This window comes from Rana temporaria, chromosome 8, assembly GCF_905171775.1.
Source record: "Rana temporaria chromosome 8, aRanTem1.1, whole genome shotgun sequence".
In the NCBI taxonomy this organism is placed as follows: domain Eukaryota; kingdom Metazoa; phylum Chordata; class Amphibia; order Anura; family Ranidae; genus Rana; species Rana temporaria.
The window spans coordinates 127,719,966-127,792,054 of NC_053496.1; the positions used below are offsets into that span (position 1 = coordinate 127,719,966).

Consider the following 72,089-nt stretch of genomic DNA (forward strand, 5'->3'; position numbering starts at 1 on the left):
CCTGCACTGATAGGAATGAAGGTGTAGAATTAGGTGTGTCACAGCCAAGTACTTGTGGGCAATCTGCTATCGCTACACCTACGTCAGATTGTACCAGGCAAATTTCCCTGCCCCAGCTGCTGCAGCGCTGAAAGAAGTTCGCTCTGAAGCCTCGTACACACGACCGAGAAACTCGACAGGCGAAACACATCGGTTTGCTCGTCGAGTTCCTTGTTAGGCTGTCGAGGATCTCGGCGAGCCAAATTTCTCCATTGCCGTCGAGGAAAAAGACGACATGCTCTCTTTTTGGCTCGACGAGATCCTCGACAGTTTCCTTGTCGAAAAGTGTACACACGACCGGTTTCCTCGGCAAAAAAAGAAAACATCAAGTTTCTTGCTGGTTTTTGCTGAGAAACTTGGTCGTGTGTACGAGGCCTTAGCCATCCACATGCCCAGTGGATTGAATGCTAGCTTGGCTAAATTGCTAGCACTTAAACTGCTGCCTTTTCAGTTGGTAGACTCTGCCCCCTTGAGTTTGTGGAATGTGCGGTACCTCGGTGGCAGGTTCCCAAACGCCACTTTTTCTCACGGAAGGCGATTCTGGCTCTCTACCGCCATGTGGAAGGCAATGTCCATGCCTGGCTAGACAGGGCGGTCAGCGGTAAGGTGCATATTACCGCTGACTCATGGTCCAGCAGGCATGGACAGGGACGTTACCTACCTTTCACGGCGCATTGGGCGACTCTGCTGGCAGCTGGGAAGGATGCAGGACAAGGTACAGTAGTGTTGGAGGTTGTTCCGCCACCACGCCTCCAAAATGCTACTACTGGTGATTGTGACACCTCTCTCCTTCACTCCCTCCTCTTCTTCCTCCGTGGCCTCTACCTGTGCTGATTTGTCCTCGGAACCAGCTGTGCTTCGTAGGCGTTCAAAGGGGCTACGCAGGTACGCAGGCAAAAAGATGCCATGCAGTGCTTAAGCTGGTGTGCTTGGGGGACAGGAGCCACACTGGGGCAGAGGTTCTGTCAGCTCTGCAGGGGCAAGCTCAGAGGTGGTTGATGCCATGCCAGCTTAAGCCAGGAATGGTGGTTTGCGACAATGGCACCAACCTCCTCTCCGCCCTCCGACAGGGACAACTGACCCATGTGCCCTGTTTTGCTCACGGCCTTAACTTGGTGGTGCAGTGGTTCTTGGGCAGGTACCCAGGTTACAGGATGTCCTGAAGCAGGCCAGGAAACTGTGTGCATTTCCGACGGTCATATAATGCCAGTGCTCGGCTGGCTGACCTCCAAAAGGAATACAACCTGCCCAAGAACTGCCTAATCTGTGACATGCCCACCAGGTGGAACTCTACGTTAGGCATGCTGCAGCGGCTGCACACGCAGCAGAGGGCCATCAATGAGTATCTGTGCCAATATGGCAGCAGGACAGGGTCAGGGGAGCTTGGTTTTTTTTTCCCACGCCAGTGGGCCATGATCAGGGATGCATGCACTGTCCTGTCACCATTTGAGGAGGCCACGAGGATGCATGGCCTCCCTGATCCTGCAAAGCCTGCAGAAGGATCCTCGTATTCGTGCTATCAAGGAGAGGGATCATTACTGGCTGGCAACCCTCCTTGATCTACGTTACAAGGGTAAGGGAGCAGAGGATGAAACATCGGTGGAAATGGTGGCCGTCTGACCGATGCATTCAGACAATTTTTTAGTCCGAAGCCCCATGGTATGACCGGTTCCAGCAACCATCGCCAGCATCTGTTTTGCGGGAATACCTAGGGGAAAGATCAGACTTGGACACCTTTCCCACCGAAAATCCTCTGGGTTACTGGGTCTTGAGGATGCATCACTGGCGAGAGCTTGCACAGTATGCAATTGAGCTACTGGTCTGTCCTGCATTCAGCGTTCCTTCGGAACGCACATTAGGTGCTGCTGGAGGCTTTGTAACCGATCACAGGGTGCGCCTGTCCACTGACTTGGTCGATCGGCTGACCTTTATAAAAATGAATCAGTCTTGGATCACCACCAGTTACCAAGCACCTGATGCTGATGTAACCGAATATATTTTTTTGAAATGTCAGATCCCTTCAAGACTGCCTATGCTGATGCTGAGTCACTATCCTGTTATGCTCAGTGACTATCCTCTTCCTCCTCAATGATCATGCTGATAGCTTGTAAGAACATTTTTGTTCTGTGGCTAAGGCCCAATTTTCTTCCCCTGTTTAACAGGGGGGTGTAATTAAAACATTTTCTGCAATACTTTGCAGCAGGGCTCATTCCTGCGCTCCAACTAGAGAATCTGTGAGGGGTTGCAGTGTTATGGCACTAGCACCAGTGCCTAAGGCCCAATTTTTCTACCCCTGTTCCACAGGGGCATGTAATTACAAATCTTGTGCTAATATTTCACAGCAGTGCCCATTCCTGCGCCCACCAAGAGTAACTGTGAGGGCTTACAGTGTTGTGGCACCAGCACCACCACCAACAAAGGCCCAATTTTTCTGCCCCTGTTCAACAGGGGCATGTAATTACAATTCTTGATCTAATATTTCACAGCAGGGCCCATTTCTGAGCCCACCAAGAGTAACTGAGGGCTTACAGTTTGTGGCACCAGCACCACCACCACCACCAACAAAGGCCCAATTTGTCTGCCCCTGTTCAACAGGGGCATGTAATTACAATTCTTGATCTAATATTTAACAGCAGGGCCAATTTCTGCACCCACCAAGAGTAACCGTGAGGACTTATAGTGTTGTGGCACCAGCACCACCACCACCATTAAAGGCCTAATTTTTCTACCACTGTTCAACAATGGCATGTAAATCTAGATTTTCCTAGCTTGTGATGGAAAATATAAGTTATATGAAGACAGGAGGCGAGTATCTTATGCATTAACTTTCTTTATTTAATGCCCATAGCAGACATTTTAAAAACTTTTCTATTAACTTTTAATGTAAAAAAATTTCAGTCAGTGAGACTACGACTCCCAGCAGTCCTTGTAATCCTTAGCCACGCCCAGGTCGGTGACCTCTATATAACAGACTGCCCGACTAAGATCCTCCTCTTTCTTGCTGCGAAGATCTTGTCTGTCGGATGTCGTCGTCTTGAACTGTATCCGTCCGGCCGAGGTCCGATGAATCCATAACTTGGATCAGAATCGTTCGTCGAGTCCCAACGGGGGCCTCGGGGAAATTTTAACCCAACGAGGGTTCAACAGGCGTTCCGTCCCAACAGGGGTAAGGAGACAGTAATTCTTCAAAGTATCCCAATCTGGAGTAGTATCCAGGTACGATATTCAGTAACCTGTGAAGAAATCAGAGATATACATAATAGGGTGGGACGGGAGGGAAGATACTCGCCTCCTGTCTTCATATAACTTATATTTTCCGTCACAAGCTAGGAAAATCTAGATTTATATATCAGACAGGAGGCTCATATCTTATGCAAGTTTAAAGCTAACATTTAATCCTGCAGACATAATATGCATATCCTGACAGAATACATTGCACATACAACATTAGGGTAAAACCGCCATGGATACATGATCTTGCGGTCTAAAGTAAAAATGACGGAAGGTAGTCTCTGAAGACCAGTCTGCCGCCACTAGAAGATCGGAGAGGGAGCCCCCTGACGTGACTACTTTGGTGGTCATGGCCCCTCTGGCGGAGTGGGCTCCGAAGAGGGACACATTAATACCAGCCATGTCCATGGCCACTCGTACCCAGCGTGCCAGCGTGGCCGACGATACTGGAAAGTGTGGCTTGACGTAAGACACCAGGAGTTGTGACAAACCCGGGGAACGCAAACTAGCGGTCTGTAGTTCATATGCCTGTAGGCAGCGAACCACGCAGAGGAGTGGATGAGCAGGAAAAAACGGGTAGAAGACCGATTGAATACCGGTCTTAGTCCTGCGCACCACAGAAAACTTGACTCCTTGCGGTGAGAATTGTCGTCTAGAGATATCCAAGGCCTTAACATCGGATACCCTTTTAATGGACACTAGGCAGAGAAGGACTGTCAGTTTAATGGAAAGGAGTCTTAGAGGAAGATCCGAATTATCCTCCCACCTGGCGAACATATCCAGCACCTTGGAAACATCCCAGGTTGCTTGGTATCTAGGCCGTGGGGGACGTTGGAATCTTATGCCTCTCAGGAGTCGACAAACTAACGGGTGTTTGCCGATCGGTAGGGAATCCACAGGGCAGTGGTACGCCGAGATAGCTGACCGGTAAACATTTATGGAGCTGAAAGATTTGCCAGATTCAAAGGAATCTGCCAAATAATTCACCACTAAGGATACAGGGGCTCGTACAGGATCGACCTGCCGTCGATCACACCAACGCACCCAGAGTCCCCAGGCTGATCGATATGCCGATCGAGTCCCGGGGGCCCAGGCCAGGGCGAGGAGGTCCTGAGCCGACTGTGAAAGGATGTTGTCAGCGTCCGCGATCCCGAAACCAGCCACGCCAAAAGTGGTAGGTTGTCTTCTAAAATTAGGGGGTGTAGTTCCCCGTTCGGGTTGGTGAGAAGATGAGGAGAGTGAGGCAGGAGCCTGGGACGATCCGCGGTCATCCCCAACAGGAGGGGAAACCACGGTTGGGTCGGCCACCACGGTGTGATCAACACCACAGTTGCCTCCAGGGTGGCAATCCGAATGAGGAGTCTGGGGATTAACTGGAAGGGAGGAAATGCGTAATGGGTGCCCTCCGGCCAAGGTTGGTGAAGCGCGTCGACCGCATAGGCCTCTGGGTCCGGCCTCCAGCTGAAGAAGCGGGGCAGCTGATGATTGAGGTGTGAGGCGAAAAGGTCTATGGAGAGTGGATCCCAGATCTGTTGTAGATGGAGAAATACTGAACGATCCAACCTCCAGTCGCTGGAATCTCGCAGGTACCGAGAATTCCAGTCGGCCACTGAGTTGGACATGCCCGGAATGTATTCCGCGACAGGGGTTATATTGTGGGCTAAGCAGTAGTGCCAGAATTCTTTCGCGATGGTCGCTAAGACTTTGGATTTGGTACCCCCCAGGCGGTTGACGTACTGGACCGCCGCCACGTTGTCCATGCGGAATAGAATACAACACGTAGAGGTACGAGGCATAAAACTCCTGAGAGCGAATAGGGCTGCCAGGAGTTCTAGGGCGTTGATATGGAGCTTGGTTTCCTCTACTGACCAAGTCCCTCCGGTGGATGCCCTGCCGCATCTGGCGCCCCAGCCCCTGCGGCTGGCGTCCGATTCTATGACCACATCCGGGTAGGGATTGAAGATGGTCCTGCCGTTCCATTCTACGGCATGGCGAAGCCACCATTTCAACTCCTCGATCGTGTCCCGACATAGGGGAACCTCGTCGGTGTACCTGAGACCTTGTCTCAGGTGCATGATTTTGAGCCTCTGGAGGGCTCTGTAGTGTAATGGGGCCGGGAAAATAGCTTGGATGGAAGCTGCTAAGAGGCCCACAAGACGCGCTAGCGTGCGGAGGGATAGGCAACCCTTCCGCAGTGTAGTCCGGATCTCCTTGCGGATTAGAGCGAGTTTGGGGCTGGGAAGGCTGAGGGTGGATTGGATGGTGTCCACCGTAAAACCCAAAAATTCCATCTGCTGAGAAGGAATCAATATTGATTTGTCCTGGTTGACAATGAAACCCAGTTGTTGCAACAATGACACAGTCCATGACATGTGGAGATGGGCCTGGGTCTCCGAGAAGGCTAGGATGAGAATGTCGTCTAAGTAGATGACCAGACGTACCCCCCTGCTCCTCAGTGCCGCCACCACCGGTTTCAGCAGTTTGGTGAAACACCATGGGGCGGACGATAGTCCGAATGGAAGGCAGGTGAATTGCCACATCCTGCTCCTCCATAGGAATCGTAAGAGGTGTTGCGATTCTGGGTGTATGGGGACCGTAAGGTAGGCATCTTTCAAGTCTACTTTCACGAGCCAGTCCCCTGGGTGTAGGAGGTCTCGGAGGAAGTGTATACCTTCCATTTTGAAATGTCGGTATACGACATATTGGTTCAACTCCCTGAGGTTGATCACTGGGCGATAACCGCCGTCTTTCTTGTGTACTAGAAATATATTGCTGATGAATCCTGGGGAGCAATGGTCCACTTCTATGATAGCCTGTTTGGCCAGTAGATCTCGCAGTTCGTTGTCTATTAGAGCAACGTTCTGGTTTGCGAAGCGGATGGGTGGCGGTATAACATTGAGCGGAGGTGGTGTTATGATGTCCACAGTGAACCCCGTTACAGTGTGTAATATCCACGCGTCTGCCGTAATCGCAGACCAGGCGTGGGTAAAATACCTGAGACGTCCCCCCACAGGAATGTGAATGAGTGGTGTGTGCATCATACTCACCGGTGGGAGGTCGGGATCGTGGGTAACCTCGTCCCCCTCGTCCTCGCCATGGTCTGCCTCGTGGTGGAAAGAAGGGGGCAGGTTGTGCCACTGGAGCGGCGTAGGATTGAGCCTGCGGGTACTGGTATTGTACTGGGGCTCTATTTTGCAGAGCGGCCTCTGTTTCTGCCGGCCCTGTTAAAAACCTTGGGGGTCCCAGCTTTCCTCAAGGAATTTTGAGCCTTGTCCAGGCTCGTAAAAAGGCCCACAAATTTACTGTCCGCCGACAGTCCGGGTTCTGACTCCGCCAGGTGGGCTAATTGGGGATCCAGACGCATCAGTATAGATCGGCGTCTTTCAATCGAGCATGCCGTATTGGCAGTGCCAGCCAGGCATATTGCCCTTTGCGCCCAGCCTCTCAGCTGTTGTAGTTCGACCGGTTGCCCGGATGCTGCCGCCTGTTCCGAAAGATTGAGGATCTTGGTCAGGGGCCCCATCATGTCTAGAACACGATCTTGAATGGATCGGAATGATCGTTCTACCCCTTTTCTCTGGAATTTGCCAGATTTCATTAGATATTTAGTTAAAATGGGGTCTATCTCAGGGGTAGCCACCACTTTATTGGGTATGAGGGGTCTAGGGCATTCAGCCCTAAGTTTGTTGCGACTAACCCTGTCAAGGGATTTTCTAGCCCATAATTCTATGTATTGGTTAACCTCTGGTAGAGGGGTCCATTCTCCAGAACGCGGGTGACTGATAGCGTTTGGATCAAAGAACGGTTCTCCTAGGGAGTCTAGGAGAATATCTCCCTGCGTGGCAGGGGTGGCAGCTGTAGTGAGCGCCGTCTCCCCAGCATCGTCCTCATATGAATCCAGCTCTGACTCATCCAATCCCTCTAAGGGGTCATCAGAATCCTCTTGTGGAGAGTCAATATATGAGTCCGGTTTGGCCCTTCTTGCGGCCTTAATCCCTTTAAATTGTAACTCCCTGGGGTCCAGGGGTCTATTTGAGTGCGTCTGATGCTGGGGTTGGTAAGTCGTGTTAGGGTTTACCTGAGGCATATTGTTTCCTTCCCCTGCCGGGGAGTCAATCACCGCCAGAGTGTGTTTCCTCTTCTGAGAGGCTTTGCCTTTTTTGGGCGGTGGTTCGTCGCCTTGCGGCGTCGGTAACTGTGGGGTCATGGGTATATAGACCCTGGAGGAGGCAGCAGAGGTCAGGGCCGCCAGAATGGATTTATTAATTAGCTCCTGAATCTGGGCAGCATTCAGGGCTGGGGCTGTGTCCCTATTGGTGTCATCCTCCATTGGATCAGTAGGGGCAGGGAGGTCAGACATGCTGCCCTCTATATATCTATATATATAATCAATAAGGATGGGCTATAGTAGGAATAGGCTATAGTAACAAGAACTAAGGCAATATGAAGATTATTGCTAAAGGCAGGCAGGGGTTAATCTACGATACCAGGCTCTCTCCTCACCGCCGTCAGTGCAGGGACTGACGTTGCAGCGTGAGGAGGAAGCCTACACTATCTGCCTGAGCAGAGAGAGAGTCACATGTCCTGTGACTCTCCTCTTATTGGCCGCCCCTCCCTCCTCCAGCGCTGAGGAGAGCGGAAGATCTTGTCTGAGGAGAGAAGGAGGGGGAGGCGAATCCCTCCCCCCCGCGGCGCGCGGGAAAGACGGGGAGGGAAGGAGAATATGGCGCGGTGTCTCTGTGAGGTAAACTGACGCACCCGCACCTTCTGAGGGAAAAAGAAGGATTTTTACCTTTTGAAAGAGCGGCGCAGTGCGGCGCTCGGCGGTACAGGGACTGTACAGCAGCCCAGGGGAGAACTGGGCAAAGGTACAAGTCAGAAAATGGGAATAAAAAAGGGGAAAAACGTTTGGTAAAAGGGGAATAGGTAAAATATAACCTATTATCAGCAATGAAGCGATTACAGCACCATTATATATATATACAATTCACTAACAGCTATGAAGTGACTAACTATTATCACTAATCAGACAATTAAAGTACAAATATATATATATATATACAATCACTAACAGCTATGAATTGATTACAATTATAATAGTAAAATATATAAGAACATTTTTTGTCGTGAGTACTTATCTTTTGCTATGAGAAGAAAGAAAGAGGAGGATCTTAGTCGGGCAGTCTCACTGACTGAAATTTTTTTACATTAAAAGTTAATAGAAAAGTTTTTAAAATGTCTGCTATGGGCATTAAATAAAGAAAGTTAATGCATAAGATATGAGCCTCCTGTCTGATATATAATTACAATTTTTGATAAAATAGTTCAAAGCATGGTGTTCCAGCGCCCACCAAGACTAACTGTGAGGGCTTACAGTGTTGTGGCAACACCAACACCTAAGGCCCAAATTTCTGCAGAGTATATACGGCAGGCACCTATTTTTAAAAATTCAACTTATAAACGACTCCTACTTGCAAACGGAAGGAGGCAACAGGAATTGAGAGGAAATTTACCCCTAGGAAGGGAAATTCTCTCCTGTAAGAGGTGTCTCCTCTCCACTGATGCTTTATCACCAATCCTTGTTTCACTAAAAACCCCACATTTAAAAAAAAAAAAACATTTGTCATTGGGACAGAAAGTGAGGTGAAATCCTCTGAACAGATGCACAGACAGCAAAACAAATGTTACATGGGTACATGTTTTCCAAAAAGCTTAAAACTTGATTTTTTGGCTGGAGCTACACTTTAACCACTTCAGTACCGGCCCATAGTCATATGACGTCCACAGAGGGGATCTTCCATCCCAGGTGGATGTCATATGACGTCCTGGGCTTTGTGTGGGGATATCTGAATGATGCCTGCAGCTAGAGGCATCAATCAGATATCATTGTTTGCCGGCGGCGATTCTGCGCACCATAAGAACGATCATAGTGGCGGTTCCGCCGCTTAATCGTTCTTATAGGTGGTGACAAGGGACTTCCCTCCCTCCCGCCGCCATCCAATGCTTCTCCGGGCCCGGAGAAAGAATCATCCAGCGCCGGACGGGAAGCATATGACCGTCGGAGGCCCTGGCGCGATGTGATGGCGTCACGCCCGGGTACCCGGAAGTAAACAAAGCCACAATTGCGGCTAGTAAGCATGAGATTGGTGAATTTTTTTCATGATCTCATGCTTTCCAGCCTGGAGGAGAGATGTGGGGTTTTGTTGACTCCACATCTCGCCATAAAGAGGACCTGTCACACACTATTCCTATTACAAGGGATTTTTACATTCCTTGTAATAGGAATAAAAGTGACCATTTTTTTTTTTAAAAGTGTAAAATATATATATATATATATATATATATATATATATATATATATATATATATATATATATATACGCCCCTGTGCCCGGTAGCTCGCGCTCAGAAGCGAACGCATACGCAAGTCCTGCCCACGTATGTAAACGATGTTCAAACCACATATGTGAGGTGTCGCCGCATGCGTTAGAGCGTGTGCAACAATTCAAGCACTAGACCTCCTCTGTATCTTTAAACTGGTAACCTGTAAAAAATTTCAAAGCGTTGCCTATGGAGATTTTTAAGTAATGAAGTTTGGCGCCATTCCATGAGTGTGCGCAATTTCAAAGCGTGACATGTTAAGTATCCATTTACTCTGCGTAACATCATCTTTCATATTTTACAAAAAAATTGGGCTAACGTTACTGTCTTGTTATTTTTTAATTCATGAAACTATTTTTTTACAAAAAAAAGGCGTTTGAAAAATTATAGCGCAAATACCGTGCAAGATAACAAGTTGCAATGACGCCATTTTATTCCCTAGGGTGCCTGTTAAAAAAACATATATAATGTTTGGGGGTTCCGAGTAATTTTCTAGCAAAAGGATGATGATTTGTACATGTAGGAGAGAAGTGCCAGAATAGGTCCGGTATTGAGGTGGGTATAAAGCCTGGTATTGAAGTGGTTAAAAATGTACCAGTTCAAAATTACAAACTGATTCTACTTAATAAACCTACAGTCCCTGTCTTGTTTACACCGCCTGTATACTGCTGTTCAGAGTATATAAGGCCTGAGGGCCCAACACCTTTCCTTTTTTAAGTTGGGTGCGGGGTTCCCCTTAATATCCATACAAGACCCAAAGGGGCTGGTAATGGGATGGGGGGGGGGGGGGTACCGATGCCATCTTTCTCAATGATTTTCATCCATATTGCCGGACCAGACATTACATTAAAGCCGAAAGCAGTTTTAAATTACTTTTTTTTTCCTATAGAAATGTAATTATGTGCAGGGACAGTTCTAAACACAGGAAACACGTGCCACTTCACAGGCATACTATAGACACCCAGCAGGTAAAGGAATATTTCACTTTTTTATTTCACTTTAAGAATTGCATTGATACATGTTCCCTGGGGCAGGACCCGGGTCCCCAAACCCTTTTTAGGACAATAACTTGCATATTAGTCTTTAAAATTAGCACTTTTGATTTCGAACGTTCGAGTCCCATAGACTTCAAGGGGGTTCTAAAGTTTGCGCGAACGTTCGGTCCGTTCGAAGGTTCTGATGCGAACTGAACTGGGGGGTGTTCGGCTCATCCCTACTTATCACATACCTGACAAATGGGTCCTGCGTGGCTCAGAAAAGTTTCACTACATTGTTTTGTAATGTGAGCTTTCTTGAATAAAAAAACCTTTGGATGAAAGAAGGGCTCTTTATGGTTTCTTGCACCCGGGCCCTTAAGGTTCAAGTCACGCCTCTGCAATGAAAGCTAAAGTTTGTCTGTCATTGAATATCTTTGATCCTGGCCATGCTTTGTGTAAATATTTCAGTAGTTTACAGGAAAACTCAGGGATTGAGAAATATATCAGCTGCCAGTAAGGGCATGTTGCAATGTTTTAGCAGAACTTTATCCATGTTTATGATAATCATTCTCAATAAACATTTTTTTTTTTTTAAGTTGGCGTTGTGCAGTTGGGAGGGTTAGAATTCGGGATGAGCCGAACACCCCCCAGTTCGCTTTGCTGCAGAACATGCAAACAGGCAAAAAATTGGTGTGAACACTGGTAAAGCCTATGGGACATGAATGTAAAAAATTAAATGTGCTCATTTTAACCGCTTGCCGACCGGCTCCTGCACATATACGTCGGCCGAATGGCGCTGCTGGGTCATACAGTGAAGATCTGGCAGAAACTAGAACAGCCACATGCAATTCTTTGGGGATGCTGGAGGGTACAAGGGGGTCTGTTTAGGGATTCAGTAACTGTAGAAAAGTACTGTTGTAAGGGAAAAGAGATAGTACACCCTAGATAATATACACTATATTGCCAAAAGTATTGGGACGGCTGCCTTTACACGCACATGTAGGTAGATTCAGTAAGAGTTAGGCCGGCTTATCAGTAGATAAGCCGACCTAACTCAGAATCTATGCCGACTTATGTTTAAGAGTATGCTCAAACAGAGATACGCCTAAACATATCTAAGATACGATGGCTTGCGCCGTCCTATCTTAGATTGCAATATTTTGGATGGCCGCTAGGTGGCGCTTCCATTGCGGTTGCGTAGAATATGTAAATGAGTAGATACGCCGATTCACAAACGTACGCCCGGCCGACGCAGTACTTTTACGCCGTTTACGTAAGAGATAGGCCGCGTAAAGTTAGAGCTAGGCCCTATTGGAATAGTAATGTCAAGTATGGCCGCCGTTTCCGCGTCAAAATTCGATTTTTTTTTTACGTCGTTTGCGTAAGTCGTCTGTGAATCGGGATTTACGTAGTTTACGTCCACGTCAAAATCAATAGGCCCGTGCGGCGTACTTAGCCGCAATGCACACTGGGAAATGTAGGCGCCCGGCGCATGCGCAGTTCGCAAAGAACGTGAAAAACGTAAGGTCAAGCACAATTAGCATACAACACGCCCCCCTAACACACATTTGAATTTGCCCTTACACCCGCCCCCTTTAGGCTACGCCGCCGTAACATAGCAGGCAAGTACATTGAGAATCATGTACTTGCCTAGCTAACTTACGTCGGCGTAGCCTAAACACGGTAAGCTACGCCGCCGCAGGTTTAGGCTATTGTGTGTGAACCTACCTAATGAACTTTAATGATATCCCAGACTTAGTCCGTAGAGTTCAATATTGAGTTGGCCCACCCTTTGCAGCTATAACAGCTTCAACTCTTCTGGGAAGGCTGTCCACACAGTTTAGGAGTGTCTATGGGAATGTTTGTCCATTCTTCCAGAAGCATATTTTTTTAGGTCAGGCACTGATGTTGGACGAGAAGGCCTGGCTCGCAGTCTTCCCTCTAAGGCTCCATTCACACCTAGGCGTTTTAACGCCTGAAGCGCGACGCTACAATACGCCGGAGGATCGAAATTACATTATTCTCTATGGAGACTGTTCACATCTCAACACCGAACGCTGAAACGACGATCGCCTGAAGCTCAAACAAGTCCCGGACCCTTTTTTTGACGCGCGTATCGGGCGGTTTGGGCGTATTTAAGCGTTTCCATTACCCATAAAAAGTAATGGAAACGCTCGATTCAAGCGACTTGCGCGACAACGGGCGTTTGCTACGGGCGTTTCGTCGCTTTAATCAATAGAACTTGTCGCCCATGCAGAAGAATAAAAAATCTACCAACATGGCAACAAGTGATGAAAAGATGAAAATAGATAAAGATAAAATAGAAAATGTCGAAGTACAAAAACGTCGGACAACGCTGTATGCAAACGCGCAAATAAGCATGAATACGCGCGACAAAACGCCGGAAAAAAACGGCGAAAAAAACGACCGAATGACCGACGCTCAGGTGTGAATGCAGCCTAATTCATCCAAAAGGTGTTCTATTGGGTTGAGGTCATGACACTGTGAAGGCCAGTCAAGTTCCTCCACCCCAAACTTGCTCATCCATAACTTTATAGACCTTGTTTTTTGGACTGGTCCAAATCATTTGATGGAGGGGGGATTATGGTGTGGGATTGTTTTTCAGGGGTTGGGCTTGGCCCCTTAGTTCCAGTGAAGGAAAATCTTAAGGAGTCAGCATTGCAAGACATTTTAGACATTTCATACACCCAATTTTGTGGGAACAGTTTTGGGATGGCCCCTTCTTGTTCCAACATGACTGCACACCAGTGTACAATGTGAGAATATACAGTATAAATGATATATTGTAGACTCTATAACTTTCACACAGAATAAATAAGATACATTTATTTGGGTTATTTTGTATTATTTAAGTAAAATACACGTTAGCCTAAATTTATGAAAATAGATTTTTTTCTTTTTGCTAAATTTTATAACAAAAACTAAGAGGAATGTGTTGTTTTGAAAATAAATCTGGAATTTTTTTTGCTTATTTAGCAAAAAATAAAAAAAAACATTGGCTGAGAGCACTGATCAGGTGCCAATTGGCAGACCTTTTTCAGTCGGACCAGACTGGCTGCCATATACAGGGCCGATATTCACCCTGTGAGTACTAGGTATTAGGCTGACCATACATTTTGAAGTTTTCTTTTACAATTTTCCTTCAGATTTACCAAAACGATATAATATGAGGTCAAACCTAAACACTTTTAATTTATATGAAATCAGGCAGGTCATTGCATTACATAGTTGAAGGTAAATCTAAAGGAAATTAAATAGAATTGTATAATGTATGGCCAGCTTAACCACTTGTCACCACCCCACACAGATACAGTATACTGCTGCAGGGCGGCCACTGTGTGTTGGACCTGATATATGATTAGCGCTTCCGGGTAGGGTGTGCGCACATGCACACTCGCTGTGCTGTGATTTGTTACAGCACAAGTCAATCAGCGGGTCCCAGCCAATGATTGATCACTGGGACCCGCTGATCAGCTTCATTATTTAGGGGAGCTCTGTGATGTAAACAGTGCCGGCCCAAGACATTGTGCTGCCTGGTACCAAGAATGAAATGCTGCCCCCCCCCCCCCCCCCCAAAAAAAAAAATTACGTTCACCAAAATGCCCCCACATCCATTATTTTATATCATGATAACTAAAGTGGACCTATCATGGCTCTATACATGTATAAAGGAGTATAAAAAGGACCTGTTATGGCTCTATTCATGCAATTAACCCCACAGTGGAGCGGAGAGCGGAACGGGAGGAGCGGTCGGGCGGCAATTAGCCCCACAGTTGAGTGGAGAGTGGAGCTGGCGGAATGGGATGGTGTGTGGGCAGGAAATTTGCTGCCCCCTGAAAGTGCTGCCTGGTACAATGGTACCATCGGGTCCCATGGTAGGGCCGGCCCTGGATGTAAACAACACAGAGCTCAGAACACTGACAAGTGATCTTGCTGTTTTTTATTCCCTGCATGACAGGAAGAAAAACAGCAAGATTGCTTAGTAAATTCACCACATAACACACACACATTTAACCCCTTGAACACCCCTAGATATTAACCCCTTACCAGCTAGTGTCATTAGTACAGTGATTGTGCATAGTATGAGCACTGATTACTGTATAAATATGTCACTATTAATGACAGTGTCAGAGTAACCCCCAGCTACTGTAGCGTCGGTTAGTGTCAGACGGGCCGCCGCACTATCAAGGTCCCACTATAAGTCGCTGATCACCGACATTACTATTATGGAAAAATTAAAAAAATTAAAAATTCCAGTATCTATACCAGACGCTATATCTTTCATGCAAAACCAAATAATATACACTTAATGGGATTTTTTTTTTCTTTACCAAAGACATGCAGCAAAATACATTTTGGCCTAATTTCATTAAGGAATTTGATGTTTTTAACTTTTTATTGGATATGTTTTATAGCAGAAACATTGTTTTTTTTTTTTTATTCTGTCTTTTTTTTTTTTTATCACACAAAAAACCCAGTGGTGATCACATTCCACCAAATTAAAGCTCTATTTGTGTAAAAAAATCAAAAATTTTTGAAAAAAGTGCATTGCTGAATGGCAAAAATTGCTCTGGTTGTGCAGGGGTAAAATTTTATGGAGGTCAAGTGGTTAAGTTCAAAACAAAAATGATGGTAATAATAGTGCTGTGGGAGGGATATATGGTTGATGGGACAACACTTTACATAGTTCCCATGATTATACCAGCTGGTGCTGCGGGGGCTGCAATTTCCCTTGGATATTTAAGGTGGGTCACTAGTGATTATTTGGCCAAAACCACATTGGGATAATTATGTGAAGATATTGGGGGCTATTTAGGAAAGGCAAATCCACTTTGCACTACAAATGCAAACTACAAGTGAATCTGAAATGAGGGGAAGCTCTGCTGATTGTATTATCCAATCATGTTCAACCTAAAATGCAATTTTTTTTTACGTCGTTTGCGTAAGTCGTCCGTGAATGGGGCTGGACGTAATTTACGTTCACGTCAAAACCAATACGTCCTTGCGGCGTACTTTGGAGCAATGCACACTGGGATATGTACACGGACGGCGCACGTCGGGTCACCAATCATTTACATAAAACACGCCCCCCTCATCCTCATTTGAATTAGGCGCGCTTATGCCGGCCCCATTTACGCTACGCCGCCGTAAGTTAGGAGGCAAGAGCTACGTGAATCCAGCCCTGTATGTTTAACGCACAGGGCCAAGCTCTTATGTGCATCAAATGGCCTTGAGTGACATCTAGTGGTGAACATCAAGTGGTGCATATCTAAAACAGCCAACTGCCTCTTTTGTGAATACTGGCCGGGATTCAGAAAGAAATTCCTATCTTTAGGCGGGCGTAGCATATCTCATATATGCTACACCGCCGTAACTTTGAGAGGCAAGTCCTGTATTCAGAAAGAACTTGCGCCCGAAGTTACGATGGCATAGCGTATATGGGCCGGCGTAAGCCCGCCTAATTCAAAATAGGCTGGTGTGTTGTATGCTAATTAATCGTGACCCCACGTAATTGACGCTCCTAATGAACGGCGCATGCACCGTCCGTGAAAGTATCCCAGTGTGCATGCTCCAAATTACGCCGCAAATAGTCAATGCTTTAGACGTGAACGTAACTTATGCACAGCCCTATCCGCGTACAACTTACGCAAACAACGTAAACTACGCAAAATTCGACACTGTCCCAACGTCCATACTTAACATTGGCTAAGCCTCATATAGCAGGGGTAACTTTACGCCGGAAAAAGCCTTACGTAAACTACGTAAATCAATGCGCCGGGTGCACGTACGTTTCCGAAACGGCGTATCTAGCTCATTTGCATATTCTACGTGTAAATCTACCGAAGCGCCCCTAGCGGCCAGCGTAAATATGCAGTCCAAGATACGATGGCGTAGGAGACTAACGCCGCTCGTATCTAGGCAACAGTGAGGCGTATCTGATTCTATGAATCAGCCGCAGAGATGCGACGCCTCACACTCAGGCCCCATACTCACGAGCAAACATGTCTGCTGAAACTGGCCCGCAGGCCAGTTTCAGCAGACATGTTTGGTCGTGTGTGGGCGCGAGCGGGCCGAATTCCAGCAAACATTTGCCCGCCGGGCCTTTTCCCAGCAGACAAATATTCCTGGACTTGTTTTAAAACAGTCCGCTGGAATTCTGCCCGCTCGGACATGTACGGTCGTCAGTACAGACCTACCGTACATGTCCAGGCGCCCGCCGTCCCTCGCATGCGTCGAATGACTTCGACGCATGCGTGGAAGCATTTTAAAGGCGGGCCGCCCACGTCGCCGCGTCATTGTCGCGGCGACACCACGTCATCGACGCGGCGACACCGCGGACACGCCCCGCGTATTGTTTACGCGCGGACTTCTGTACGATGGTGTGTACAACCATCGTACAGAAGCCCTCTGGCAGACATGTATGGTGGAAACGGTCCGACGGACCGCTTTCACCATACATGTTTGGTCGTGAGTACCCGGCCTCAGAGTTACGACGGTGTATCTGGAGATACGCTGACGTAACTCCTTTCTGAATCCGGGCCACTGTGTATAGGGGGGGAAGGAATCTATATATGCAAGTCTCTTTCAAAACTCATTGCCTGTATTTAATTGCAGCAAATTCCTATTGTATGATTAACTCTTAGGCCCCGTACACACGACCGAACATGTCTGCTGAAACTGGTCCAAACTTGTTTAGAAACAGCCCGCTGGAATCCTGTCCGCTCAGACATGTTCAGTCGTCTGTACACACCTACTGTATATGTCCGAGCGCCCGCCATCCCTCGCATGCGTCGAATGCTTTCGACGCATGCGTGGAAGCATTGAACTGGCAGGGCCGCCCACGTCGCCGCGTCATCGTCGCCGCGACGGCGCGGCTACGCCCCGCGTATTGTTTACGCGCGGATTTCTGTATAATGGTGAGTACAGCCATCATACAGAAATCCCCAGGCAGACATGTACGGTGAAAACGGTCCGGCGGACCGGTTTCATCGTACATGTTTGCTCGTCTGTACGCGGCCTTAGGCCTCGTACACACGGGCAAACATGTCCGATGAAAACGGTCCGCGGACCGTTTTCATCGGACATGTCCGCTGGGATCATTTGATCTGATGGCTGTACACACCATCAGACCAAATTCCCCGCGAACAGGATACGCGGTGACGTGGCCGCGTTCATGACGCGGCGACGTGCGCGACCCTGGAAGGTCAATGCTTCCACGCATGCGTCGAATCGAGGGCTTTCGGCCGAGCGGACATGTCCGGTGAGTCTGTACAGCGACCGAACATGTCCGACGGACAGGCTTCCAGCGGACATGTTTCTTAGCATGCTAAGAAACATTTGTCTGCTGGAAACCTGTCCGCACGGCCGGGAATCCGGTCCGGTCGGCGGTACAGACGACCGAACAAGTCCGCGGAAACTGGTCCGCGGACCAGTTTCAGCAAACATGTTCGGTCGTGTGTACGAGGCCTTAAGCTAAAATAGATCTTTGGAGGCCCTCATAATAGTGGAACCTTTTTATTTTAGTCAGATAGAGCAATCTGAATTGTATCCTGAATATAATCATAAGACCCATTACCTTCCCCTCTCTCTTTTTGATATAGGAATTATTGACAGGCAGGCCTATTGATGAGCTTTTGTCCCCCTGCGGTCTCACGGGGGAATCCTTTAGGTTTATGTTCCTGACTCTTTACTATGTGAACTACAATAATGTATTTATAAGAGCATGGAAATGTTTGATTTGTACATACCGTTGTTATAACATTGTGGACACATATTATATATGTATTAACAATAGGCGTGCGCACAGGGTGTGTTGGGTGTGCCCAGGCACACCCTAATCACCCTGTGCAGCACAGATTCCCCCTACTGCCCTGGCTACCCCCTCCTTCCCTCTGCAGCACTGACGGCTTTCCTCCTCTCCTGCCAGCTGTTGCTGCGGGGATGTTTTAGGATGAGTGAGGGAAGGAGTCAGTAAATATGTATTTATCAGCCCCTTCCCTTTCTGAATGAACATCGTGAGTGGTTGGTAGTGTATGTTTGAGATTTGGGGTGCACACCCTAATGCAATAGTCTGCGCACACCTATGGTATTAACACGTCCATAGCTGCTTGAGGAAGTTTATGTGCAAAACTTCCATACTGGAAAATTGTCTTTAAAGAGTGATAGGTTCACTAAGACCTATATATATATTATATAAATATAAAATGCTAATAAAGTGTTTATAAAATAGGTGGATAGGCAGATGAACATACAGTATATGGATGATGCAATAACACGCGACTAATGATTGATTTTAAAAGGTTCTCAATAAAACGTATTGATTTTAGAAGAATGTTTGGTTTGTGAATTCCCTGATTTTGTCAGAGAAAAATATACGCTCTTCAAAAGTCTGTATCCGTTTTGGATTAAAGCCTCCATTTTTGTATATACCTGTTGAGGAATAGTGCCATTAGATGCTTTTCACACCGATCTTACATGACATAACTAATTTTCATACAATCAACTACTGTATATACTACCATTCTAAAATTATTATGTCTTTGTTTTGTGTCTTCACGACTAGTGTAGAATAGCATAGCTCCCAACTGGTTCTGATTTTGAGGGACTGTCCCCGATTTGGAACAATGTCCCTCTTTCCTCCTCATTTGTCTGTCATTTTGGTCTGATCTACATAGTTCTATATAAAATGCACTTTTTATCTGTCAAAAAGTGTTTCCCAGAGCTAAACCGTTTAAAAAGCCACATTTTTAAAAGTCTACATTTAAAAAGCCAGTATAAAGGAGTAGTAGTGCCAAATAAATGCACTTGTGGGTTTAACTAATCTTTTTTGCTGTTTAATTCTCCTTTAAGAGGGTGTGGCAGGGTGTGTGTCCTATACCTACATACTTTTGCTAATAGGTGTCCCTCATTTCCATCTCAAAAAGTTGGGAGGTATGGAATAGATATGCCCAAATTGACAGATATCTGCTAGGCAATCCCCTGAAACTCAGATCCCTACATAAAAGGAGACCACACCAAAATTTGGAGTTAAATGACCATTGCAACCTTTTGTATTATCAAATTAAATTACCGTATCTATCGCGGTATAACGCGCTCCTGCGTATACCGCGCACCCCCAAAGTGGCCCGAATTCCTGTGGAAAAAAAGTTTTTTTGTTTTTTTGTACTTACAGTTTTGGTGTCTTGCGCGGCGTTCATCGGCGGCCTCGTCGGGTCCGGCGTCCTTCTGCGGCTTCGGGTGTCCTCTTCGGCGGGTCGGGGGTCCGTCTTCGGCGGGTCGGGCGTCCGTCTTCGGCGGGTCGGGTGTCCTCTTCGGCGGGTCGGGTGTCCTCTTCGGCGGGTCGGGTGTCCTCTTTGGCGGGTCCGGCGTCCTCTTCGGCGGGTCCGGCGTCCTCGCGGCGTCCTTGCGTCCTCCCCGCTCGTTTCCCGCCACGAGTTTTGAATACTGCGCCGGCATATACCGAGCGCAGTACACTCGTGTAACGTCGGGCAGGCTCGGCAACTGTCGCGCTGACGTCCTGTACGCTCAGGACATCAGTGCGAGAGGCGCCGAGACTTCCCGAAGTTACACGAGTGTACTGCGCTCGGTATATGCCGGCGCAGTATTCAAAACTCGTGGCGGGAAAGCGGGTATCGGCGTATATCGCGCACCCACGATTTTGCCCTGATTTTCAGGGCAAAATAGTGCGCGGTATACGCCGATAAATATGGTAAATAACACAGCATTTCATAAAACAGAAACAAAACAAAGCTTGCTGGTCATTGACGGCAACAAACACATCCTATTATACTACTGCGGAAAACCTTTAAAGGAGAAGTATGGTTTTCACGTTTTTGGGCTACTTATACTTACCTCGGGGGATGGAGCATCAGACCGAGCCACCGAACATCGCCACTGGCTCGGTTCTCACAGATCCCCGAGAGGAAAGAGGCTGACTGTCAGTCAGCCTCTTTCCTCTCTGCTTGCTCATTGGAGAGCTGAGCAGTGGAGGGGGGGGGAGAGGGTGTCTCAGCTTCTCAGCGGCTTGCTGAGACTGCCATCAATCAGGGCAGCTGGCGGATTCCGACTTAGAAAGTCATGATGACGCGCTGCCCCGACTGATGGCAGTGACGTCAGCGGAGAGCGGACTTTTAGGAGACACATAGGAGAAGCCCAGCCTAAAAAGCTCAGGCTGGACTTCTCCTTTAATTATAATACGCCACCAGCTGCAACACACCGGCTCAGATCCCCATCAGCAATACCTCCTTTTTCATATTCCTAGTTAAACCATCATTAACAGGAATGCACACGATGACACCATAACACCGATGGGCCCTGAACCAGTCTATTAGCTCTAAATTTTAACTGCCTACAAAGACCAACAACCGTTCGGCTGCTATGATATCCATGGAGCCACAGAACCAAAGAAAACACTGGGAGAGTGGTTAGAAAAGCTTATTTTTTTTGTCTTCTGCACTCTACTGGAAACTTGTGGCTCACGGTTGTGAAGTTTCTGAGATCCCGCTCAGCCAGACCCCCATCCTCCAATCAGGTGAAGCTTCTGAAACATACAAAGCTTGCCAGTTTTAACCCTTTTAATGCTTTTCTGCCCTCTTTATCCAGTCATGTCAGCCCTTTGCTTTATTTTTTTTTTTGCCTTTCTAATGTTTCTAAGATTATTTTACATTCATCCAAAGAAGACACTAGTCAACATTGATACTTGGTACAAAAACTCTTTAACTGATCCTGAAAAAAAACATGACAATGTATTTACAGCATAACTAAATTAACCAGCGACTCTTTCCTGTTGACTATCATGGCTCAAAGTTCATTAAATAATCGATAATCTCGTATATAAAAACTCAACCGTTCTGCAGATGACGTGATTTGCTCTAGGCACATTAGTTGGTACAAGAAGATCAAACATTACTGACAATTGCTCATTTAGAACAATCTGAATAAGATCATTGAATGTAAATATTTTTTTGTTTTTTATTCTTCAGCTATTTGTTCATTGTTTTTTTTTCTGACTTTTCTAAAATGATCGCCTTTGCTTTTAGGTTAGACATGGTGGTCCATTTTCAGTCCCTTCACTTTGCAGTTACAATTTTCTTGCTATTATTCCCCAAGACTATGTCAGACACATCTCCCACGTGCTCTGTGATACAAGGGCTTCCTGGTCTCAATGGACGAGATGGCAGAGATGGAATTAACGGGTTAAAAGGAGATCCAGGTAAGAATATACCTACTAACATCCATTCTGCATGTATTGCAGCCCAAACAGGGGTTGCTTTTATTGATAAAGTAGATATTGTAATATAAGATAAGTATGTGTATTTAGATTGTTATGTTTATGTCTTTTACTTTACTGCAGCTATTTTCATCAAGTCCGTTAATTTATATCCTCTTAAAATGATTGAGATTGAGTGCATAGTTTGCCCTTTATTTATTTGTTGTTGTTGTTATTATTATTGTTAGAGAATTTTACATTTTATCAACATGTAATTTATTTACTTATTCTCGTTTTTTTTGTGTGTGTGTGTGTGTGTGTGTTTGTTTTTATGTAGGACCATCAGGTGAGACAGGACCACCAGGATTAAGAGGTAACACTGGACCACCAGGAAAAACTGGACCTTTAGGAAATCCTGGGGTTGCAGGTAAAATAACAGATGGTATTTGATATATCATAACTAGTTCTCTCCCATATTTGCTCAAATAGAATATTTATAGACAACTGTGAATAAACAAAAGTTTTCAGAAAAAGAAAACTCAGGGATTGAGAAATATATCAGCTGCCAGTTAGGGCATGTTGCAATGTTTTAGCAGAACTTTATCCATGTTTATGATAAAAAAAAAATTTAAGTTGGCGTTGTGCAGTGGGGAGGGTTAGAATTAGGGATGAGCCGAACACCCCCCAGTTCGCTTTGCTGCAGAACATGCAAACAGGCAAAAAATTGGTGTGAACACTGGTAAAGTCTATGGGACATGAATGTAAAAAATTAAATGTGCTCATTTTAACCGCTTGCCGACCGGCTCCTGCACATATACGTCGGCAGAATGGCACTGCTGGGTCATACAGTGAAGATCTGGCAGAAACTAGAACAGCCACATGCAATTCTTTGGGGATGCTGGAGGGTACAAGGGGGTCTGTTTAGGGATTCAGTAGCTGTAGAAAAGTACTGTTGTAAGGGAAAAGAGATAGTACACCCTAGATAATATACACTATATTGCCAAAAGTATTGGGACGCCTGCCTTTACACGCACATGAACTTTAATGATATCCCAGTCTTAGTCCGTAGAGTTCAATATTGAGTTGGCCCACCCTTTGCAGCTATAACAGCTTCAACTCTTCTGGAAAGGCTGTCCACACAGTTTAGGAGTGTGTCTATGGGAATGTTTGACCATTCTTCCAGAAGCGTATTTTTTGAGGTCAGGCACTGATGTTGGACGAGAAGGCCTGGCTCGCAGTCTCCCCTCTAATTCATCCCAAAGGTGTTCTATTGGGTTGAGGTCATGACACTGTGCAGGCCAGTCAAGTTCCTCCACCCCAAACTTGCTCATCCATAACTTTATAGACCTTGTTTTTTGGACTGGTCCAAATCATTTGATGGAGGGGGGATTATGGTGTGGGGTTGTTTTTCAGGGGTTGGGCTTGGCCCCTTAGTTCCAGTGAAGGAAACTCTTAAGGAGTCAGCATTGCAAGACATTTTAGACATTTCATACACCCAATTTTGTGGGAACAGTTTTGGGATGGCCCCTTCTTGTTCCAACATGACTGCACACCAGTGTACAATATGAGAATATACAGTATATGATAGATTGTAGACTCTATAACTTTCTCACAGAATAAATAAGATACATTTATTTGGGTTATTTTTTATTATTTAAGTAAAATACACGTTAGCCTAAATTTATGAAAATAGATTTTTTTCTTTTAGGTAAATTTTATAACAAAAACTAAGAGGAATGTGTTGTTTTGAAAATAAATCTGGAATTTTTTTGCTTATTTAGCAAAAAAAAAAAAAAACATTGGCTGAGAGCACTGATCAGGTGCCAGTCGGCAGACCTTTTTCAGTCGGACCAGACTGGCTGCCATATACAGGGCCGATATTCACCCTGTGAGGCCCCGTACACACGACCGAGGAACTCGACGTGCCAAACACATCGAGTTCCTCGTCGAGTTCAGTGTGGAAGCCGCCGAGGAGCTCGGCGGGCCGACTTTCCTCATTGAACAACGAGGAAATAGAGAACATGTTCTCTTTTCGGCCCGACGAGTTCCTTGACGGGTTCCTCGCTGAAAAGTGTACACACGACCGAGTTTCTCGGCAGAATCCAGCTCCGACCGAGTTTCTGGCTGAATTCTGTCGAGAAACTCGGTCGTGTGTATGGGGCCTGAGTACTAGGTATTAGGCTGACCATACATTATGCAGTTTTCTTTTACAATTTTCCTTCAGATTTACCAAAACCATATATGAGGTCAAACCTAAACACTTTCAATTTATATGACATCAGGCAGGTCATTGCATTACATAGTTGAAGGTAAATCTAAAGGAATTAAATAGAATTGTATAATGTAAGGCCAGCTTAACCACTTGTCACCACCCCACACAGATATACTGCTGCATTTATTTATTTATTTGTTGTTGTTGTTATTATTATTGTTAGAGAATTTTACATTTTATGAACATGTAATTTATTTACTTATTCTCGTTTTTTTTTTTTTGTGTGTGTGTGTGTGTTTGTTTTTATGTAGGACCACCAGGTGAGACAGGAAGACCAGGATTAAGAGGTAACACTGGACCACCAGGAAAAACTGGACCTTTGTTCTCTCCCATATTTGCTCAAATAGAATATTTATAGACAACTGTGAATAAACAGAAGTTTCCAGAAAAAGAAAAAATATGGTTGCAATTTTATTTTCCCACAAATGTCAGATTTTTTTTTACAGGTTTATTTTGTTATCTGTAAACAACTGCAGGTAAATGTTTTAAAGATGAACTCTAGTCAGTTTATAAAAATCCTCTTTTGCTTGTTTAGCCCAGGGAGATTTACAGAGAAGAACACTTAGGCTTCGTACACACGATCGGTTAAACAGAGGATAACGGTCTGATGGACCATTTTCATCGGTCAAAAACGATCGTGTGTGGGCCCCATAGGTTATCTAAGCATCGGTTAAAAAAAAGCCAACTTGCTTTAAATTTAACCAATGGATTCCTAACCGATAGGACAAAACCGATCGTTAGTAGGCACAACCATCGGTTAAAAATCCACGCATGCTCAGAATCAAGTCGACGCATGCTTGGAAGCATTGAACTTCGTTTTTTCAGCACGTCGTTATGTTTTACGTCACCGCGTTCTGACACGATTGTTTTTTTAACCGATGGTGTGTAGGCACGACGGACCATCAGTCAGCTTCATCGGTTAACCGATGAAAACGGTCCATCGGTCCGTTCTCATCGAATGGACCGATCGTGTGTACGCGGCATTACCTTGTTCCATTCTCCCCAGCAGCCATCACTTTCCCTCATTTCTTCTCTGCTCTCAGTATGTGGGGCAAGCACCTGACATCATTACATACAATACAAGATGAGTAGCTTCACTGACCCAGTTGTCCAAAGCATGTCTCTTTTGCATTAAAAATCCTGCCTGTCCGCCCATTTTCAATTTGAAACCTTTAAGTACTCGCTAGCAACACCTTTTGAAAAGTATAATATAATGTTCAAATTAAATAGACGGTATCATTTCCTTTCGCAGGATTTCCAGGTCAGAATGGAGTAAAAGGAGCTGATGTTGGACTAGCAGGTAAACGTACTAACTTTTAAAATGTATATAAACCTTAACAATGAGCTTCTCCTATTTGCTCTATTTTGGACTGTTAGATATATCATTTAAAGTGTTTTGTTACTATATCACTAGTCATTTATTAAGCTCTGGAACAAATCCCCTTGCAGAGTGCAACTACATTTGCAAAGTTCACAGTTTATTTGCATTTAGTAAATCAACCCCTAAGGATTGATGCATAAAATATTCATTTGACAAGCATCTGCACAATAAAAAAAAACACTGGGCCAGATTCATGAAGCACTTACACCGTTTTTTTTGTAGATGCACGGCGTAAGTGCAGATTTGCGCCGGCGGATCGCTGCGCCTTACCCAGAGAACCAGATTACGCCTCCAAATAGACTTCATCGCCTTGGTGTAACCTTTCCACGCCGGCGCGGCGTTGGCGCAGATTTACGCTGGTCGGATCTGACGCGGCCATGGTTTTTGTGTTTTAAATATGCAAATTAGGTTTTTGGGCCGATTCATCAACTTAAGCTTGACCGGCGCAGGCTACTCCCGGTGAGCGGAGCTGAAATTTCCGGTGCAAAGTTACACCTCATAAAAGCAGGGGTAACTTTGCACCAAACTTGCAGAGGTCAGCTGGAGAGCAGCTAAAGCAGCAGCGTTACAAACGAACTGAGCAACAACACTTGCTGGACAACACATAGAGGCGGTCCCCATGTTGGGAGAGGCCCTCAATAATTACAGCCCTCTCCTCTGGGCTGAAATTGGTCATCCGCCCACCTGAGGATTCCTCATCAGCCATAACTGCCCCACCACAATGCAAACGACCTAGCTTAGAAAAAAAAAAGCTTCAGTACATTTGCACCTGCAGGGCGGAAGTCTGGGCTGATTCATGGACTGGGCTTTGGTAGTGGGTCGGCGTAGCTCAGGGATCACGCCGGGGCGCAGTTCTGAGCATGTGCAGATTGGGGCATTTACCCCAGGATGTCACTGAGCATGTGCGGTCTAAGATGCGCCCCGGCGTGACCCCTGCGAAACGGTCGGCACTTCATTAGCATAGGGTGACTCCCAGTTGGCCTTACCCCGCCTTACGCCGTCTAAAATCCGCCCCGCTGGGGCATCGAAGACAAAAAAAGTTTCTTGAATCACCTAACTGCCTCTCCGCGCTGGACCGGTGTAGTCTAAAAATGATGCACCACGCCGGTGCAAATCTGCACCATTGTTCATGAATCTGGCCCACTGTATTTTTTCTAATACGTGCAGTTCCGATATCCTCAGTGCCATCTAGTGGCCATAATGCTTTTTCCCTGAGGCATTTTTGGAATCTGTAAATGCAAATGATTGTCACATGTGTACAGCAAATGTTATATACCTAGACCCCTAAGTGTGTTACTGGCATGATCACTAGGGTAAACTAAAGAAAAAAAGACGAAAAAAGAAAGAGAATGCATCTACCACATAAGGACTGGTTCACTGTAATATATTAAATTTTTCTTCTTGGGTTTAGATATACTGTACTTCATATAAAATACTAACTTGGCATGCCTGGAAAACATATAAAGTTAAACTATAATAAACAAAGGCAAATTTTTTAATAATATTTTTTAATCAATACACACATTTTAATATAAATACATTGAAAGTATTTAATGTACCATATTTATAGCCCAAACTTCTTTTTTCTTTTTGTTTTGGATAGAGAAGGAAAAGATTACAAACTCTTTCAGGCTGTCTGTGTCCCTGCTAGGTAGATTCACCCTCTCTAATTGTCCAGGTGACCTCTATTGCTGAGGAATGAAGGAGAGAGCATGCTGCTCTAGGTAAGTACGATCAGCCTAATAGACTCCACACATGTGTGCCACCCCCAGATCACTTCCATAATGGATGTAATCCAAACAAGAATTGCTGCACACCACGGCTAGTCCTTAGGCTCAATGCACACTGGACGCTAAAATAATGTTATAAAAACGGCAGTAGTCTTTAGCGTTTATTAGCGTTTTTTTGTGTTTTTCAGCGCTAGCGTGTTTTAGCGTTTTTTTTTTTCATTTATTTTTATATTTTTTCAATGGATCAAAAACACAAAAAAAACGCTGGTGAGGCGCTCTTTGAGCGTTTAACCCTTTTGTAGCGTTTATCGGCGTTTGGCGTTCTTTAGCATTTTTTTGGGTAAAAAACGGCACTTTGAATGCGATTTTTGGGCATTCAGAAAAAAGCCCATAAACTCCACTGCTCATAAAAGCGGAAAAAACGTCCATGTGTGCATGGACACATAGGCTAACATAGAGTGGAGTTTATGGGCTTTTAAAAAAAATGCCCAAACTCCAATAAACTGAAGTTTATTAGCTCCAGTGTACATAGAGCCTTAAAGGGTAACTCCACTTTCGTGGGAAAAAAAATTGCAAATAAAGAAAAAAAATATAGCACATATAATTGTGACACTAATCATATTGTAATTGAATGGTATTACAAATTACCTTTCCTTTTTAATCTGCAACCACTGTAATTCTCAGAGAATGCATTGCAATATGGCTACCTGGAGGTGTTCTGTACACAAAGGGGCAGATCCACGTACATCGGCGCATATATAGGCCAGCGTAGCGCATCTCATTTCCGCTACGCTGGCTCAACTTAGAGAGGCAAGTACCGTATCCTCAGAGTATTTGCGCCCAATGTTGCACGGGGGCGACGTAAATTCCTAGGCGTAAGCCTGCGTAATTCAAAGTAGGAAGGAAGTGGGCTGTTCCATTGAAATGAGTCGTGACCCCATGCAAATGAATAATAATAATAATAATAATAATGTTTACACTTATATAGCGCCAATTACAAAGATGCCGCTGTGTCTAAGCGCTGATAATGGTTGTCATTATTACCCAACTCAATGGTACTCATTTTACCGACCTCGGAAGGATGAAAGGCTGAGTGGACCCCGCCGGGATCGAACCTGCAACTCTTTGGACACAGGCAATCACAGACTGCTGCAAAGGAGCATTAGCCCCCTGCGCTATCTTACCAGCTATGAAGGTCCGAACGAACGGCGCATGCGCCGTGACGCTGACTATGTTCCGCGCCTCTCTGCGCATGCTCAGAACTAGGCCCGGCGTAATCAGTGAGATACGCCCAGGGCATAAATACGCCCAGACATGTGCCCGTCCAGTGCAAAAGTACATCCGCTTGTTTCCCCCCCTGAAGCAAGGTACTTTTGCTGGTTTCTTTGCTGCTGTTTGTTTTTGAGCCATGTCTGCTCCAGCAGCTGAGAAGAGGAGGAAGTTAAATTATTCCCCACAGGAGAAGGCGGTCATTATCAGGGCCATGGCCCAGTATGATATTTTTCTCCATGGGGCAGAGAGTGCCAACACCACCCAGGCCAGGAGGAAGGAGATCCTGGCGCAGATTAAAACAGATGTGAATGCTTTGGGAAGTGAGGTCAGGACCCCAAATGACATTCTTAAAAAAATCAATGATTTGCGTCGCCTGGTGAAAGGTAAGCTGGCCAGGATGAGCGCTCATGCCAGAGGCACTGGAGGGGGACCAGCAACTACCCTGACGTTGACTCCTGAGGAGCAGGTGGTTGCCCAGTGCCTCCACAGGCATTAAGTGGAGGGAGTTGAGGGCTTTGACTCCGTTGAGGATGCCTTGAGGACAGGTAAGTGTGTTTTATCTCCTATCTGGTGTGTAGCATGTGAGGGGGTGGAAGGGAACATGTGACAAGTGTGTAGATCCTCCAACATGTGAATGTTTTGTGTCATCCACAGATGTGCAGGAGGGTGCTGGGCCATCTGGCCAGTCCACACCATCCCCCGGACATCAGTCTGAGGCAGACCCCCTGGCAAGCCAGGAGTCATCAGTGGAAGGGAGTGGCCATACCTCTCCTCAGGAGGTGGTTGAGGAGGAGGAGGTGACCAGTGGGAATGAGGTCAGGCTCCATTTGGAGGAGTCTCCCCCTTTGGCTGGGACCAGTCAGTCCACCATCAGGGGTAGCCCCTCCCGCTCCTCCCCCAACAGGGCTCCCCCCTCAAGGGTCTCCCCTTCTCCACAGCCCCAAGCCTCTTTTGGCCACAGGAAGGTGTCTAGGAAGACTAGGGGGGTGTCTGAGGTTCTTCCAGAACACCTCAAGAGGGACCAGGCCCGCCATCTGGGTGTGGTTACCATGAAGATGGACCACATGGCACACAGCATGGCCACCATGACGGAAGCTGTGCAGGATGTGGGCTCCAATTCTGCAGCTGTGGTCACCTGCATGGCTGAACTGCAGGCCACCACAACAGGCCTTGTTGATGAGGTCCACGCCCTGACAGAGGCTGTCAGGGACAACGCAGCAGCCATCCAGGCGAAGGTGAGGCTGCAGGCGGACACAAATGCGGTCCTCACCCGCATCGCCCTGGCGTTGGAGGGCAGGCCGCCAGGCATGGAGAGACCAGGGGATGCTCCTCCTCCTGATTCTCCCCCCCATGAGTCTCCCATGAGGAGCCGAGGCGGTGGCCGCGGCAGGCGTGGGGCACGTCAGTGCCATTGATTTTTTTTATTGATTTTTTTGAATACTCAGGTTATGAGTTTTTTTATGTTTATTTTTTTGATCTACTCAGGTTATGAGTTTTTTATGTTTTATAGCCCAAGCACACGGTCAATAGTGCAGGCTACAGTGTGACTGGTGTTTGAATGTGGGGGTGACATTCCTGCCGGAAAAGGGGTGTCACCCTCTGTCGTCGGGGAGAAGTGATCCCCAGGTCCGTGTGAATGTGGTATGAATGGACAGCAACATAATTGGAGCCTTGACGGGGCGTTGCTGCTCCCAAGTCCTGCATTGTGGACTTGGGCTAATCCAATGTGATGAGGATGTGGTGTGTGCACTAGGGACCACAGTGGTGTGCATGCGTGCATTCTCCTTGTGCCATGAAAAATGTGTGGGTTTAACGTGCAAAGATGCCTACTGTGAGGCATCTCCTGACTGCTGTTCCCTCAGCAGACGGGGTAGCCTCGGTTAGGGGGGATGTCTTTTTCGGGGGTCAGGTCATCACATATGTCAATTTCCAGGCCCTTTCTAACGGCAAAGTTGTGCAGCATGCAACATGCACCGATGATCTGGCACACAAAGTTTGGGGAATACAACAGGGCCCCCCCGGACGTGTCCAGGCATCGGAAACGGGACTTCAGGAGGCAAAATGTGCATTCCACCACTGCACGGGTACGTGTGTGTGCATCATTGTATCTTCTCTCTCCTTGGGTTTCAGGATTTCGGAATGGAGTCATGAGATGGGACCCAAGTGCATATGCCACGTCACCTGGAAGGGAAAAGACAGGAGGATGTTAGTCGTGCATGTGCCCCTCATGATGTCTGCATCATGGGGTCGGACAGACATGCCTGACACCCATGTCACTCACCAACCAGCCAGCTGTCCCCATACATGTTCTGTTCAAATTCTGTTGGGATGGTGCTTTGACGGAATATGTCGCTGTTGTGGCTTGACCCTGGGTGTTTTGCACGGACGTGCCATATGAGGCATTGGGCATCGGCTATCACCTGTACGTTGATGGAATGCCAATGCTTACGATTGCGGTATATGTGCTCAGTGTCACGGGGGGGGCCGTAGTGCCACATGTGTGCAATCAATGGCCCCCACGGTGTGTGGGAATCCTGCAATTCTGTAGATATCACGCAGATGCTCCTGGGTGGGTCTGACAATGTGGTGGGCCATGCGTCTGAGGATTGCGGGGACAACCTGGTGCACACATCTGCTAATGGAGGATTGTGCCATCCCAGCCACGACTCCACTTGTACGCTGGAACGAGCCACTGGCAAGGAAATGGAGTGTTGTCAGTACCTTATCCAGTGGCTCCACTGCTTGTGAGCGGTGTTTCTGGCTGGTAATGTCATCTTTCAGGGTTGTGGTTAATTCCTAGGATGGCAGCAGGGCTGAATCTAAAGATGCGATACACCTCCGATTCCCCCATGCCAAAGACGTTTAGGCGCGGTCGGTATATCCGCTCCCGTGCCCTCCTCCTACATGCCTGTGAAGCCAGTAGTATAGCTATGACCATGGATGCCCCTGGCATGTTGGCATACAGATTGTTGTCCTGCAAGTGTGGATGCTCAACTCGTCCCTAACAGTGCTGCTGAAGCTGCTCTCCAGCTGACCTGCACACGTCTGGTGCAAAGTTACCCCTGCTTTTATGAGGGGTAACTTTAGGCCGGACGTATAACTTAGGCGCGGCGCGCGTAGCCCGCGTCGGGCGCACGTACGTTTGCGGATCGCCGTATCTCCCTCATTTGCATATTTGAATAGCAAATCAATGGTGCGTCCAGCGTATATATGCACCCACGATGCGCCGGCGCAGAAAAGTTACGTCGGTCGGAAAAAGCCGATTTTCAGGCATATCTCGTTTTGTGAATACGGCGCATAGTTACACTGGCGTATATATAAACTTACGCCGCGCATCTCGAGATACGCCTGCGTAAGTGCTTTGTGGATCTGCCCCAAAATGTGTACTGACCACCCCCAAGAAATATCATTTCCTGCTCGTGTTATTTGCTCACCAATTTTCCCAGAAGTCTGCCTAAGATACAATTCAGATTTCAGGTATCCCCTGCAAGAAAAATTTCATTTTTGGAGAGCTTTCAATAGGTACACGTCTAAAGGGATACAGGTTCATCAGATTTCCTCATTAGTGCCCTGCAGCTGCACACCTGCACACACAGTTAAAGGGGATGTAAAGGTACAATTTTTTTTCCTAAATAGCTTCCTTTACCTTAGTGCAGTCCTCCTTCACTTACCTCATCCTTCCATTTTGCTTTTAAATGTCCTCATTTCTTCTGAGAAACCCTCACTTCCTGTTCTTCTGTCTGTAACTACACACAGTAATGTGAGGCTTTCTCCCTGGTGTGAAGTGTCGGGCTCGCCCCCTCCCTTGGACGATTTTTTGACTGTACTCACCATATAAGACGAGGCTTCTGACGCTTCTTATTTCTTCCTTCTGGAGCCATAGCCTTCTTTCTTCTTGCTGGAGCTGGAGCCAATCACGGCAAGCAATGTATTCTATTAGGCCCCGTACACACGACCGGATCTGTCCGCTGGGATTTATCCGCGGATCAGTTCCAGCAGACAAATCCGGTCGTGTGTACGGCCTAGCGGACATTTTTCGGCGGACCATCCGACCGTTTTCCAGCGTATAAAAATTTCTTAGCATGCTAAGAAATCTATCCGCTGAAAACCTGTCCGTCGGACTTATCCGGTCATCTGTACAGACTCACCGGATAAGTCCGACCGATCCCCATCCCTCGCATGCGTCGAAGTGATTCGACGCATGCGTGGAAGTATTTACCTTCCAGGGTCGCGCACGTCGCCGCGGCGACGGCGCGGCCCAGTCACTGCGTATGTTTTCCGCGGGGATTTTGATCTGATGGTGTGTACAGCCATCAGATCAAAATCCGGAGCAGAAATGTTCGATGGAAACGGTCCGGCGGACCGTTTTCATCGGATATCCACTCGTGTGTACAGGGCCTTACTGAATACAAAGCCTGCATAGATTGGCAGAGGCTGTAACATAATCAGCCCACGCCTCTCTGACTCTCAAAGCCAATTCGAGCATAATACTTTATGTAGCCTGCTCGGATTGGCAGAGGTTGTTACTCCAATACGAGCAGGCTCTGTATTCATTTAAATACATTGCTCACCGTGATTGGCTAAGTGGTATATACTGTATGTACATACAGTATTACCACACATCCAGCAGGCATCCAAGCAGCTGATCTGGCGTATAAGATGACCCCTGCTTTTTGGACAGTTTTTTTAAGTGTAAAAGGTCATTTTATATGCCGGAAAATACGATATATTTTTTATACATTCAAAATTCATTGAGTACTATGTAACTATTAATGTGTATCTATCTTACAGCAGCTGTTTTGCATATGGTTTACCAATGCCTGCTAATAGGAAATACCTTGTATTACATTTTATCAATATTCACTATCTCTCATGTGCTGCCAAGCTGACATATATGTATCCATTATATCTATGCCATGTGTATGTATATATATGAAAATAGGGCCAGATCCTCAAAAGGGATACGCCGGCGTAACTGCTGTTACGCCGTCGTATCCCTGTTTCTAACTATGGAACTGATCCACAGAATCAGTTTCCCATAGTTAGGCAGAAGATCCGACATGTGTAAGGGACTTACACTGCCGGATCTTAGGATGCAGTACCGCATCCGCCGCTGGGGGCATTTCGTGTCGAAATGCCGCCTCGGGTATGCAAATTAGCACTTACGGAGATCCACGAAGCTTTTACGCTTCGTTTTTTCTCCGTAAGTTTTAGTTTGCAAACGCAAAATTAGGGCTGCTTTTACAAAGTGTAAACTGTTTACACCTTGTAAAAACAGACCCTTCTGTCCAGCGACGCAATTTTTTTTTTGTTTTGAATTTTTTTTTCCCGCTGTATCTTTTTTTTTTTTTCGTCGCAAAGCTTGGCGTAACGTAATTTCGCGCTATGCACGTCGGGAAAATGACGTCACGAGCATGCGCAGTACGACCGGCGCGGGAGCGCGCCTAATTTAAATGGGAATCGCCCCCATGGAAAGAGGAACGCCTTGCGCCGGCGGAATTTAAGTTACACAGCTAAAAATTTCTAGGTAAGTGCTTTGTGGATCGGGCACTTAGGTAGAAATTTTAAGGCAGTGTAACTTAAATGGGAAAAATTAAGTTACGCCAGATCTTTGTGGATTACCCCCATACTTTTTTACCTGTTTCATACTATTGTTACAAATAAATAATGTTTACTAACCACTCTACCTCCATAAGTCTTTTGCCTCATTTAAAGTCCCACATTCCTTTCTTACGTGTTTAAAATGTATATTTCCTCTTATTTTAGAACTTGCAAATGTGCAAAAGAAGTTATCATTTTTTGAAGAACAGCTGAAAATGATGCAGTCTAGTTTGGCCCTTCAGAAAAAAGGTTTGGTTATTATCAATAAATATTGTCTATTTCAAACACTATCACCAGCCTGCTTGCTCAGTATTTCTGCTATGTATTATATTAGATCATTTTAACTCATAAAAGCTTATGTACGCCAAGGTTCAGTGTTGAACTACATTGCAAATTTGTTTTTTTGTTGATAAATATAAATTTGTATCTTGGATATGTATGGACAGGGTGCAACGCGGTATAGCAGCAGCAAAAAACACACAAAGACCAAATGAAGTAGGCTGTGTACACTTTAGAACGTTTCAAGAGGTTACAACAGGGCCCGGTGGTAATCACAACCTTCCGGAGTCACTTACAGAGTCAGTAGCAGTGGTTCTGTAGCTTGGAGCGATGCGGACAGCTTCTGCAATGAGGAGTGGGAATGCAGCCTGGCCCATCCCACCCAACTGGGAAGCTTTCACAATAAAGATGGCGTAGTCCCTGTATTTTCCCTACTCCTCTGGACAGGGCAATAGACAGCTTAAGCAGACACCTGAGGTTGCCAGAAGGGGGAGGGCAATGAAATCCACATCCAGAGTCCATAAAGTGAACCCCAGAGCGGACCCCAGTGTCAAAACAAGTTCCAGCACTTGGATCCAGTGACTTGTCTCGCAGAGGTATGCTGGTTTGGGCATCAGTGACACCTGCCTCGCAGCTTGTGCGTGGTGTTTTTGGTCCCATGCAGAATCCGAATCTCTCCCTCTTCTCCTCCACTATCTGACACCAGGGGCAGACTGACAACTCATGGGGCCCCCGGGCAATAGGAGATTATGGGGCCCCTGGACAATAGGAGATTATGGGGCCCCCAGGCAATAGATTATGGGGCCACACAGTATACACATACAGTATACATACACAGTATACACACACAGACACACAATATATACACACACAGTATACATACACACACTGAAAAGGTATTGGAGAGGCGAGGCAGCTATAATCTTGAGATTTAAATAAAAAAAAATTATATGCTGTCCCTGGTTTTACTGAGGTTGGCAACCCTGATGGGGCCCCCTAGTGGCATGGGGCCCTCGGGCAGTGCCCGAGTGCTCGAATGGTCCGCCCCTGTCTGACACTAGCACACTGACTGCGCACAGTCAGCCCCCTCCTCCCTCTCCCTTAGCTTGGATGTTTTCCCATACAGTTGTAGCGCACCCCCTAAGGAGTCGCAAGTAAACTGAGATCCCCCACCCTGCACAGCCAGGCACACCAAATCTTCACAGGAACACTTGAGTCAGAGAGTAGTCAGTGACTTCGTTTTTTTTTTTTGTTGTTTTATGGCCAGTTCACACCAGATGCAGTTCCGTTTTTTCTGCACCAATACAGTCAGTTCCGGTAAGTTTCCGGTCAGTTTCTGCACCCAAAACTGACCGAAAACTGACTGAATGGTGTGAACTAGAGCCATTGGAATACATGGAAAACACTGGGCATGCATTTTTAGTGCAGAAAAAATACGCACGGAACTAAACGGAACTGCATCTGGTGTGAACTGGTCTTTATTGAGGGTTGATAACTTTATTGATAGGGATGGGAAATCATGGGATGCCCATTTGACTTCAACAACAAACTTCAGGGACACTTTTCCTATATACAGTCTCTATATACAGCTCTATGTACAGCTCCACTTCTTCCTCCAGCACTCACTTGCTTGCAGACCCCAGCTGAAACACTGTGAATAATTGACAGTCACTCAGTCAGACTAAAAGCAATAGCCCATTACAGACAGGCCTCTTAGTTGTGTAGCAGAATGTCAGTGTCCAGCTTGCATCACTCCTGTGGCTACTGATCCCAGCACCACCTCTTCAGACACTGCCAACCCACCTGGCTGCAGATGTCGTTTTCACTAGCCCTCCAGGATAACTTCTAACTGCTATCCCACAGTCCTCCAGACTGACACACACCAGCCCACCCGGTTGACTTTCAGGAGATCTCCCGCTTCCGTGTCTCCAGGAAGGGCTTCCTCATTATGTTTTGGCAGGATCCTTCCAGATAGCTCCCAACTGTCCCTGATTTTGAGAAGCCAATTTGGATCAAAGTCCCTCTTTCCTCCTCATTTGTCCCTCATTTTGGTCTGATCTATATAGCTGTATATATAATGCACTACTGATCTATGAAAAGTGTTCTACATCCAATTTATAAACTGCATTTCTAATTTCCAAAAGCCAATATAAAGGAAAAGTATAGGTAAAAAAGGTAAAAAAGCACCTGTGGGTTAAACCAATTCTCCTTTAAGGGGGGCGTGGCAGGGGGTGTGTCCTATGCTTACATACTTTGCTAATAGGTGTCCCTCAATTCCATATCAGAAAGTTGGGAGGTATGCTGACACCATGCTCAGCACCCCATCTCCATCTACCATCTGCCCCTCCCTGACATCATGCATATTTATGCGGTGGCCTGCCCCCTGTCAGCCCTTCACTGGGGATTGGCTGAGACCCTCATAAATATTCCAAGAAGCCCCCCCCCCCCCCCAACCACCACCCACTATGTCTAGGATATTCTCCAATATCCTAGAGAAAAGGGGGAGGCGCCAGAGGAGCTGCTGGGATAAGTCACCCAGCCCTGAACTAAAGTAACCCTGGCCCAGATTACACAGCTCAGGCTTAGCCCTGAGCTAACTATGTTTTGCCTACTCTAACAGTAAACCTATTTACATCTAGCACACATCTAAAGGGTTCTACACAGTATACACAGACAAGAGGTGGAAGAGGATTGACACTGTTCTGCATGTCTCGCTGATCTGGGGGTCTGTAATCACTATACAACATGAGTCTTGCAGGCAGGAGACACATGGAAGGGGGCAAGTTGTAGTGATTTGGGGGGCAAAAGAGGATACTGTATGTGCGAGGGGGTACTTTGGGAGGGGAGAGGACTCGTGGGGTCAGTTTTTAGATCCAATTCCTATTCTAGCACAAGACTAGTCCTCCCAAAGTACCCCCTAACACATACAGTATCCTCTTAAACCCCCCAAATCAGAGAGATGCTACAGTAACTGCTACAGAGGGTAAAATCGTGGTGTCTTGGCCCCAGCACCTTACTAGATATTCAGGGGGGATTTCATCAGGTGCCCACACTGGGAAGGATGGGGGGAGGATTTGACCCAAGATGGGTGGGAGGGGTTGTGCTGGAAGGGAGGACCTGGGTAAGAGGCTTTTTGCTGAAAGGGAGATGGGCTGGGGGGGCGGATTTGTCCTGGAGGAATTTGAAGAAACATCTTTCATGCTGCACCCTATCACAAATGCAATGTGAAGGAGGTCCCAGTGTGGCTGTAGACAGTGGGGGAGGAGGATGGCAGGAGGATGGTGGGCAGGGACACCAAAATACACCTTCACCTATGTAGACAAAAATCCTTGCACTGGCCCTGCCTCAGGAACTTCTCCCTGGCACTTATGCTCTCCATAACAGAAGAGGAACCTGTCCTTACACTAACCACTTACAGAATGTGCACCAATTCAGGGGGCCAGGCCCTCACCCAAGACAACCGCAGAGGTCAAGAGGGCCACAAGTGTCTGATCGGACAGCCGTTCCCCTAGTGACTGCAGGAAATCATAGAGGAATCAAGTTCCTTACAACTTCCTTACTCTCATGTAGGGATAAGCTTCGACTCGACTTCGACTTGAACATTGTCTGTTCGCCTGTTCGGCGAACAACGAACAATTTGGGGTGTTTGTGGCAAATTCGAAAAGCCGCGGATCACCCTGTTAAAGTCTATGGGAGAAATCTAAAAGTGCTAATTTTAAAGGCTAATATGCAAGTTATTGTCCTAAAAAGTGTTTGGGGACCTGGGTCCTGTCCCAGGGGACATGTATCAATGCAAAAAAAAGTTTTAAAAACGGACGTTTTTTCGGGAGCAGTGAATTTAATAATGCTAAAAGTGAAATAATAAAAGTGAAATATTCCTTTAAATTTCTTACCTAGGGGGGGTGTAAAATTAGCGTGAATTAATGTGAAATGTCGCATGTTACCCGTACTTAGAACTGTCTCTGCACAAAGTGTAATTTCTGAAAGAAAAAAAAGACATTTAAAACTGACTTGCGCTATAAAGAATTGTCGGCTCTGGCAATTCAGAGAGGATTCATTCATAAAAAAAAAAGCGTGGGGGTCCCCCCAAATTCAATTACCAGGCCCTTCAGGTCTGGAATGGATATTAAGGGGAACCCCGCCGTCAATTTAAAAAAAAATTACGTGGGGTTCCCCCCAAATATCCATTCCAGACCCTTCAGGTCTGGTGTGGATTTTAAGGGGAACTCCATCCCAAATTAAAAAAAAATGGCGTGGAGTTCCCCCAAAAATCCACACCAGACCCCTTATCTGAGCACGTTAACCTGGCCGGCCGCAGAAAAGAGGGGGGACACAGTGCGCCCCCCCTCCCTCCTGAACCGTACCAGGCCACATGCCCTCAACATCTGGAGGATGTCCCCATGTTGATGGGGACAAGGGCCTCATCCTCACAACCCTTGCCCGGTGCGGGAGGGGGGCTTATCAGAATCTGGAAGACCCTTTTAACAAAGGGGACCCCCTGATCCTGGCCCCCCCTATGTGAATTAGTAATGGGGTACATTGTACCCCTACCATTTCACAAAGGAAGTGTAAATAGTTGGAAAAAACACACACACACACACCGTAGAAAAAAGTCCTTTATTAATAAAAAAATAAATATAAAAAATCCAGCGGTGGTAATCCACTCGGTCCCGGCTTCCTGCTCCAACGTTGTCTGTATCCAGCGACGGGTGATCTCCTCTCCGGACCAGCGATGAGAAGATCTTCCGGCATCCAGAGCTCCAGAGCACAGCATCGGAGGCCGCCTCTCTCTGCCGGACACAGCACAGCGGAATTACCCCGCTGGTGCTTTGACATTTCTTATATAGGGGAGGCAGGGCCACCTGTCACGTGACCCCGCACCCTCTGCTACGTCACTGGGGAAGCCCAGTCTTCCCCCTTGCGTCAGAGGGTGCGGGGTCACGTGACGGGTGGCCCCGCCTCCCCTATATAAGAAATGTCAAAGCTCCAGTCGCGTCATTCCGCTGGGCTGTGTCCGGCGGAGAGTGGCGGCCTCCGATGCTGTGCTCTGGATGCCGGAAGATCTTCTCATCGCTGGACCGGAGAGGAGATACAGACAATGTTGGAGCAGGAAGCCGGGACCGAGTGGATTACCACCGCTGGATTTTTTTTATTTTCTTTTTATTAATAAAGGACTTTCTTCTACGGTGTGTGTGTGTGTTTTTTCCAACCATTTACACTTCCTTCGTGAAATAGTAGAGGTACAATGTACCCCATTACCAATTCACATAGGGGGGGGCAGGATTTGGGGGTCCCCTTTGTTAAAGGGGTCTTCCAGATTCTGATAAGCCCCCCACCCGCAGACCCCCACAACCACCGGGCAAGGGTTGTGGGGATGGGGCCCTTGTCCCCATCAACATGGGGACATCCTCCCCATGTTGAGGGCATAAGGCCTGGTACGGTTCAGGAGAGGGGGGGGCCGCACTCTGTCCCCCCTCTTTTCTGCGGCCGGCCAGGTTAATGTGCTCGGATAAGGTGTCTGGTGTGGATTTTTGGGGAAATTCCATGCCATTTTTTTTTTATTTGGGGTGGAGTTCCCCTTAAAATCCACACCAGACCTGAAGGGTCTGGAATGGATATTTGGGGGGAACCCCATGTCGTTTTTTTTTTTTAAATTGATGGCGGGGTTCCCCTTAATATCCATACCAGACCTGAAGGGACTGGTAATTGAATTTGGGGGGACCCCCACGCTTTTTTTTTATTTTTTATGAATGAATCCTCTCTGAATTGCCAGAGCCGACAATTCATTATAGCTGCAAGTCCGGTTTTAAATGTCTTTTTTTCTTTCAGAAATGACAATTTGTGCAGGGACAGTTCTAAGTACGGGAAACATGCGCTATTTCACATGCTAACTTTACACCCCCCCTAGGTACAAAATTTAAAGGAATAATTCACTTTTATTGTTTCACTTTTAGCATTATTAAATTCACTGCTCCTGAATAAACGGACGTTTTTAAAACTTTTTTTGCATTGATACATGTCCCCTGGGGCAGGACCCAGGTCTTCAAACACTTTTTAGGACAATAACTTGCATATTAGCCTTTAAAATTAGCACTTTAGATTTCAAACGTTCGAGTCCCGTAGACTTTAATAGGGTTCTAAAGTTCACACTAAAGTTTGGTGTGTTCGCAAGTTCTGGTGCGAACCGAACAGGGGGGTGTTCGGCTCATCCCTACTCTCATCCCTACTCTCATGCATTGCCGCTTCGTTAGAGCACTACAGCGGGGAGCATGGACTGCACCTGCCAACATATGGATTTTACTTAGTATATGGTTTAGGGTTTAGGGTTTGAAAATTAAAAATAAGGATAATTTTCATGATTTTCTCTTAGACATGTCCTTGTTCTTCTATGTGATTATGAAGGCTGGCAAACTTTGATATTTCACCAGTCACAGCAGATTCAAGTGTGCACCGTATTTCATTGGAACATATACATTTTCTAGTACTCAAATCAATGAGGTTGGGGAAAGAAACTTCATCATATATCTAAGCTGTTCTGTTATTATTTTAATACATTTTTTGTGTATTATTATTCATGTTCCTTTTTGGATTTATTTCAGCTTTGTTATTTGCTAGAGGATCAAGTTCTGGTAATAAAATATTTGTCACAAGTGGAAAGGTGGTGACGTATGATGAGTCAATTGGGATATGTACTAAAGCTGGTTTTCAGCTTGCTACACCATTAAATCCAGAGGAAAACAAAGCTGTTTCAGATATTGCCCAGTATTACAAAACCGTTGCATTCCTGGGTTTTACTGATGAGAGAACAGAAGGTACTTTCAGGTATGCAAATAGAGACCCAATTAAATATTCCAACTGGAATCCTGGAGAGCCTAATCAACAAGGTGAAGAGGATTGCGTGGAAATGCAATTGAATGGAAAGTGGAATGACGAAAATTGTAAAGTAAAACGACTGAATATCTGTGAAATCTCCTAGTATTGTAACACTATGTTTTAATAACATTCTGCATTCTAAAAACAATTTGTATTTTAATGCATTGCTAATTCTTAAAAAAAAGATTATATATATATATATATATATATATATATATATATATATATATATATATATAAAACCTTAGACTGCGTAGATGGGTTCTTTACTGTTGTATTTTATTTTTACAAAAAATAATAAATACATTTTTTTTTTTAATTTTAAAAACATTTTCCAGTTAGCCCAAAGCCTAATGCCCCATACACACAATCAGAAACTTCGACAGCAAAAGTCCGATGTGAGCTTTTGAATAGAAATTCCGTCTGACTTTTTCTGTCAGAATTTTCGCCAGCAAAAGATTGAGAGCTGGTTCTCAAATTTTGCGACAGAAAAAAATCCGATCGGAAATTTGATCATCTGTAGCAATTCCAACACGCAAAATTCCGAAGCATGCTCGGAAGTATTGAACTGAATTTTCTCGGATCTTGGTAGTGTTGTACGTCACCGCGTTCTTGACGGTCGAAAGTTCAGGGAACTTTTGTGTGACAGTGTGTATGCAAGCCAAGCTTGAGCGGAATTCCTTCGGAAAAAACATCCATTGTTTTTCTGACGGAAAATCCGATCGTGTGTACAGGGCATAAGGCTAGGTTCACACCATTGCAGGTGGTTGTCAGTGTGAGACAACATGTAAATCACAAATGTTCCTGCTCCCAAAACCACATACAGCCAAAATGCACTGTTCTTTTGCAGGACACGTGCATAGGTGGGAATTATCACACCCGATCAGGGACACTGGAAACAGTGCTCATTAGTGCCTCCCTATGCAGGCAGAGAATGCGGTCAAGTGAAAACAACAATAACCCGGTTCTCCTACATAGAAGCAAGCAAAGCTACTGGCACAGTTAACTTTTTGTGTGCAATAGCACTTTACATCAATTCACACTTTCCTAACTATACTTCCTAACTGTACATCTTGTAACTGGCTTCTTCCACACAGTGCAGCACTTCTGAGAGGATACCACAGAACCTGTATCCCGCTTCTGCAGCCCACACAACCATCAGGTCACCTCACACTTGGTGACCACTCAAGACCTTACACTAGCATCCAGTGACAAACTCTCAAAATAACTCTGAGCATCTGACTCCCGAGGATCCTCCTCTCTCTTTTCCGTGACATACAGAATAGATCCATAAGGGTTCCATGCCACAATATTGGTCTCATGTGTTGGCTACCTATTTCAAGGGATGGGGTTACACTCAGGAACCCTCTTGCTACTAGAGCTCGCCATCATCCCTGCCAAGTCACACTGTTCTTCCACTGGCTAGCAGCTATAGCACCCAACTCTCCATTGTACTCATGACAATGGCAAAATAGTTTTTTATTCTTCAGACTTCACTTTACTGAAAGTTGGTGCAGTTTACAGTCACATATAGCAACCAAGCTGGGGCTGCTACTGCAGGGAGTGGAGTGTGGTACCCGGGGTGACGAGGCAGCCTCAGGACAGGAGGCAGTAAGAAGCATGTGTAGGGCGATGGAGCACAGACGAGCACAGGAAGCAATGAAACAGGAAGTGATTTCGGGGGGTGGCAACATGTTTAGAAGCCGACACCTCTTTTTCAAGTTTCCTGTCTTGAGGCTGCCTGGTCATTCCAGCTACCATACTCCTTGCACCAGCAACTCCATTTTGGGATCCTGGATACCTCATCCTCCCAGCTTCAGATGCGCCAAGGACTGTAATACATGACATCATCCACACACTCTATTGTAGGTGCAATCCAGACCATATCCAGTGTATCCATTGTGACAGTTTTCTTGGCATCTTCCCCAGCCGGGAATCCTTTGAGAACCATAATAAGCATAATTCGTCTTACTTTATGTGAGTTGCTAATTATCTCCCTTTAATAAATGTTTACACACTCGCTACAGTCTGCACAATTTTTGTCTGTTTCCCGCTTAGAAATCACTCAAGTTTCTCAGAAGTGCTGTGTTAAGTGTGCTGAATAGGATTCTTTAGTGGTTCCTAAACCCATATAGCCGGATTCAGAAAGACTTACGCCAACGTATCTACAGAAACGCCGCGTAAGTGTAAATATGCGCCGTCGTATCTATGCGCCGTACCCACAGAACTAGATACGCCTGAAAATAGGCTTCCTCTGACCGACGTAACTTTCCGACACCGGCGTAGCGTGGGCGCATATTTACGCTGGACGCATCTGGCGCTCCCATTGATTTCCAATTCAAATATGCAAATGAGGGAGATACAGAGATTCACTAATGTACGTGCGCCCGATGCAGGCTACGGACGGTGCGCGTAAGTCGTACGTCCGGCCTGAAGTTATTCCATCAAAAAGCTGGTTTATCTCTACACCAGACTTGCACAGGTCAGCTGGAGAGTAGCTACAGCAGCACCGTTACGGACGAGCTGAGCAACCTCACTTGCAAGACAACACATCTGTGTGCCAACATGCCAGGGGCAGCCGTAGTCCTAGCACTACTAATGTGTCCACCGGCACGTAGGAGGGGACGGAAGAGGATATACCGCACGCGCATGAATGTCTTTGGCATGGGTGATTCGGAGGTGTATCACATCTTCAGATTCAGCCCTGCTGCCATCCTGGAATTAGCCACAACCCTGCATGATGACATCACCAGCAAGACACATCGCGCACATGCAGTGCAGCCACTGCTCAAGGTACTGGCAACACTGCATTTCCTAGCAAGTGGATCTTTTCAGCGTACAAGTGGAGTAGTGGCTGGGATGTCACAATCCACCATGAGCAGATACGTGCACCAGGTTGTCCCCGCAATCCTCACATGCATGTCCCACCACATCATCAAACCCACCCATGAGCATCTGCGGCAGAAGGCAATGCAGGATTTCTACAGAATTGCCAGATTCCCACGCACCGTGGCGGCCATTGATTGCACATATGCAGGGCTGCTGTTTGAAATCACGGGGCCCCGTACAGCCAACCTGACAGGGCCCCCCAAAAATATATTAAAACAATATTTTCACAAACAAAATACACTAAAATCATTATAAGCAGACACAAACATAACAGATAACCTGTGTCAATTGGCCCTTTTTAAAATAGTTTTTAAAAATCTTTAAACTTTTTTCTTTATATAATTTTTTAAAGAATGTTAAAATGTATTTTATTTTATAATTTGTTATTTTTTTTACAAGACAGGTAAGCCAGCAGTGCCGTGGGGGGGGGGGGGGCAGCACAGTGACAGGGGGCACAGAGGGGGAATCAGAAGAAGGCAGAACAGGGAGGGGGATCGGTGCAGGGAAGTAATTCTGTAATTGCCCCTCCATCTGATCACAATGATTCCCTCTGCTGTCCGGGCCCCCCTGTTTGCCTGGGCCCTGCACATATGTGGCACTACGGACCCCCAGTGCCACAGAGCACATATACCGTAATCGTAAGCAGTGGTATTCCATCAACGTACAGGTGATAGCCGATGCCCAATGCCTCATATGGCACGTCCGTGCCAAACACCCAGGGGCCAGCCACGACAGCTACATATACAGTCAAAGCAACATCCCAACAGAATTCGAACAGAACGTGTACAGGGACAGCTGGCTGGTTGGTGAGTGACATGGGAGTCAGACATGACTGTCCGACCCCATGATACAGACATCACGAGGGGCACATGCACGACCAACATTTTCCTGTCTTTTCCCTTCCAGGTGACTCGGCATATGCACTTGGGCCCCATCTCCTGACTCCATTCCGGAATCCCCAAACCAGAGGAGAGAGAAACTACAATGCTGCACACATACGTACCCGTGCAGTGGTGGAATGCACATTTGGCCTCCTGAAGTCCCGTTTCCGATCCCTGGATAAGTCCGGGGGGACCCTGTTGTATTTCCCAAACTTTGTGTGCCAGATCATCGGTGCATGTTGCATGCTGCACAACTACGCCATGAGAAAGGGCCTGGAGATTGACATATGTGATGACCTAACTCCCGAACCACACAGTCCCCCCCTGCCCGAGGCTACCCCTTCTGCTGAGGGAACAGCAGTCAGGAGATGCCTCGTGGTAGGCATCTTTGGACGTTAAACACACACATTCATCATGGCACAAGGAGAATGCACGCATGCACATCACTGTGGTCCCTAGCTCACACACACTACATCCACCTCACATTGGATTAGCCCAAGTCCACCATGCAGGACTTGGGAGCAGCAACGCCGCGCCAAGGCCCCAATGGTGTCGCTGTCCATTCATACCACATTCACACACCAGTCACACCAAAATAAAAAAGCTCATGACCTGAGCACATACATAAAATAATAATCTCATGACCTGAGCACAAAAAAATAAAAAAAATCATATCCTGAGCGCAACCAAAAAAAATACGGCACTCATTTGCCCTGACGTGGGCTGTGCCTTGTGCCACGGCTCTGGCTCCTCAGCTGCCTGAGGAGAGCCTCGGGTGGGGGGGGTGGGGCATCTGAAGGTGGCTTTTCCCCAGGTCTGCCACTCCTGGCAGGTGATGGCTGCCTGCCCTCCAAGGCCATGGCAATGCGGCTGAGGAACAGGTTGGTCTGGGCCTGCATCCTCAGCTGGCGGGTGAGGTTGTGCCGCTGGTTGCGCTGCCTCTGCCTCCCCTCCTCCTGGATGGCAGCCATGTTGGACCAGCACAGTCAGGGTCTGAACCTCTGACACCAGGTTTGCAGTGGTGGCCTGCAGCTCCCCTAGGCAGGTGACCACTGCAGCACAATTGCCGCTGACATCCTGCAGGCCATCTGTAATGTGTGCCGAGGAGGCCAGGCTGTCAGCCACCCTGTGCAGGTCCCCGGCTATTTCCCCCATATGCCGGGTCTGCCGGGCCTGGTCCCTTGCAATTTGGTCCTGCAGGGAATCTGGAACACCCCTGGTCTTCAGTGTCGCCTTCCTGGGGGCAGAAGATGCTTGGGACCGGCTGTAGGGTGAGGCCCTTGAGGGGCTTCCCCTGCTGGGGGCTGAGCCAAAGGGGCTTCCCCTGATGGTGGCTGAGCCAGAGGGGCTTCCCCTGATGGGGGGAGGTGTGAGAGGGACCAGGCAAAACAGAGGCCTCCTTTATATAGAGGCAACCCTGATCAAGGGTCACCGTCTCCTCCTCAACCACCTCGAGAGGAGAGGTGTGGCCACTCCCCTCCACCGCTGGATCTTGGCTTCCTAGGGGGTCAGGCTGAGGATGTTCCGGGGAAGATGGCGTGGGATGGCCTCTGGCAGCAGATGGCCCAGCTCCCTCTTGCACATCTGTGGATGACACAAAGCAGTCACATGTCGGTGGACCTACACACTTGACACATGTTCCCTTCCACCCCCTCACATGTTACACACCGGATAGGGGATAAAAAGCACTTACCTGTCCTCGAGGCCTGATCAAGGGAATCCAACTGCTCCCTCTCCAGACACCGGGCAATCACCTCCTCCTCCGGGGTCAAGCTCAACGCACATGGTGGTCCGCCCCCCGTGCCCCTCTGGTGCTTCTTGATGGCAGCCACCTTATCCCGAACCTGGCGCCTCAGGTCATAATTTTTTTTTTTAATTTCCTTGGCGGTCCGGCACTCATTGCCAAGGGCACTGACATCAGTTGCTATGGTCTCCAGGATGACCTATTTCCTGGCCCGGCTGGTATCGCGACTCTGGGCACCATGGAGGAAGATGTCAAACTTCTCAATGGCAGAGACAGGGAATGCCTTCTCCTCTGGCGAGAAGTTCTTATTCCTCCTGTCCTTCTCAGAATCTGCAGCAGCCATTGCACAGCAAAAGTACCTTGCTCAGGGGGGGAAAAAAAGAAGGATGTACTTTTGCGTCGGACGGGCGCATGTCTGGGCGTATTTATGCGCTCGGCGTAAGCCGTTGGGCCGGCGTATCCCAGGAAGTTGTGTTGCCGTAGTTGTGAGCATGCGCACAGGGAAGCGATCATACGTCCATGCCACTGCGCATGCTCCGTTGATGATACGCCGGGCGTAAGCCACTACTCCACGCTCAGGCCATCATTAGCATAAGGTCACACCCACTTACACTTACGCCGGCTTACGCCTTCAAATTTACGTTACGCCGGCGCAACGTTGGGAGCAAGTGCTTTGTGAATACTGTACTTGTACTTGTACAAAGATGCACCGATCTACCTGAATCTGGCTAATAGAATTTATCCTGAGGATTTAGACCACACTGTATTTTCCTTGTAGTTTGTCTCAGCCCAGGCTGCACTCATTGCGCCATATGGACAGTTTTTACCACTTACGCAAAGAATACCCAATCACGTACAAGGAAAATAAATAAACAGCATTTCTGCTTGCACATGATTGGATAATGTATGTTAGTAGAGGTTCCCTTTATTCATTAACCACTTGATTCCAAAAAGGTTTTACCCCCTTCAGGGCCAGGCCATTTTTTGCTATTTAGCATTTTACAACTTTAACTGGCAAGCTAGTGATGAGCTTTGTAGTGGGGGTTGGGTTATGGGAAGAGTTCTGTACTGGGGAGTTGGGGGATGAGCTTTGTAGTGGTGTGTTTTCCAGTGACATCACTGACGCAGGGACATTTTTTCTTCTCAGTAACACAGTCAATGCAGGGGCAGTTTTTCCTTTCAGTGACATCACTGACACAGGAAATATTTTGCTTCCAATGACACCACTAGCTCAGGAACATTATTTACCTTTCAGTCACACCATCGTCTTAGGGAAAAAAATTCCTTCTAGTGACACCCTTGACTAAAGGAAATATTTTCCTTCCAGAGACACCACATACCCAGGGACATGTTTCCAGCTCACTGCAGTGTAACACAAACATCAATACTATTTCATTGCATGTCACAATCAGTAGAAACATTTTGGTTTGCGCTACTGTTGGCCTCATCCCCTTCTCCACCAAATGAAGGGTTGAGGTGTTCAATAGGAGGGGGTTGTGGGGTGGTGAAGTTTCTCATTTTAACCCAAGGCACTGGATGACCTTGTCCCAACACTGCTTTGATAAACCATGAGCTCTTGGACAAGCTGTGATACTGGTTGCTGAACCCGCCATCGTGGCCTATCTGGCATTCTTGCCACGGAAGAGCCCTAACCCCAGTGTGGGACATAAGGTTGGTGGTGAGCCTGCTGTAGAGTTTGGTGTACCAGGACTTTGGACTTTTAACTTGTTTTGGCTGGAGAAAGCTATTTTTGATTATCTGTTTATCAAAAGAAACAATCTGTTTGCTGTTACCAAACTGGCTGTCTGTCATTCCTGAGCTACCTCAGATCACGCTAGATAGCTGGATACCACTCACCGTTGTAGCTAAACACTGTTATGTGTTCCCAAATCCGCTTAAAGTTTATATGTACAAAAGTGCAGATCAACTATTATTAACATAAATTAACCAGTATATAGATAGGCCCAGATTCACAAAGACTTATCTCCAGATACCCCGTCATAAGTCTGAATGGCCGCCGTCGTATCTATGCGCCTGATTCATAGAATCAGTTACGCATAGATTTGGCCAAGATGCGAGCGGCGTAGGAGACTCATACGCCGTCGTATCTTGGGTTGCAATAATTACACTGGCCGCTAGGTGGTGCTTCCTTGATTTCCGCGTTGACTATGTAAATGAGCAATTAGTTACGCCGTTAATACGATATGCTACGCCCGCGCAACGTATAGCGGCCGTACGTGAATCTAGGCCTAAGAGTCAGTTCACACAGGGGAAACACGACTTCCAGCATGACTTTGGGAGGCAACTTGGACACGACTTGAGTATGAATCATCAGGCAACTTACAAGGCAACTTCAAGTTGCCTCCAGGACAGTACAAGGCAACTTCAAGTCGCCTCCAGGACAGGAGGCTTTCCAGTGGCCAATCAAACAACAATAAGCTCTGTAGGAGGTAGGGGTTTTCCTGAGAAATGTATGTTATCTTCCTGTATTGTTGCTTCAGTTAAGACAGTGATCCAACTTCTGAGGCAACTTCCATTAAAATCAATGGGTACAAGTTGCCTACAAGTTGCCAAGAAGTCGGATTGAAGTAGTACAGGAACTTGACAACATGACCCCGACCAACCTGTCTAGTTTTATTGTTGTTGAGCTGCAAGGCAAAGTGATCAGTTCCCCCGGCTGAGACTGCTCCTGGGCAGAAAAGGGGCCAGAGCACTGACGCGGGTAACCTCCCCGGGTCTGAGAAAACCAAAGAAACTAAGATGAATAGCAGCCTTGATGACCAGACTGCGACCCACCCTGAACGGGGATGCGGATAGCAAGACCGACATGTCCCTGATCATCTGACCGGTAATAGGCAGTCTTGACACCTGCGACAAACCCCGAGACTTCGTAATGCCCCTTAATAATGCCTTGAGAGGGTGAGCAGCAAAAATGGACGGATAGGAGGGTTCAAGCAGGGACCTGAAATGCTGCACCCCGGCTAGATAAGCTTTGATAGTGCTGGCGGATAGCGACAAAACGCTGTGACAGTAAGCCGCAAACGCCATGATGGCTTTGATATCCCACGGGCAACTGGATGGATGCATGCTGGAAAATCTGTGAAATTGCCTCCACCCCATCATGTACGCCTTACGCGTGTTGCTGGCCAAAGAAGCGTTCGCCAAATCAACCGCCTGCAACCAGAACCCAGTCAATCCATGGTGAGAAGGGAAAACTGCGGGATAGGCTTGCTCACTCGATCCGCCTCCGGGTGCTGCAAGAAAAAATGATTGAACTTAAACCGGGACAGAGCATCCGCAGCCCCATTGAAAACCCCACTGATGAATTCCCCCTGAAAGTGGAACCTGTACTGTAAGCTCAACCAGACTAACCTGCGCATGAAGGCCATGATGACGAGGGAAGAGGACCTGCCTTTATTTACAATATAGGCGGTGGCCATGATGGCTTTGATTGTCGGTAAAAAATAAGACTGACCTCCCCTCCCACTCAGGCCCCCAAGTGACTGCAGCCGCCACAATGGGGTAAACTTCAAATAAGGCTGACGTCTGCGCAAATTTGGACAGACGAAAAACCTCCTGGGGCCAGGTACCCACCAGCCATTCCGGCCCGCAAATAGCCGCAAACCCCGCAGAGGCTGCCGCGTCCGTGAACACCCTGGGGGATGAATTAGTGGGCTGAGGAATGAGTAAGGAAATACCATTCCAGTCCCGCAGAAACTGATCCCACATCACCAGATCAGCGCGAGCATCCGCCTGCAAGCTGACCCGGGCATCGCTGTCCTGACATAGTGGCAACAAAGCCAACAACCTAGACACGAACGCCCTACCCTGCGGGATGATTCGCATAGCATGGTTAAGCATGCCCAAGAGAGACTGTAATTCCTTTCTGCTGCAGGCTGGAGAGCGAGCAACCGAATGCACCGCCGAACGAATTCTCTCAAGTTTCACCTCGGGCAAGCTAGCCACCATGCGACCCGAATCTAAAGTGATACCCAGAAAATTGATGACCGAAGCCGGACCTTCTTTGTGAAGTGCCAACGGTACATTCAATTCAGCAAACAACTGCCTGAGCCCCTGCAAATCCTTGGGTGCCCGGTCGGAGTGCTCCACCAGTAAGAAATCGTCCAGATAGTGCACTACCCCGAGACAGCCCTTGGAGTGCTCCAGGATCCAATGGAGTGCCTGTGCAAATATGTCAAACAAGCAGGGACTGCTACGGGACCCAAAAGCCAATTTGGTGGCAAAGTAGTACAGGCCGCGCCACTTGATGCCGTACCACTGCCAGAGTGCCGGCCTGATAGGTAGTAATTTGAATGCATCAGCGACATCCTCTTTGGATAACCAAGCCCCCCTACCCAACTGTAAGATGAGCTGAATAGCTGAGTCCACGGATGAGTATTTCAATGAAAACTCCTCAGCAGGAATCAGCGCATTCAGACTGGGAATATGTGAACAATGAGGCGTGGACAAATCATAAATCAGACGGTATTTATTAGAGAATTTGCCACATACAACCCCAATCGGGCTGACCCTCCATATGCCAAAAGGTGCAGCACTGAACGGCCCGATGACAAAACCCTTATCCACTTCCACCCCCAACAATTCATCAACTAGGGAAGCATGACGTGCTGCTGACAAGAGATTGTTGCATTCCCAAGTGACCGTGGGGAGCGCGATCAGACCCGTGTGAAAGCCAGAGGAGAAACCCTCCAACAAGAACTGCCTGATACAAGAAGATGGATGACCTTCCAGATAGGCACCTAGCCTATCGACAAATTTCGACAAACCCGGAGGTTTGTCGAAATCCTTTTGGATCGCCAGCACCTCATTGGCGCTCCTCAGACGGACTCCCCATTGAACAGCAATACCACTTGGGATCCTCAAAGGTGGGAATCCAGTCGCTCACTGGGTCCCCGTCGCTGCTCAGATGTTCCAGGCCAACATGGCCCAGGAACACCGCATGGCACGCACGCCCCGGCCAGGTAGGCCATAACGCCGGGGTGCCGTGATGTGGCCACCCTAGAGGTGGGTGCCACACTGGACGAAGAAGACCCAGAACCAATTAGCGTCCGTCCCATAAATACCCCCCCCCCCCAGCATGCACAGCATGGCTAAACCCTCCTGATTGGCTGCTGGGTAAGAGCACCCAAACCTTGACTCCACTGCTGCCATCTACTGCACAGGGGTGGGAAGAACACCCCAGTACAACAAAATGAGCCCACAGCACATCCAAGCCGAGACAGAGACCCTGTTTTAAGCATAACAATTTGGATCAGAGTTTAACTACACTCTGATCTCCCTTTAAATTTAAATAGCACCGGTACTTCAAAGTAACCAGGCGCTACATATGTATATATGTCTTTTATCAAGAAAATCACAAATTTAAAAGAAAAAATTTAAAAATAAAATGTATTAACAGCATTAATAATATATTTTTAAAAAATTGTCGTAATCAGGAAAACATTAGAATAATAAATGTAACTTATATTATTAATGAAATTAAAGAAATGGTATTGAATGTATTATTGCATAATACAAAAATAAACAAAATGTACAAAAATTATATAAATAATCAATCAACATTAATGTGATAGATTGATAACAAACATTAAAATTAAAATTGAGCTACAGTAAGTGAATATTAGAAAGAATATAAATTACTTTAGCTTGTTGTGATTTTGCATTCGAGCAATCCTGTGATTCCTCTACATCCTCTTCATTTTGACTAAAACATTTAAAAAGAATGCATTGATGTGAACGTGTTCCATAGGAACTCATGTTAAAAAAATTCCCTGCATTTCTGCAAAATGCAAAAAGCATTAAAAAAACGCATTAGTGTGAATCAAGCATAAATCTTCTCATATACAACCCTACCAAGGTAGTTGTCTCAGCGGAGGCAGCAACTTTGATAACAACACACAATTGACCATCTGCGTGGAACACCTTCAAAATTTCTCATGTATAAATAAAGCATCGGTAGCCAATCCCAAAGATGGGGGCACGTGATGAGACTTATTAGCCCATAGCTGAGAAAGATGCTGAAGAGTGTGTGGCCAGACTCATTAGTGTGCAGCTGTAAATTAAAGGGGTTGTAAAGGTAAAAGTTTTTTCACCTTAATGCATCCCATGCATTAAGGCAGGGGTCCTCAAACTACGGCCCTCCAGTTGTTCAGGAACTACAATTCCCATCATGCCTAGTCATGTCTGTGAATGTTAGAGTTTTACAATGCCTCATGGGACATGTAGTTCCGCAACAGCTGGAGGGCCGTAGTTTGAAGATCCCCGCATTAAGGTGAAAAAACTTCAGGCAATACCGGCCCCCCGTTATACTTACTGTACCTGGCCCCTCGAAAGTGCCGTGCTCGGCCCCAACATTGTCTTCGCTGCTCAGCCTGGCTGTTGATTGGCTAGAGCTGATGGATTGAAAGCAGCGTAGCCATTGGCTGGCGCTGCTGTCAATCACATCCAATGACGCGGGTCGGAGCCAAGTGATACAGTGAGCGGCTATAGCCGCTTGCTGTATCACGGGAGCGCACCCGCAAGGACTCCACACCATGCGACCATGAATGTGTGGAGTTCTTGCGGGGAGGACCAGAGACGGCCGCTGAAGGACCCCAGAAGACGGGGATCGGGGCCACTCTGTGCAAAACGAGTTGCACAGTGGAGGTAAGTATAACATGTTTGTTATTTAAAAATAAAAAAATCTTTACAACCCCTTTAAGCCTGGGAAAGGTTTAGTGACATCAAGGCAAGTAACCACCAGGAGGAGCTCTGAGGCTGCAACATGTCTAGGAGTGTATATCATACTCCTAACACTAATAGATTTTGATATGTTGTGTCACTTCCATTGCTCAGTTCTGGCCTATTACTGCTACATAAAATAATCTGTTTGCAGAAACTACCTAATAAAGACTTTTTTTAAATTAATCATATTGGGTTGCTGCTGGGAAAAAGTAAATAAAGTAATTACAAAGGCAAATTATGTGATGTCAGAATACAGTGTCACTGGTGTTGTCCTAGAGAATCGCAATGTCCTGTTATAATGCCGCGTACACACGGTCGTTTTTTGTGATGAAATAAAACAACGTTTTTAATCATGAAACAAAACAACGTTTTTCAAAATTCATTTTAAAAAACGACGTGGCCTACACACCATAGTTTTTTCAAAATGCTCTATCAAAGCACGGTTACGTTCAGCACGTACGACGGCACTCTGTTCCATTCAAGCTTGCGTCATAACTTGCTTCTGAGCATGCGCGGGTTTAAAAAAGTCGTGTTAAACGTCGTTTTACCCACACACTATGGGCCAGATCCTCAAAAGAGATACGACGGAGTAACTGCTGTTACGCCGTTGTATCCCTGGTTCTAACTTTGGAACTGATCCACAGAATCAGTTTTCCAAAGTTAGGCAGAAGATCCGGCATGTGTAAGGGACTTACACTGTCAGATCTTAGGATGCAGTACCGCATCCGCCGCTGGGGGCATTTTGAGTCGAAATGCCGCTTCTGGTATGCAAATTAGCACTTAGGGCGATCCACAAAGCTTTTCAGCTTCGTTTTTTCGCCGTAAGTTTTAGTTTGCAAGTGTAAAATTAGGGCTGCTTTTACAAAGTGTAAAGTTAGTAACACCATGTAAAAGCACATTCAAGCGACGGCATTTGGTATGCATTCCTGAGGGAGAACTCCACGGCAATTTGTAAAATCAAAACCGGAATGGGTTCCCCCCCAGGAGCATACCAGGCCCTTAGGTCTGGTATGGGTTGTAAGGAGACCCCCCCTACAATCCATACCAGACCCGTATCCAAAGCACGCTACCCGGCCGGCCAGGAATGGGAGTGGGGACGAGCGAGCGCCCCCCCCCCTCCTGAGCCGTACCAGGCAGCATTCCCTCAACATGGGGGGGTTGGGTGCTCTGGGGCAGGGGGGCGCACTGCGGGCCCCCCCACCCCAGAGCACCCTGTCCCCATGTTGATGAGGACAGGACCTCTTCCCGACAACCCTGGCCGTTGGTTGTCGGGGTCTGCGGGCGGGGGCTTATCGGAATCTGGGAGTCCCCTCAAATAAGGGGGCCCCCAGATACCGGCCCCCCACCCTAAGTGAATGGATATGGGGTACATCGTACCCCTACCCATTCACCTGGAGGCAAAGTGATAGTTATTAAACACACAACACAAGGGTTTTTAAAATCATTTATTAGTCTGCTCCGAAGGCCCCCCCTGTCTTCTTTAGCTCTAATACCAGGGGGGGCTTCTTCTTCCGCTCTCCGGGGGTCTTCTCCGCTCTCCGGGGGTCTTCTCCACTCTCCGGAGGGGGGCTTCTTCTTCCGCTCTCCGGGGGGGTCTTCTCCGCTCTCCGGGGGTCTTCTTGTATCTTTGCCGCTCTCCGCTGTTGACTCGGCGCACCCCGGTTCTTCACCAGCTGTCCGGTGCCTTCTCCTTCAGCGCTGGCTGCCTGCTATCTTCGTGTGTTAGCTCAATTACTAGCAGGCAGCCAGCGCGGTCTTCTGTGACGTCATCTTCTTCTCTTCTCTTCTTCTCCCTTCTTCCGATGTTGACCCGACGCCTCTTCTCGCTGCAATGATGGAAGCGCGCCTTGCATCCCATTTATATAGGCCTCACCGTCCCATCATGCTCCGGTAGGTACCCACGTGGTGGGTGCCTACCCACGTGGGTACCTACCGGAGCATGATGGGACGGTGAGGCCTATATAAATGGGATGCAAGGCGCGCTTCCATCATTGCAGCGAGAAGAGGCGTCGGGTCAACAGCGGAAGAAGGGAGAAGAAGAGAAGAGAAGAAGATGACGTCACAGAAGACCGCGCTGGCTGCCTGCTAGTAATTGAGCTAACACACGAAGATAGCAGGCAGCCAGCGCTGAAGGAGAAGGCACCGGACAGCTGGAGAAGAACCGGGGTGCGCCGAGTCAACAGCGGAAAGCGGCGAAGATACAAGAAGACCCCCGGAGAGCGGAGAAGACCCCCAGAGAGCGGAAGAAGTAGCCCCCCCCTGGTATTAGAGCTAAAGAAGACAGGGGGGGCCTCCGGAGCAGACTAATAAATGATTTTAAAAACCCTTGTGTTGTGTGTTTAATGACTATCACTTTGCCTCCAGGTGAATGGGTAGGGGTACGATGTACCCCATATCCATTCACTTAGGGTGGGGGGCCGGTATCTGGGGGCCCCCTTATTTGAGGGGACTCCCAGATTCCGATAAGCCCCCGCCCGCAGACCCCGACAACCAACGGCCAGGGTTGTCGGGAAGAGGTCCTGTCCTCATCAACATGGGGACAGGGTGCTCTGGGGTGGGGGGGCCCGCAGTGCGCCCCCCTGCCCCAGAGCACCCAACCCCCCCATGTTGAGGGCATGCGGCCTGGTACGGCTCAGGAGGGGGGGGGGGCGCTCGCTCGTCCCCACTCCCATTCCTGGCCGGCCGGGTAGCGTGCTTTGGATACGGGTCTGGTATGGATTGTAGGGGGACCCCCTACGTCGATTTTTCGGCGTAGGGGCGTCTCCTTACAACCCATACCAGACCTAAGGGCCTGGTATGCTCCTGGGGGGGGGAACCCATGCCGTTTTTTTTTTTGTTAAATTGGCATGGAGTTCTCCCTCAGGAATGCATGCCGAGCGACGCTGTCAAATTTTTTTTTCTTTTTTTTTCCCGACGCAACTTTTTTTAGCTGGCGCGATCCACAAAACTCGGTGTAACGTAACTTTGCGCATGCGCAGTACGGCCGGCGCGGGAGCGCGTCTCATTTAAATGGGACTCACCCCATTTGAATAGGAACGCCTTGCGCCGGCCGGATTTAAGTTACACAGCCTGAAATTTCTAGGTAAGTGCTTTGTGGATCGGGCACTTAGGTAGAAATTTTAAGGCAGTGTAACTTAAATGGGATTTTTTAAGTTGCGCCAGGTTTTTGTGGATCTGGCCCTATCATTTTAAATGACACAAAAAACGAAGTTTTGAAAAACGACATAAAAAATTGAAGCATGTTCAAATTTTTTTAGAAGACATAAAACAACGTTTTCCCCACACACAGTAATTTTAAATGACGTTTTTAAAAATGTCGTTTTTTTTCATGACAAAAAACGACCGTGTGTACGCGGCATAACACATAAAGTAGCTAAAGTCTTGGATAAAGTGGTGAGGGATTTGAACCACTGTCAATTTCTTATTGCTGTCTTTGCCTCTGTTAGGGAGATGCACTCTCTCTGTCACTCTCTGTCATGTTTCCCATGCTTGTTATATGCCTTTAAATGTCATTTGTATTCTGTCCCTGGTTTCTCCCCTTTCTGTAGCTCAGTTTTATCCTATATAGTTAGCTCCACCCTTTGTTAATTTAATGCATCTCAGCCTCATGTCTCATGGAGTGGATCACATTCACATTATGATCTTTTAACCATTCCGATGTTCATTGTTGTACGATCCTCACAGTTTATGGATTAAACTTCACAAGATCTTCAAGGTGTCACCTGGATTCAGTCACTGTCTGCTAAATCAGCTAAGATTAGGATATCGCTATTAGTGTTGAGCGGAATACGCCATATTCGATTTCGCGATATATCATGAATATATAGACGAATATTCGTGAAATATTTGCTAAAATCGAATATTCGTGATATTTTATCAAAAAAAAATGTTTGCAAAATTTCGCTAATGCGAATGCGAAATTGATTGCGAAATTATGAAACATTCAATTTCACCTGCCCTTTGGAAAAAGTGTGGTTTTACGTAATGGACCCTGCAACTAACAACAAGGTATTAATAAAATAAATACATTATTATATAGATTTGAGGGTTTACTTTGACCAATTTGTATATTGATTAGTTTAATAAATATTGAATAACCATAGATTTGGAAAATACAGATCTCTCCTCTAGACTGACCTGTATTGAGTTAGGTAAAGATCAACCGCACACTGGGGCCCCTGATTCTGTTGAGTTAAAAAAAAGCCAAGTAAACCGTTTACGTTGACATCTCTTAAATGTCTTTATGTTAAACAGTTATTATTCTCATTAAAGAGGTGAAATGCAAATGATGACACGGGACAAAAGATGGAAAATTCTTTGAAGATGTGATACACTGGAAAAACGCACAGAAACACTCCACTCTCTCTAGCCACCTTGTGAATCTGCACTGAAATACTGCTGGGAGTGATCTTATATACTGGTCGTGCAGGCAGGTTCCTATTGGTTGCTATGGAGGTTTCTAACCTCTGACAACTGTGGTAGGAGAACTCTGATTGGCTCTGATGCAAAAGAAGGAAGAAAGTATTCGCGAATAATCGTAATACGAATATTCGCGATAGCAACATAAAAGGATCGCCTCAGCTTAGCTACTCGGCCCAGGGTCTCTAATCATACCAGCAATGCTTTTAGACGTCGATGGAGATCACTAGGATGTGATCTGTTTTAAAAATAAATTTGAAAAAATTTGAATATTCTTAATAGCGAATTTTGGCCGCGATATTCGAGTTATTCGCGAATAATCGAATATGCAATATTCGTAACGAATATTCGCAATACGAATATTCGTGAGCAAAACTTATCGCTATTAGGGAAGAGCCGAACACCCCCCGTTCGATTATCACCAGAACCTGCGAACAGACCAAAAGTTTGTGTGAACTTTAGAACCCTGTTAAAGTCTATGGGACTTGAACGTTTGAAATCTAAAGTGCTAATTTTAAAGGCTAATATGCAAGTTATTGTCATGCAAAGTGTTTGGGGACCCAGGTCCTGCCCCAGGGGACATGTATCAATGCAAAAAAAAGTTTTAAAAACAGACGTTTTTTCGGGAGCAGTGATTTTAATAATGCCTGAAGGGTCTGGAATGGATATTTGGGGGGAACCCCACTTCATTTTTATTTTAAATTTGACGGCGAGGTTCCCTTTAATATCCATACCAGACCTGAAGGGCACAAGTCCAGCCAGCCAGCCGTCCACGTTAGGGTGACGGTTTCCGGGGACAGTCCCCGCATTGAGGACACTGTCCCCATATCAAGTTTGTCCCTGGTTTTGTCCCCGGATTGGATTTGAACAGGGGCTGGGGCAATTTCAAAGACAGTCAGTGCAGAATAAAAAAAAAAAATATCAGAATTACACACCTCTGCTCTTACTAGCTTGGGGGGTGTATTTGTTTCCATTATTTGTGCCCCTTTCTGATGATCATGTGCTGGTTGGAGCGGAGGGGAATATTTCTTCAGTTTCGGATGCATGCCCATTCGGCTCCACTCGCATTTTATGCCTTGGCTCAAATCCCGGCCAGCTTCCTGCCTGCTTACCTCCTTGCCTTCCCTGGCAGGGTAATCTTCCTCTGCTCCCCACACAGTAGTTGCCAGGGCCCGGAGAGTAAGATTTGAGAGGCTGTGAGGCGGGTGGTGGAGGTGATGGGCAGGGAGAGGCAGATGAGCTCAGCTGACGGTGTCCAACAGCAGGAACAGAGGGGAAGAGGATCCGATTGCGGGGTGGCCAGTGCCTTCAAGACTTCAACACAGGTGTACTTTGGGGGTCTCTGTGAATAGACTACATTGCACTTTGTCTGTCTCTCTGGCATATTGGTCATACGTTAAAAAAATCAGCACCCAGCAGCTATGTTATGTGACACCTTAAAAATCTGAGATATGTTTTGTATGCCATATAATTTCCACCTAGCTTATGTACTAACTTAACTAGCGCCAAGTAGTTATCATTACAACACATCGGGCTATATTTTGTGTACCCAGTGACATGTTCTAGGTATTTATCCTTGTTCCAGATTTTTTGAATGAGGCTGTAGGTCGGCAGGAGTTTGTTTGGCTTGGTAAAACAAAGGGGCCCCCAGACCTTCAGAAAATGAGTCTCTCTGAGTGTGTGCAAGCATAATCCGGGTCGTAGAAGATGTTCAACTACAGGCTGGGTGGCAAACCTAGGGCTGATTAAGTACTGTAACTGTGCCGCTACATAATAGAGCCAGGGGTTGGGGAGGCCAAGGTCCCCCCATCCTTGGGCCATCACAATTGTTCTAATTTGGTTCTTGGTGGGCGGTTACCCCACAGCAGGTTTCTAAAAATAAAGTTCACCACTCTGAAGGTTTTCAGAGGAACCGCAGTGGGGGAATTGTGTAAAGGGTAAGGGAGCTGCGGCATTAGAATCATTTTTATAAGGTTATTTTTTTCTGCCACTGATAGAGGCAATTTATTTCCAATTTTTATTTTGTCATGGAATCTATTTAATAGTGGGGAAATATTTAAAGAGCCAAAATCTAGAGGAGAGGATGAAACATATATCCCTAAATACTTGAATTTAGTCGTAATGAGTATAGGACATGTAAGAGTGGCTGGTTGTTCAGCATCGCTGTCCAGTAGAAGTAGCGCAGATTTCGTTCAGTTGATAGTCAGGCCAGAGAACTGACCGAATTCTAAAACAGTGGACATGATTGCTTGCAGAGACACATTCGTATCCCAGAGTAACAATAACATGTCATCTGCATATAGCATGATTTTTTCATGGCTGTCACATATTTAAAACTGGTAATGAGAGGATTGGCTCTTATAAGGGCTGCAAGTGGCTCGAAGGCAAGGACAAAAAGTAAACAGGATAAGGGGCATCCCTGCCTTGTATCCCTGCCAAGAGTACATGGGGAGAGACCCTATCCATTACTCTAATAGAGGCACTGGGTGCACTGTAAAGGAGACAAACCCGTGATATGAATTTAGCACCAAATCTAAATTTAGGCAGCACTAACCATAAATAATCCCAATCAACGCTATCAAATGCTTTATTGGCATCAAGCGATAGCTTTGCCCTATTGCCAATATTATCTGCGGGGGCCTGCATATTAATAAAAAGTCTTCGCATGTTGACCGATGTGGACTTTTGTGGCATGAAACCTGCCTGGTCTTGATGAACTACCAACAATACGACCTCATTCAGCAGAAGTGCTAGGACTTTTGTCAAAAGTTTTACATCACTCTGGAGCAGTGAAATCGGCCAGGGAAGCATTTAGCACCTTTAAAAGTTGTAGAAGAATGTTCTCTCCATATCTAACATACACCTCCATAGGGATGCCATCATCGCCGGGGGCCTTCCAGATAGGGAAAGAGCTGGCCGCCCTCTGTAGTTCGTCCAAGGTAATAGGAACATCTAATCGTATCTCCGTTAGGGTGAGAAGGGAAGTCTCCCGAATATATTGAGAGATGTCCTGTAAGGACCACAACCTTTGTGGTTGGTAGAGCAAGGTATACATGTCTGGCACGCAGATGGTCAAGAGAATCCTGAGCAGACATCCAGGCCTCCTGAGCGGAATCAGTAAGCTGGACTATATATGCAAGTTCACGCTGCCCAACCTGATCCTCCATGCAAAATAATAACTCAGAAGATCTATTTTTAACAGCACAGATTTCAGCAATAAATATCCCCCTAAGTACTGTTTTGAATGCCTCCCATTTTCGAAGAGGATCCACATATGAGGTGTGATCATCAAAAAATGTAGTAAACCAATGAGCGATACGGTTGTGTGACGAAAATATCTGAAGCCAATAGACATTGAGTTTGCAGAGCAGTCTAGGGAGGTCTGTCGGAGGACCGACAGCAAGCTCTGTTGGTGTCAATGAAAGGATTAAAGGCATCCTCCAAGCGTGTTATTTTCAAAGTTGTCCTTTATACCACATGAAAATACTCTCTCTCTCTCTCTTTTATTTTGCATTGGAACATGCCCCCTTGGCAGTGTCCAGTTCCCTACGATTTTTGCTTCGCAATCACTTGCCTATTAGCTTTAAATATGGTCAGAATTGATTTTAGAGTGTCATTTCACATTGACATCAATGGCATTCAGATTAATGTTAAAACATCGGAGCAATTCGGGGAGCTTCCTGCGAAACGATCCCAGATACATTCAGCTCCTCACTATAAACCATGAGTTTAATCCGAACTGTGACTGTTAGCAGTTCAAATAAAATGCCAAACTATTGCTCATGGACATCGCTGGACAGAGATGGACCTCAGTGTTAGGGGGGCTGCTGAACACAGAAGGCTTTTTATCTTTATGCATAGAATGCATTTAGATGACAAATCTTCTGCCTTTACAACTCCTTTAAATGTTGCTTTGTGTACTGGTCCAAATCATTTGGTGGGGGGATTATGGTGTGGGGTTGTTTTTCAGGGGTTGGGCTTGGCCCCTTTGTTCTAGTGAAAGGAACTCTTAAGGCATCAGAATACCAAGACATTTTAGACAATTTCATGCTCACAACTTTGTGGAAACAGTTTGGGGGTGGCCCCTTCCTGTTCTAACATGACTGTGCACCAGTTCACAAAGCAAGATCCATAAAGACATGGATGGTTGAGTTTGGGGTGGAGGAACTTGACTGGCCTGTACAGATTCCTGATCTTCACCCAATAGAACACTTTTGGGATGAATTAGAATGGAGACCACGAGCCAGGCCTTCTCGTCCAACATCATTGCCTGACCTCACAAATGCACTTCTGGAAGAATGGTTAAACATTCCCATAGATACACTCCTAAACCATGTGGACAGCCTTCCCAGAAGATTTAAGATGTTATAGCTGTAAAGGGTGGGCCAACTCAGTATTGAACCCTACAGACTAGGACTGGGATGCCATTAAAGTTCATGTGCGTGTAAAGGCAGGTGTCCCAATATTTTTGATAATATTGTGTATATTTGAAAGCAAATCTTTATTTTGTTTTGGCAATACCATGGTGCAAGTGGATCTCTGGAGGAAGGGATAGAGAACAGCAGGATCAAATATGTTTTTTTGCAGAGTACAGAAAGCAAATCCCATAGTGACGGAGTATGAACAGCATGTAATACAGCATTTATTTATCAATCTGATGTTCGCTCATGAGTCTGCAATGATGGGCACTGATAGGCTGCACTGATGGGTACTGATAAGGTGGCACTTATGAGCACTGATGAGACGGCACTAATTAGGTGGCACTGATGAGGAGGCACTAATGGACACTGACTAGGCGGCACTGATATGCAGCACTGAGGATAACTGATAGGTGACACTGATAGATGGCACTCATGGGCAATGATAGGTGGCACGTATAGGCAGCACTGATGGGTACTGATAAGCAAGCACTGGGCATTTCTGATGGGCAATGATTGCCACATATTGGCATCACCAATGGGCACTGACTCGCATCACTATTGGGGCTACATAGATAATCAGGGCACTAATGATCAGTGCTCTGATTATCTTTACAGGTCTCCCCTGTGAGGAGATGCCACTGATCGGCTCTCCTCTCCTCACACTCTGTCCGTGTGAGGCGAGGAGAGACGATAACCAGCACTTCCATGTTTGGACACAGCTGATCACATGGGTTAAGAGCTGCTTCATCAGCTCTTTATCAAAGTCGGTGTTTGCACCGTGTCCCGGGGACATGTCGTGCCTGCAATCGCTGTGTGGCATGCCCCCGCATCCCGGGCGCACACGTGTGGTGAGACTGGGGCAATGTCATAGGAGGCTGTCCCAGAATGAGAGGGTATTCCTCCCACCATCATTTGTCTATACAGCGGGTGGGAGATTAATAGTTGTCTATAATGTTCATGTTGCACACCGTACATTCTACATAGCAGGAACACTGAGGCAAACAAGCAGTGTTTAACTGGCAAAAATAATGTCAAAATGAGAGTTAGATTCAGTATTTCAAAAACAGCTAGGAATGCAGACTTGGTAATAATATGGCACTCCTGGCAGTGCTTGACCAATGTAGCCAGTGGGTGCCAGCTAGAGTGCCGAGTAGCCCCGGCACTCTAACAACAGCATCACGTGGGTCATAATAGCCAACATTTAGGAGTCCCATAGCATACTAAGTGACATAGCAATGACAATAAACAAGTGAAATGGACATTAATATAGTGCTTGTGACTTTTCATATTTATCCATAAGTAAAAAGAACAACCTGGCAACAAAACTTTATATAATTTCACGACACCAGCATTGTTATATATTGTTCACCCATCTGGTTCTTTTTGATCAAAATATTATTATTATTATACAGGATTTATATAGCGCCAACAGTTTACACAGCGCTTTACAATATAAATAAGAAGGCCAGTATGGTGGCCTGAGTTTATGGGAGGAGCCCGGAGGGTATTTAACCACTTAACGCCCGCCGCACGACTATATACGTCCGAAAAATGGCACGGACAGGCAGAAGGACGTATATACGTCCTTGCCTTTCCGTGGGTCGGGGGTCCGATCGGGACCCCCCCGCTGCGCGGGGCGGGCTGCTTACCTCGGGGAGCGATCCGGGACGATGGTGCGGCTATTCGTTTATAGCTGCTCCGTCGCGATCGCTCCACGGAGCTGAAGAACGGGGAGAGCCGTATGTAAACACGGCTTCCCCGTGCTTCACTGTGGCGACGCATCGATCGTGTCATCCCCTTTATAGGGGAGACACAATCGATGACATCAGACCTACAGCCACACCCCCCTACTGTTGTAAACACACACTAGGTGAAGCCTAACACGTTCAGCACCCCCTGTGGTTAACTCCCAAACTGCAACTGTCATTTTCACAATAAAGAATGCAATTTAAATGCATTTTTTGCTGTGAAAATGACAATGGTCCCAAAAATGTGTCAAAATTGTCCCAAGTGTCCGCCATAATGTCGCAGTCACGAAAAAAATCACTGATCGCTGCCATTAGTAGTAAAAAAATAATAATTAATAAAAATGCAATAAAAATATACCATATTTTGTAAATGCTATAAATTTTGCGCAAACCAATTGATAAACGCTTATTGCAATTTTTTTTACCAAAAATAGGTAGAAGAATACGTATCGGCCTAAACTGAGGGAAAAAAAATTATATATGTTTTTGGGGGATATTTATTACAGCAAAAATTAAAAAATATTGAATTTTTTTTCAAAATTGTCGCTCTATTTTTGTTTATAGCGCAAAAAATAAAAAACGCAGAGGTGATCAAATACCACCAAAAGAAAGCTCTATTTGTGTGGAAAAAAGGACGCCAATTTTGTTTGGGAGCCACGTTGCATGAGCGCGCAATTGTCTGTTAAAGCGACGCAGTGCTGAATTGTAAAAACGCCTTTGGGCATTTAGCAGCATATTGGTCCGGGGCTTAAGTGGTTAAGCAGCCCACTCACACATGCTATTTGTCGGTTCAGTGTGCGGTACTACACATCACTGGGCCGACTCTTTCCAGCTCACCTCATGTTCGTGAGTCTGCGCATTCAATCGCAAGTGCATTGCGGCTTCTCCCTTCATGGTCTTCGTCGGCGGTAGGGTGCCCACATGTCCCGGATTGCCCGGGACTGTCCCTTAATTGACATGTCTGTCCCTGGTCCCGGGCACCTTCATTCCGGGACAATACAATGTCCCGGAATGAAATAGAGGACAAAGCCACCCCCTACTAACTAATAACTACATTTCCGGAACTGGTCGCTAGGTCCGGCGCTGCCTGGCATCTTGCAACCAGTGACAATTTACTCTCAGACAGTGAGACTGGGAACGAGGCCTGCGCCTATTGAAGCACTGCTGTCCCCACCCACCTCGGCACCTCCTCCTTCTCCGGCACCCAGCCACAAGCAGCAAGGACTGGTGTGATCTTCACTCTCCAGATAGTGACGCCACTCCTTTCCTTCTACACACGTGGCTCATGCAGAGGGAGTGACAGCAGCACTGCATCTGGTGGCAGGCTATGGGTGACAAGTGGCACTGCATCTGGTGGCAAGTGGCACATTCACCTGCCAAAAAACCCGCCGCCTAATTTCCCATCAACCCCGAGACTACGCCCGCCCCCCTCATCTTTTTTTGGGGAAGGTGAGGGGGGGGGGGTGTCCCTGAATGGTAGTGTGGAAATGTGGTCACCCTAGTCGGCGGTTCCTGCTTACTGTCGCAGGTAGTATTCAAACCTTTTTGTATCTTGTGCAATCTTGCAATTTGTTATGCTTCCTATCCTGCATCCCTTTTGTAAAAAACCTGCCTCTGAGTTATTGTTGCTCATGTTCCAACATCATTCGGCACAGGCTTGGTACATTTGTAACTTCTTCCTGCCAAACATATGAATCATTTGTAAATCCAAGCCTCCGAGCCACTGTCAGTCGTTGTCTGATATCACTCGCCACAGGCTTCACTGGTTATAAAATTCACTGTCCATGGGGTTGGCGTCTCATCCATTTGGAGAGTAGCATGTATTGTTTGGATGGGTTCTTTGGCAGATTGAGGTGGTAATTAGAACCACCTGGTGCCTTGTCTGCACTTGATTAGCCTGAGGGGGATGGGCGGTTGGTAGGTGTTTGGTTTCAATGCAAGGGGTAGCATACACTCTACAACCAATTCCTATCAGATTCGTTCAATACTCCTTACTACCAATTCTTATTTAATGCATTTTATAACCGATTTGTATCAGTCATTTCTCTTTACAACTGTTTTGTATACAAACTAAACTTTCAAGCACACCTCAGGGACAAACCGAGTCCCTTCAAATACAATAGTAATGACCAACCTGATACCTATACTCACCACTATACTATACTGCCCACTACACTACACTGACCACTATACTATACTGTCCGCTACACTGAGAACTACACTGTCCACTACACTACACTGTTCACTACACTCAGAGCTTTTTTTCTCAGAAAATAGGTGCAGGAACTCAACCATGACCCGTTCAGATTTCACAAACAGTAGAAGGGTCTTAAAGGGGCATTACATACCAGAATTGCATTACATACCGAGTGCAGAGTTCAGGGGGTTACAAAGCTGTCACTTGTAAACACAGAAACCAGACTTCTGTGTTTACAAGTGATTGTGGTGAGCAGGCACCAAAGGGTCTGAGCCAAAGGTGGTGGAACTGAGTTCCCCCAAGTTCCCCCTGAAAAAAAGCCCTGACTACACTACACTGTTCACTACACTACACTGTCCACTACACTACACTGTCCACTACACTACACTGACCACTATACTATACTGTCTACTACACTACACTGACCACTATACTATACTGTCCGCTACACTGAGAACTACACTGTCCACTACACTACACTGTCCACTACACTACACTGTCCACTACACTACACTGACCACTACACTACACTGACCACTATACTATACTGTCCACTACACTAACCACTATACTATACTGTCCACTACACTAACCACTATACTATACTGTCCACTACACTACACTGACCACTATACTATACTATCCACTACACTGTCCACTATACTATACTATACACTACACTACACTGACCACTATACTATACTGTCCACTACACTATACTGTCCACTATACTATACTGACCACTATACTATACTGTCCACTACACTACACTGACCCCTATACTATACTGTCCACTATACTATACTGACCACTATACTATACTGTCCACTACACTACACTGACCACTATACTATACTGTCCACTACACTATACTGTCCACTATACTATACTGACCACTATACTATACTGTCCACTACACTAAACTGTCCACTACACTATACTGTCCACTATACTATACTGACCACTATACTATACTGTCCACTACACTACACTGACCACTATACTATTTTTCCACTACACTACACTGAGAACTACACTACACTGACCACTATACTGTCCTGCCTACAGTAACTCTCTCTCTCTGCCCATCTCTCTCTCTTTGCCTCTGTCTCTCTCTCTCTCTCTCTCTCATTGTCTCTGTCTCTCTCTCTCGCTCAGCCTTTGCCTCTGTCTCTCTCTCTTTGCCTCTGTCTCTCTCTCTTTGCCTATGTTTCTCTCTTTGCCTCTGTCTCTCTCTCTCTTTGCCTCTGTCTCTCTTTCTTTGCCTCTCCTTGCCTTTGCCTCTCTCTCTTTGCCTTTGCCTCTCTTTCTCTCTCTATTTACCTTTGCCTCCCTCTCTCTGCCTCTCCCTCTCTCTCTGCCTCTGTATCTCTCTCTTTGCCTCTGTCTCTCTCTCTCTCTCTGCCTCTATCTCTCTCTCTTGGCCTCTGTCTCTCTCCCGCCCCTTTGCCTCTCTGTCTCTCTCTTTGCCTCTGTCTCTCTCTCTCTTTGCCTCGGTCTCTCTCTCCCTTTGCCTCTGTCTCTCTCTATCTCTGCCTCTCTCTTTGCCTCTGCCTCTCTCTGCCTCTGTCTCTCTGTTTTCCTCTGCCTCTCTCTCTTTGCCTCTGCCTCTCTCTATCTCTGCCTCTTCCTCTCTGCCCAAGTCTTTCTCTCTCTTTCCCTTTGCCTCCCTCTTTGCCTCTGCCTCGCTCCGTCTCTCTCTCTCTTTCCGTCTCTCTCTCCCTCTCTGTGTGTGTCTCTCTCTCTGCTGCTCTGTCTCTGTGTCTTTCTCTCTGCCGCTCTGTCTCTCTCTGTGTGCCACTCTGTCTCTCTCTGCCGTTGTGTCTCTTTCTTTCTGCCGCTCTGTCTCTCTCTCTGCCGCTCTGTGTCTCTCTCTCTCTGCAGCTCTGTCTCTCTCGCTGTGTCTCTTTCTGTGTGTCTCTCTCTCTCTGCTGCTCTGTCTCTCTCTCTGTGTCTCCTTCTCTGCCACTCTGTCTCTCTCTCTCTCTCTCTCTCTCTCTCTGTGTCTCTCTCTCTCTGCTGCTCTGTGTCTCTCTGTGCCGCTCTGTCTCTCACTGTGTGGCTTTGTCTCTCTACCGCTCTGTCTCTCTCTCTGCGCCGCTCTGTCTCTCTCTGCGCTACTCTGTCTCTCCCTGTGTGCCACTTTGTCTCTCTCTCTCTCTCTGTGCCGCTCTGTCTCTCTCTGTGTGCTGCTCTGTTTCTCTCTGCCTCTCTGTGTGTCTCTCTGTGTGTCTCTCTGCCGCTCTGCCTCTCTCCCCAGTCCCCTGTCTGTGTTCCTCCTCACCTGCTGCTTGTCCTGCAGGCTGCATCATGACATTGGGGTCCGTAGGATAGGGGGAGGCGGCCGTCATGTTTGTTCAGTGTCCAGTGCACTGTGATTGGGAGTATGGAGGTCATGTGCAGAGGCGGGAGTTCAGGATCATGGACAGGTCAGCCCCACGTGGCACATGCCCCCCATGGCCCAATCACAGGGCACCAGACATTGAAAGATGGCGGCCGGAGCTTTGGGAGGCCGAGGACACATAAAATGAAATTTAGAAGGACGCAGCCAGTGCCAGCACCCCTGCCCCCCCCCCCACACTACGCCACTGGTTCCCAGTACAGAGGAACACAGATCGGTCTCCTCCCCTTGTGAGTCCCCGCCCCTATAGTTAGAATCACTCCCTAGGGAACATATTTAACCCCTTCAGCACCCCCTGCCAGCCACATTTACACAGTATTCAGTGCAGTTTTATAGCACTGATCGCTGTATAAATGTGAATGGTCCCAAAAATGTTTCAAAAGTTTTCGATATGTCCGCCGCAATGTCATGGTCACAATAAAAATTGCAGATCACTGCCATTACTATTAAAAAAATTAAACCAAAAATGCAATAAATCTATCCCCTATTTTGTAGATGCTATAACTTTTACGCAAACCAATCAATATACGCTTATTGCGTTTTTTTTTACCAAAAATTTGTAGAAGAATACATATCGGTCTAAACTGAGGAAATGTTTTTTTTTTTAAATTGTGATATTTATTAAATCAAAAAGTAAAAAATTTTTTTTTCTTTAAATTGTCTCTCTTCTTTTGTTTATAGCGCAACAAATACAAATTGCAGAGGTGATCAAATACCAGCAAATAAAAGCTCTATTTGTGGGGAAAGAAGGACATCAATTTTGTTTGGAAGCCACATCGCACGACTGCGCAATTGTCATTCAAAGTGCGACAGTGCTGAAAACTAAAAATTGGTCTGGGAAGGAAGTGGGTTAAAAAGCCCCGTATTGAAATGGTTAAAGTGGTTGTAAAGAAGGAGCTGCGGTGGCTCAACGCGATTGGCACTGTGCTGACAAGCCATTCACCTCTGCAGCTAGAGGTTCGGATCCCGGTCTCGGCTACATGTGAATTGAGTTTGGTGGTCTCAGCCCGGCTCCCGGTGGGTGTGCTATGCAGGGTAAGCCTGTGCTTAGTACGCCCACCCCCCTCCCACAAAAACCACCACACCTACACATGCACTCTAAATTGGGTTAACACACGCACTTTGACCACACGGTCTCTAAAAGAGAGGCGAAGGACTAATGGGGCTGGTTGAGCGGGCTAATCCTCTCACTCCCTTATAGGGAGTCCCTCTGCCCCGTTGGGCTTCAAAGCGGAGCAGGTAGGGCGGGCTGTGTGGGAGGACCCCCTCACACACCCGCCATTGCCACCCGGGGCATGGAGAAAGGTGGCAGATTGCCTCTGGGGGAGGCCTGCCTACTCCCAACTCCTGCAGTCCGGCTCCTCTCTCGAGTACACGCACAAAATACACTTAAAAAAAAAAAAAAAAAAAAAGTGGTTGTAAAGGTATGTTTTTTATTTTATAAATAGGTTCCTTTAAGCTAGTGCATTGAAGGACCACTTACATTTTCCTTCGATTTCCCTTCTAAATGTTTGTTTTCATTGTTTTCTCACTTCCTGTTCCTCCTCAGTAAGCTGTTCTGGCTGACTAACCACCACTCGGATGAGAAACAGGAAGTGAGAAATTCAGACAAAGAAAAAAAACATCGAAGGAAAGGGTAAGTAAACCAACAATGCACTAGCAGAATGGAACCTATATAGAAAATAAAAAAACTAACCTTTACAACCCCTTTAAGGCGTAGGCTGGGTGGCAGTGCTATTTGATTTTTTTTTTTTTTTACTAATAATAAAAACTTTTTGCCTTTACAATCATTTTAAATCAAAACAATTGTAGTTCCACATGTTGAGACATGAGATAATCTAAAGTCTAAGCAATTAATTTACATGAATACACTAGTAGTTTTGAAAATATATATATTCCTGTAAAGTATGTAAAACACATGAACTCAGGAAGAAGGTATTTCAACAGATACAAATGCTTGCCAAAGATTTCCTCCTCAGGAAACTTCCTTCTGAACCAACAAGTTACAATACAGTAATTTCACAATCTAAATCCAAACACAGAATATTTGCAAAACATACATCATACTGATAAATGATCCAGATAAAGGAAGAAACACAGAAACAGAAAGGAATAACCGCAGAAAAAGTCCAAATAACGGCCTTACGCAATCTTCTGAAGTACAGCTTTCCAATAGGAATGAATTGGGCAGCAGGGCACTTGTGCAGTGTGAAGTGGCCATTTTTCAGAGGAAATGTTGTGTGGCTTGAAGCAGGGCCACACCGTGAAAATCACTGGATTGGTGCCTAAGTTGCAAATAAAAACCAAGTGGTCAATACTCAAGGCGGTGGGGGATTTACTTCAAACTAAATAAAATGTTAGCAAAACCACAGTTGTCTTTTAATGTATTTAAAGGTTTTAATCATGTCCCTCCGTTCCTTCCTTTCGTTGAGACTGTATATATAAAAATTTCTTTAGTCTCAATAATGAAAATTGTAGCAACCCACAGTACTAGGTAAGACCGCAGCTTTCACTGACTGCAGTGCTTTCACTAACTATTGCAAATACATAAAAATACTTAGTGTACATTGTTACAAAGTCAGTTTGAAAAATAAAAGACACATATCCATCGAGTTCAACAAAAAGACAAAAATAAAATGTAAAACCTGAATGTGTATCCCGTCTCATTGGCGCTCCCCAAATTCCCCGACCATAGCAAAATGGTTCAAACGTATACAACTAGGGTACTTGTACTCGGGCAAATGCTCCCGATGCCTGACCTCACCCCTATGTAGGAAGAGGAGGCTCCCGGAAGTCAGTGGGTGGAGCTGAGAGCGAGTCCTGGCAGTGGAGTCCTGGGCTGGCAGCAGTGGAAGGTAAACTGGCTAGGGACAGGGGTGTGTGCGTCGCACTCTCAGCTGCATGTGCCGTCAAAATCGGTGACCCGGGCCGTCACATTAATTAACGGAAGTGACGGCCCCCGGTCTCCGTCGTGGATTGATGCCCATCTTGGTAAACCCTGCACTCGGCTTCAGTAAGCCAGCAGTCACAAGGCAGCAGCGGACATCTTGTTACATCCAGCCCATATAGTTAACTAACTATATGGGCTGCTGGGTGTAACAAGATGCCTGCTGCTGCCTTCCAACTGCTGGCTTACCGAGGCCGAGTGCAGGGTGTGCCAAGATGGGCATCACAGCACTTGTATACTCAAGAAAGTTTGAAGTTTGAACTGTTATTGATTGTCTCTCAGTTCATTGCCACTGCCTGCCCACCTATCATATCCCATAAGTGCCGCTCCTTAGTGCCAAAAGGTGCCACCTATCAGTGCCCATAAATGCCACCTATCAGGCAAAATTCCCTCCTCGTCACTTAAATTTAAGGTCCCACCTCTCTTCCTGTA

At 46.5% G+C, this 72,089-nt stretch overlaps 1 protein-coding gene across 3 annotated transcripts; it reads left to right on the forward strand.

Moving 5' to 3' along the window:
* The first annotated feature begins 21,498 nt into the window (after positions 1 to 21,498).
* LOC120909062 (pulmonary surfactant-associated protein D-like) lies at positions 21,499 to 41,450 on the forward strand. Of its 3 annotated transcripts, XM_040320687.1 has the most exons (7): positions 21,499 to 21,601; positions 21,689 to 21,861; positions 22,196 to 22,285; positions 24,382 to 24,417; positions 25,383 to 25,430; positions 34,280 to 34,363; positions 40,993 to 41,450. In XM_040320687.1, coding segments are annotated over exons 1-7 (810 nt in total). In that variant the 5' UTR covers positions 21,499 to 21,599; the 3' UTR covers positions 41,370 to 41,450. The 3 variants fall into 3 exon arrangements, with proteins under 3 accessions (XP_040176621.1, XP_040176622.1, XP_040176623.1); XM_040320688.1 differs by lacking the exon at positions 24,382 to 24,417 and having other exon boundaries at positions 22,196 to 22,231; XM_040320689.1 differs by lacking the exon at positions 22,196 to 22,285.
* Positions 41,451 to 72,089: the final 30,639 nt, after the last annotated feature.

Bases quoted from the DNA above. Each gene is read 5' to 3' on its own strand.
- LOC120909062 (XM_040320687.1), top strand. The intron at 21,862-22,195 runs GTAAGAATATAC...GTTTTTATGTAG, and splicing joins CGGGTTAAAAGGAGATCCAG to GACCATCAGGTGAGACAGGA. The intron at 34,364-40,992 runs GTTTGGTTATTA...GATTTATTTCAG, and splicing joins TTTGGCCCTTCAGAAAAAAG to CTTTGTTATTTGCTAGAGGA.